This window comes from Ochlerotatus camptorhynchus, unplaced genomic scaffold, assembly GCF_037179485.1.
Source record: "Ochlerotatus camptorhynchus isolate MF236.1 unplaced genomic scaffold, CSIRO-AGI_Acam_v1.1 ptg000312l, whole genome shotgun sequence".
Classification (NCBI taxonomy): domain Eukaryota; kingdom Metazoa; phylum Arthropoda; class Insecta; order Diptera; family Culicidae; genus Ochlerotatus; species Ochlerotatus camptorhynchus.
In genome coordinates, this window is record NW_027040800.1 from 192,513 (window position 1) to 264,601 (window position 72,089).

Sequence of the window (72,089 nt, forward strand, 5' to 3'; positions counted from 1 at the left end):
GATTTGTTGCCTGTATCTCTTCTAATAAAAAAGATATACTCAAATATAGTAAAAAATATGAATAAATTCAAATTGATTTTATACGAGTTTAAAAATAAAAAATACCTCCATTTTTTTTCATATTATTGAGAATAACATACGCCCTTTCAAATGCTGCAAAAAAACTTTTTTTTTGTTTGCCCCAACCAGAGATATTAACATTTGAAAACTGCATATTTTTAGTATAAAAACTTCAATAACTATTGATCGGCGAAAGATATTGACAAGCTTTGTGCAGCAAAAAATTGCGCCTTCTTAAGATCTAAATGGTATCTGAAGACGCTTTTACTGAGAAATTCGAAATAAGAAAACTAGAGCAAAAAAACTGTTTTTTCAAGAGCCACCCTAACTCAATTCAAGAAAATAGCTCTAAATCGGCCAATTTAAGAGATACAAAAAGTTATATTCAACAAAGTTGCTTGAAATTAGCTTAGCTATAACTTTGCCGAAGAATGTATACCTTAATTTATTCAAACAAAAAAGTTAGATTTTTGATTTTAATGATAATAGGAACCACCCTAGAATTCATTGTCATAAAAATGAGGGCCTAACTATAAGGAACAACTTTGTAGAAGAGACTTTTAGTCTAAAGTTTCAATTTCAGGCTCAAAACATATCATTCCAGCTAAATCTGCATTCTGGACCACTGTGCACTGGGTCGCCGTAACGATTCAGTGGGGTCAGTGGTGGAATGGGTCTTGGCTTATTTTTAAGAATTTTGGTTAGTTTCCAAAAGGGCTTTGCACAATGTGGGAGAGAGCGCATCCTGTTAACAAAGTCCTGGTTTCTGAGGTCCACCATCCTGGCTTAGATGGTTTTTGTCAGGCGATTACAGTGGGTCTTAAGGACAGGCAGACCAGAGCGTTGCCTTCGGATGGTGTTACGGAATCTTATAAGGTCTTTGGTAGATCTGTCAAAGTTCAGAGTATTGCTCACCTGTCTGGACACTGGCACGTATTGTTCCCTGGCCCGAGATTTCACCTCCTCAATGGAATGCAAACACTGGTCAACGTCTTTGGGCGTCTCCGGAAAGAAACCGTAGTCAACAGTGGAGTCGACACAACCGCACGATGATAGTTGCGTCGGGAAGCTTGGAATCGGTTGACGGATGAGCCCACTTCGGCCACCACCAGATAGTGGTCCGAACTCAGCTCCTGGTGGGTCACAGGTAGCGAGATGTTGTCTTCCATGTTACTGACGAAGATGTCGATGATAGATTGCATACCGGACCGACTCAGCCGGGTGGGAGTGTCCGGCGCCAGGATGGTGTAGGGAGCCTCTTGCAGGTCGTCGTTTAAGATAGTACCGTTTTGATTACACATTTCGTTTGTTTAACTAGTTCATTTATTTATTAGGCTCATCGTGTGGCTCACTTTGCGGAGCCAAAAATCAGTATTGCTTGAATTTACATTTTAAACAGCAGTAGTTCTAGGTTAGTATTGGGTACCAATTACTCGTGGCGGGCTCCCGGAAACAGTAACTGGGAGGTGTGTTCTATCCAGCGAGTGGAAGAAACTTTTACCAGTTTCAGTGTTGAAATGGACAAATTTGACACTGCGCTACAAAAGGCAATTTGAGTACCTTGCGTTGGCAAACGGGGTGACAAACAAAACACGACTCAAGAATATTTTCCTGGCTCGCGCTGGACCAGACGTTCAAGATGTGTTCAGCAGTCTCCCTAGTGCTGATGTGAAGGAGCGGCATGATATTGATCCATTGAGAGTGGTCATGACTAAGCTGGATAAGTGGATATAGGACGAGCAAATTTGGCCATCAAATGGGAAGCTCACTTGATGCCAACCTTTGACGATTTCCTTCCCTTGCTAAAGAACGCTCATACTGGATATTAAGGATACATTTCACCAACTAGAGTTGGACGAGGCTTCACGTCACATTACAACTTTCATCACGCACAAAGGAATGTTTCAATATAAACGGTTGATGTTTGGTATCTCTTGTGCTCCGGAAATGATCCAGAAAGTTCTGGAACAGATTCTTTCCAATTGTGATAACGTTGTCAATTATATAGACGATGTTTTGATCTTCGGGAAGACTGAAAAAGAACACGACCGTGCTTTGGAGGAGGTGATGGAAACACTCAAAAGCAAGAATATACTTCTGAATCATAAGAAGTGCGGCTTCCGGGTCCGAGAAGTGGAATCCCTCGGGCACCATCTATCCGCTGATGGTATCAGATCGGTTGAAGATAAAGTAGCCACTCTTAGAACGTTTCGAGCCCCCAGTCTTCAGAGGAATTAAGAATTTCTTGGGGCTTGTAACATATGTAGGCAGATTCCTTCCAAATCTTGCTACAGTTTGTGCATCATTGAGGGAACTAACTCATAAGGGAGTTCCTTTCAAGTGGCAATCGGAACACGAGGACGCATTTCGGAAGCTAAAAGAGATGGTATCTTGTATACATACATTGAAATATTTTGACAATACACTTTGCACTCGGGTGATCGCGGATGCATCGCCTGTAGGACTTGGAGCTGTATTAGTACAGTTTGGCGATACTCGGGATGGTCCTGATCCCTGCATTATATGTTACGCTAGCAAACGCTTAACCTCAACTGAAAAACGGTACTGCCAAACCGAAAAAGAAGCTCTTGCGCTCGTTGGGGCAGTCAAACGGTTCTCCATATATCTAGTGGGTAGGAAGTTCGAACTGGAGACGGACCACAAACCGTTGGAGGCCATATTTTCACCAACTTCTCGACCATGCGCACGTATAGAAAGATGGGTATTACGGCTACAGTCTTTCACCTTCAGAGTGTGTTACCGTAAAGTTGCCAGTAACATAGCCGATCCATTCTCACGTCTGGCAACTATAAGTTCTACTCAAGAATTCGACGGTGATAATCAATTTCTGGTACTAGCTATCCTGGAGTCGGCGGCGGTTGATACAACTGAACTTGAGAGGGCATCGATAGAAGATGAAGAGCTTTGTACAGTGTTACTGCCTAGCCAGAAGGGCTAGTCTAAAAGTTCCCCTAACCTCTGGTCTAGCCACGGAGGTCGTCTGGGGTGGGCTACATCCGCCTCTTTTTACTGGCTAGCTCGAGCTTGAGGCCTCTCACTCTCAGGGTCGGCTTTTGTCATGGGATCGCTATCCAAGAGTCCAATCTTTCATAGATGAAACGACACACAAATTCACTTTAATCTTTTTTATTTCTTAACTAACACTTACAGTGGGTTGGGTGTGTAATGGTTGGCCGGCCGGCTGCTGAGGGGACACGTGGTCGGGGGTGACCGTGATGATACTGGGCGCCGTCGTCTGGTTGGGTGCGCTCAGGGAACCAGTCTGTGTGATTGACCGTGGTTCGGACTACGGCCAGGGTTACCGTCGGGCGTGGCTCACACAGGGAAACAGCACGCGATGTCGGGATGAGCGTCGTCGGTTTAACCTCAAAACTCGAGAGCCGGCTTGGATTGCCGAGATTTGGTCCACAAGGGGGAAACACTGGGAGCTAGCGTGGGTCTTCGCGTCCTGATTGGCGACAAAACACAAGCCGATAAACTTCAGGATGCACGCGGTACAGACTAACCCCTTTAGTTCCGTGGGTGTCTGGGGAAAAACGGCCACAATCGCTCACGAGGTTCTAGTTTCGTCTCCTTAACTTTGCACGATGATCTGTTCACTTCCGTGGTACTTTGGAAAGAGCCTCGATTGTTGCTCCAGTCCCAGTAGCTAGCCCTTTATTTCTTCTTCTCCTTTTTCTGTTCCTTCCTTTTTATTCGTCCTATATCCACCCGCGACAATCCAATAACCGTCCCCTGCAGCAATTTTAACGTGATGTTGTGTGTACTAAATGTGTATTTTAACAAACTTTGTTCTTGCTTTTATTATGCATGTATATATATAACATTTTAACTTGTAGAGTGTGCAGGTAACTTGTATATTCCTAACAAGAAGTGTATATTAACTATCATATTTATTTTTAGACATATACACATAAAAATTAGACATTTAACAATTAATAATTGAAATTTTAATACGAATAGTTTTTTATTCGGCAAGCAAGTTGGGATATTACGTCGCAACGGTAACACTACCATCTCCTCCCTCTCTAAAATTAATCAAAACAAAGTTTTCGATTAATTTTACAAATGTTAAATTCATTTAAACCAACCCAGGTTTGAGTCGCAACATTCATGCTCTCGATTTCATACAAAAATCTACATTATTTGCGTCAAAACAACAAATAAGAGTCTCAAACAGGCTTTGAGAACCATTTGTTAACGCAATCAACTCCGCGAAATGGTTACTAAATCTTCAACTCTACCAATATCCAAAACAAGGTATTGTTTTGAGGAAGAGTAAGATTGCTCTTCTTTATCAAAACGAATTTATTCTGATGACTTATTCTTCGAATGTTGTTTTTGTGGAATCGATTCTAGGTTTGTTTAGGTGAGATCTAGAGAAAATGCTTTAAATTTATGGATTTTTGTGGGTCATAAGAGGTATAACTTAATCAGAATCTGAAAATGTAGGGCTGAAACTTGGTACGGTAGCTTCTGCTCATTGCAACCTGGAAATGTTTGCATTCGTAGTTTGTTTACCTTTGATCGGTCAAATTTCCCTGTCGCTTCTACCTTCGCAGACAATGACGTTCGTGTGGTCCTTTAATATCTACTTTTTACAAAACGGGACAACTCTATACGGAAAACAATCAAAACGGCTGAACACTCTCAAATCATCAGATTCGTTATTCTACTCTCACATTATTTGCTCTACAAAACACAAAAGTGGATAATCATCCTATATACAAAAGACGCGTACTCAACAAAGGCTCTGCAAAATCGGACGAATTTCATCGTTTTCTGGAAAATTTCATCGTTAATATTGTAATTTATCAACTGATAAGCTGGACGGAGATCAGTTTTCATCGGGGACGCCAGGTTTAAGATCCGCTGATGAAAATATACCAAGATTTTTACCTTGCTCATCAACAAGCTCATAGGAGCTAGTTCCTCGACGTGAAACAATAGTGCACGGTGTATAGGCTGGACCTAATTTTGCGTTATAGGATTCCCCAGCCGAAGATAGCGTAAAATTTCGCTTATAAACGTTCTGTCCTACCTGGTACCTTGGCGCAGGTTTCCGAAACCGAAGATTATAAGCATTGGTGCTTCTTTCGTGTGCCTTAGCTAAGTTCTTGCTGACAATTTGGTGTATTTTCTGGTCAATTTTTAATTTTCGATCCACTCTTTCAGATTCGGAGACATCAGAAGTGTCGGGATCACGACGATGCTCTTCACCGGTAGCAATAATTTCATGGCCAAACAAAATCATATATGGTGTTAGGCCAGTAGATGAATGCGACGTATTGTTCAGAGTATATTCTACTTCTGAGATCCTCGAATCCCATGAACGCTGGTCAGTTTTAACATACGTTCGGATACATGAGTTTATGCTCCGGTTTAAACGCTCGACCGGATTAGCCTGGCTATGGTGTCGGGAATTAGCCCAGTGTTTCACCTGATACCGGGTCAAGAAATCCTTGAAAACTTTGCTCATAAAGCTCGTCGCATTGTCGCTAATCAAGATCTCAGGAACGGAAAAGCGACGAAACCATTGTTCCTCGAGGATCTTGATAATAAGAACCGTCGAGATCTTCCTCACTGGAACTAAAACGGTCCATTTGGAATAGACGTCTAGGAGTACCAGCAGGTGTGAATAACCAGATTTTGATCGAGGCAACGATTGAATGAAATCGATCGCCAGAATTTGGAAAGGTTTCGTGGCTACTCGTGGGTTACCCATGGTTGGATGTTGTGAGATGGTTGTTGGCTTACACTCTTTGCAGATTCGGCACCGTTCGACATATCTCCGTATTGAGGTGGCCATCTTCGGCCAGAAGTACCTTGTTCGGATTTTATCCAGCAGCTTATCGTATCCAACGTGGAACGATTCATCGTGCTCTTTTCGGAGAACCTCATCCCGAGACTTCTCCGGAACACAAAGCTTCCATTCAAAGCGAAAGTCGAGTATTTCGGTTTTACTCGGTACGAATTTATACAATTTACCCTCTTCCACTTTATAATCTACACAGTCGTCTGGTGTCGAAAGGACTTTATTGTACTGAATGGAGTACCATGCATCTCCCTCATCTAGTGCTGCTGTCTCCATAAAACGCGATAGTGCATCCGGGATTATATTATCCCTCCCTCTTCGGTGTCGAATCTCAAAGTCATAACCTTGCAATTCTATACTCCATCGACTGAGTCTAGACGAAGTGCGCCACTTTCCCTTCATTATATGGGTGAGTGCAGAGGCATCGGTTATGACCATAAACTTTGTGCCTTCTATGTATGGACGGTATTTGTCTATGGCAGTCAGCACGGCTAATCCTTCCTTTTCGGATGCTGCATAAGCTTGTTGGGCTGGAGAGAGCTTTTGTGAGAAGTATGCCACAACTTTCTCTCCATTCTCGTGCTGCTGCGTGAGGATTGCGGCGATGGCACTATCGCTCGCATCAGTTTGAATTGTAAAAGGTAGTTGAAAGTTCGGATTTGCGAGGACTGGAGCTGCGATCAAACTCTCTTTCAGCTCTATAAAAGCTTTCTCGGCAGCCGGATTCCAGACGATCGTTTTAGGTTTCTTCTTCAAGAGATTTGTCAGAGGTACAGAAATCTCGCTGAAACGGGGAATGAAACGTCGATAATAATTCGACATTCCCAAAAACCGACGTAAGGAACGAAGTGATGTTGGCCGTTCATAATTGATTATGGCCTCAACTCGTTCGGGATTTGGTCGTAGACCATCGGATCCGATAATATACCCGAGGTATGGTAATTCGCTCAGGCAAAATTTTGATTTGTCAAGATTAATGGAGAGATTTGCGGACCTCAGTCATCGGGCAACTTCTGCCAGTGTTTGAAGGTGTGCTTCGAATGTGCTGCTTACAACGACGATATCGTCGAGGTAGACGAACACATTCGGTTCCAGTTCACCGTAGCCCAAGACTTTATCCATTAGCTGGGCCAACGTGGCGGGGCTGTTGACTAGTCCGAAGGGCAGTCGGGTGAACTGAAACAATCCTCTACCCAACACCGAGAACGCCGTATATTTTCGAGAACTGAAGTCAAGCGGAATTTGTAAAAAAGCTTTAGTCAAATCAATGGTTGTAAGAAACCGACTTGGCCCTAGTCTACTCAATATACGATCCTGGTGTGGGAGAGGATAAGCATCCCTTCTAGTCCGATCGTTTAGTCGTCTAGCATCTAGACAAAGGCGAACTTCACCGGTGGGCTTAATGACTGGGACTGTGCTAAGAGCCCAATCACTTTTACTGGGTTCAATCACCTTCTGACAAAGCATTTTATCCAACTCACGATTAATGCGTTTCTGCATTACGGGGGACGTTGGATAGGGGTTGATCCTGACGGGTGGTGTATTTTGAAACTCTTCTTTGAGTTCAATTTTGTGAGTGAGGAGAGGAGTGACGTCAAGAACTTCTCCTTCTATTGCTATTTCTGTTTTCTGTTCTCCTGTGATAATCTCTACGTCACCATCCCCCTCTCCTCCTCTAATTTCCTCATCCCCTGTTCCTTCGTTTTGCATCGCCTCTATCAATTCACTGTGCTCGAATTGCACCGTGGGTTGAATTTTAAATGTTCTCCAAAAATCGTACCCTAAAATTAATCTTCGTTTCAGATTCGGAGCAACCAGAGCCGGGATGATCTTATTTTCATTATTGAAGGTCACTGGTAGGTGAACGTAGCCTTCAACTTCCACAGGTGTTCCCGAAGCTGTTTTCAGGGAAACGTCTGTAGGGAAAATTTTCAATTTCTGTGATTTCAGCAATTGTTTGCATCCGATCCCAAGAACGGTCCTCTGAGCACCACTGTCCAATAAACCCATTAATGCTGTTCCCATTATATAAACTTTTGCGAACGGTCGGTTATCTCCTTCGATCTTCACAAAAAGCTCATCGACTTCCATATCGGAGACATAATCGTCATCCGAAAATGGCTCGAAACCATTCGTCAAAAGATCGGTGTGTAATCGATCGTCTGAGAGAGGATTTGTAGGTGACGATTCAGCTTGCCTCCTCAGGCTGAATTCTGTTCGTTTTTTTGGCAGATAGGGCATTCAGGAGTAATGACGTCTGAAAAGCCACACAGTCTACAGAACTTTCGCCTCCTATCTGAACAATCAGCGTAATGGTGCCCCCTTTTCCTGCAGTTATAGCAAGTGCCAATCGGTGGGCGCTCATACTGCTGAGCTAAAGTTTTCAAAGTGCCCTTTGCTGAACCTTCCATCGGTCCTCCATCCTTTTTTCCCTCCTTTCCCAATTTTGATCCTCATGTCGCTTGTTTTGATCATTTTCATTTTTATTTTTAAGTTGGCTCTTGGAGAAAGTTCGCGAATTCTCGCAACTTGTTTTTGATTTCGAATCATTGACAGCCGAAATTTTATTAATCTGGTGGGTTCTCAAACGGTTCGTGCCTTCGTTAGGCTTTTGGAATAAATTCCAGTTATTTTCATCGATGATTCGACCATACTTCTTTAGCTTGGACAGAGATTTAATCCCCGCCCCAGTCAAAGCGTTTTTATAGTCAAACCTCATGTTTCGCCAGATGATTTCAAATTTTCGATGCTCCGAAATTGGTTTAGTCATCGACTGAAAAAGCTTCTGCATGTCATGCAGGTAATCGACGAACTTCTCTCCGCGAGCTTGTCGACGTCCGGTGGCTTGAATTTCAATCTGAAAATCTAGATCAGGTGGAAGAAATTCGCGCTTGAGTTCCCTTTTAATTCCGACCAGCTACGGAAGTCTCGATTTTCAAAACCTTCCATGAACCAGTCTTTCGCACGCCCGTAAAATAAATGGATCGCACTACGAAAAAGTTCTCTGTCGGAAATATCTTCCGATTTACACCGCATCTTGACTTCTTTAAGAAATTCCGCCAACCGTCGTCCCTGATCTTTACCGTCATATTTTAATCTCCACTCAGAAACTGGAATTCTTTTCAAACTGCTCCTAGTTTTCCTTCCCCTTCCATGTTTTCTCCTACTCCGTTTTTCATATTCACACGAACTCGAAGAGCTTTCCGACTTCGAAAAGCTTGAGCTTTCGGAACTACTACTTGTGAGTGAGCTACTCGTAGAAACTGACGAAAAGCTTACCTTTCGGTGACGCTTTTCCCCATATTTTTTTGACGATGAACGTCGGAATTTCTCCCTTTTCTCCTCCTTCTTTTTCTTATTTTCCATCTTTTTCAAAAAACTTCGCTTCTCTGACTCGTCCTCTATACTCTCAGTAGAGCTTTCCTCTGACAACTGCTTTTTCGGTTTACCCCTTTGTGAATCTGCGTTCTCTGAATTTGAATCTATTTTCCGGTCATCTTTCTTAACTGGGTTGGATAAACCTACTCCTGTCCCTTGTTCCAGTTTATATTTTTGCTCCCGCTCGGCTTGAATTCTTTCCTGATTTGCCTTCAATTGATCATTTAGGGTGGTCAAAAGTTGCTCCAATTTCCTTTTTCGCTCAATGTTTTCCTCTGCTTCTCTTATCCTCTTCTCCTTCATAGCTATTTCTTTTTCTCTCATCAATTTTTGTTGTGCTGAAGATTGCAGCACAAACGTCTTGAAATGTTTGATTACCTCCTTTACATTTTCTTGTTTCCCTTCCTCATATCCTGTTAAAACTTCCAATATTTCATCATTTCGCTTCATTGATGCTTCCAAGTCCTGCTTTTTGGATGTCATTGACTTCCTTTTTACACCACCACTTGCTTCATCTGATAAGGTTGCCTCGTTAAGCTCATTCTCTATAGCTGTTACATTTAGGATTTCAATCTCACTTCTAACTTCCTCCAAAATCTTATCAATTTCCGATCCTAGTTGTGTGGGTTCCTTTGGGAGCTCATTGTTTGTCTCCATTTCAGGAAAATGAATTTGAAACAGCTGACTGGCATGTTTTCCTAGATCTGAAATTTTACCCAAATGTTTTTCTGAACCTTTAGCTTTCACGAGCATGAAAATTCGCACACGATAATGCACTAGTCGAGTACAAAGCTTTTCTCTCTGACGAGCATCAGCTTTCGGATTGTTGAGCAATCCACTGATAATTTTGAGCTTGGCACCTATGATGTCAGTCTCTTCTGAAACAGCTCTCCAACTGGGTGAAGCAACAAAAGTGTTGGTTTCCCGCTCAATTTTCATCTGATCTTTCAACTTTCTCCGCTTAATGCTTTCGTGTTCGTCCTGTCCAAACAGAATGTTTCTAATGAGAAGCTCGTGTTCAACCTCATCAATGGATAGATGAGACACGTTCATCCCTCTGTAGAGCGTTTGTAAATCCATTACGAATGCAATTGAAAAAAAAGACTATGTTGAACTATCACGAAGAAGTTATTTGAAAATCCTAATAAAGAAAACAAAATCCGAAATTTGACTCTTGACGAAAACCATTCATCAAATCAAACACAATAAATCTTTTGATCCGAAACAAAACCCTGCTCAGAACTATTAGTCGAATCAAGACTCAATAACCATCAAATTCACTCAATTTAACGCAAAATTACTCCCGCTATTTGGTGTAGAAACGACAAAAAATGCAGACTTTCGTAAGGGTACGCGCACTAGTAAGATGATTCAATGAATTTCAGAACACAATAGTGGAGGAATTCAACGATCGCGTTACCATCGAAACACTCTATCCTGTTTGCTTGCCAAAACCTAACCTCCCTAGCTTCCCTTGCACACTCTTGGATTGGCTGATCTAACGAAATCTTGAACACTTGAATAGCTTTGATTTTTTTAGTTGGGCGCCAATTGTTACTGCCTAGCCAGAAGGGCTAGTCTAAAAGTTCCCCTAACCTCTGGTCTAGCCACGGAGGTCGTCTGGGGTGGGCTACATCCGCCTCTTTTTACTGGCTAGCTCGAGCTTGAGGCCTCTCACTCTCAGGGTCGGCTTTTGTCATGGGATCGCTATCCAAGAGTCCAATCTTTCATAGATGAAACGACACACAAATTCACTTTAATCTTTTTTATTTCTTAACTAACACTTACAGTGGGTTGGGTGTGTAATGGTTGGCCGGCCGGCTGCTGAGGGGACACGTGGTCGGGGGTGACCGTGATGATACTGGGCGCCGTCGTCTGGTTGGGTGCGCTCAGGGAACCAGTCTGTGTGATTGACCGTGGTTCGGACTACGGCCAGGGTTACCGTCGGGCGTGGCTCACACAGGGAAACAGCACGCGATGTCGGGATGAGCGTCGTCGGTTTAACCTCAAAACTCGAGAGCCGGCTTGGATTGCCGAGATTTGGTCCACAAGGGGGAAACACTGGGAGCTAGCGTGGGTCTTCGCGTCCTGATTGGCTACAAAACACAAGCCGATAAACTTCAGGATGCGCGCGGTACAGACTAACCCCTTTAGTTCCGTGGGTGTCTGGGGAAAAACGGCCACAATCGCTCACGAGGTTCTAGTTTCGTCTCCTTAACTTTGCACGATGATCTGTTCACTTCCGTGGTACTTTGGAAAGAGCCTCGATTGTTGCTCCAGTCCCAGTAGCTAGCCCTTTATTTCTTCTTCTCCTTTTTCTGTTCCTTCCTTTTTATTCGTCCTATATCCACCCGCGACAATCCAATAACCGTCCCCTGCAGCAAGTTTAACGTGTTGTTGTGTGTACTAAATGTGTATTTTAACAAACTTTGTTCTTGCTTTTATTATGCATGTATATATATAACATTTTAACTTGTAGAGTGTGCAGGTAACTTGTATATTCCTAACAAGAAGTGTATATTAACTATCATATTTATTTTTAGACATATACACATAAAAATTAGACATTTAACAATTAATAATTGAAATTTTAATACGAATAGTTTTTTATTCGGCAAGCAAGTTGGGATATTACGTCGCAACGGTAACAACAGTCAGAGAATGCCTTAGACGTGGAAAATGGAACAGTGATAGAGTTAAACCGTTTGAAATGTACCGTAACGAGCTTGGATTGGTTGGTGCGAGGAAATAAACTAATTGTTCCTAAAGCACTACGAGGCAGAATGTTGACCTTGGCTCACGAGGGTCATCCCGGCGAGACAATAATGAAGCGGAGGCTTCGAGATCGGGTCTGGTGACCTGGCATGGACCGTGAAGTAACCGCACATGTTGCAGCTTGCAACGGTTGTAGATTGGTTTCCCTTCCGACCAGACCAGAACCAATGCACTGTAGAGAGTAACCGGTTAGACCATGGATCGACGTTGCTTTAGACTTTCTTGGACCGCTACCCAGTGGAGAATATCTCCTAGTCGTAATAGACTATTACAGCCGTTACAAGGAATTCGAGATTATGAAACACAACTGCTGATGAAACTATTGCTCGTTTGCATAAAATGTTCACGCGACTTGGGTTTCCTGTTACAGTGACTTTGGATAACGCAAGACAGTTTGTGAGCGCTACGTTTGAGGACTAGTGTAAAAGAAATGGAATCCTCCTGAATTACTCCACTCCTTATTGGCCACAAGAGAATGGGCTTGTTGAGCGTCAAAATCGCTCGTTACTAAAGCGTCTCCAAATCAGTCATGCTTTAGGGCGAGACTGGAAAACTGACTAACAAGACTATCTTATGATGTATTACACATCACCTCACGCGGTGACAGGGAAGACGCCTACTGAGCTTTGTTATGGAAGAACGATTAGGTCTAAAATACCATCACTGGAGGACTTTGAAGCAGTACCAACAAGAGATGAAGTGGTTGATAGGGATCAATATATGAAAAAAGGGGTGAGGAGAGAGAAAATGAGAAGCGCCAAGCTAAGGTCACTGACTTGAAAGTGGGTGATACAGTACTAATGAAAAATTTGGTTCCCGGAAATAAGCTCACACCTAACTTCAATCCTAGTGAGTGTGTCGTGTTGAGCAAAGAAGGATCGAGTGTTACGGTGAAGAATAAGGAAACCGGAAAGGTTTACCAACGAAACGTGGTGCATCTAAAGCGTGTAGCAGACCGCTTGCTGGAAGCTGAGCAGGCCGTGGATTCGGCTTTGATCGCGCATCCTGATCAAACGGACCCAGAACCATCTCCAATCGCTTCTGTTGGCAGTGGTCAAGTGATATCTTCTGAATCTTCCAGAGTACGGCGAGCAGTGAAACAACCTTTCAAATTAAAAGATTTCGTCATCGGCGAAATGACAACGGAGTAGGTAAACTATCGTTCTAGAAAAAAAAACGAGATGTGGCACCCACGGTATTACTACCCTGGCAATACGCTAGACCTTATGTTTATATATACGTTGGTAATCTAGAGTGGGACTAGTGCAAGTCGTTTTCTCGTAACGTGTAAAGGTTCCGAAATAAAGAAGTTATTCTATAATCGAGAGTACAGTAAATACATTGGTTGTATTCCAACAAATGAGCAAAGAAGGCTGAAGAAGTTTATTTTTTCCTGCAGTCCGGGAGGGAAGCCCTTAACGTAGAAGGGCGGAATTCTGTCCTTCTTCGGCGGTCCTGTTGTTTCCGTCACCGGCTTTGTACCGTCCTTCAGAACAGAGAACCGATTGTTGTCAAGCAGCTCCTGCGCAACTGTCACACTGTCACTGTTGTCTTCAGGCCTAGACTGTTTCCCGGGATTGTCGGCACTAGCGCCACCGATATGAATTTTCGAATAGTCATTTTGGAAAAAAAAATCGGGTTTTTGAACAACCCTAACATGGAAATGGTCACGCTTATGACAAAATAAATAAAATATGGTTCTAATATTTTGCAATAAAGAACAAAACAACAAATTTTTATGAAATTCTGAGAACCACTATATCGTTTTGCTGTGGAATGGCTGCATTGAGATATTTGAGTTTTAACATTTTTTAGGAATTTTTACTCATAATTAATAAAAAAAAATACTGTGTATTCTTTCATTCCTGTTACTACATCGTTACAGTAAAAAATTTTAGGCGCATAACTTTGACGTAGGACAACTGTGAACCATGCTGCGGTGCAAATCAAAAAATGGTGTCACGAAATAGTGTCAGACTTTAAACGCTTATAACTCGGCCATTTATTTACGGATTTTAATTGGTAAAAATGTAAATGAATCATTAAACCATGACGAAGTTCCTTAATAAGTAAAAAAGATCGGGTTGCTCCTTAAATGATTGATCAAAATACGTTTAAAATCTTAAAATGCTCAGTAAATATTTAAAGTACGCTCCCTAAAATAGAGAAAACTGTACATTGAGCATTTGAAAATGCTTCTTAGTATGCACCGCTTTGCACCATTTTGAAGTGTAATTGTGACATACATCATCGGAAAAGCTGCTGTAGAAAGGTTAATAAGTACCATGAAATCAGCTGAAATGTTCAGTAAAAATGCACAAATGCACACAATGGTTTACTGAACATTTCAGCTGATTTCATGGTACTAGCTGAATTCTGGGCATACAATTCATCGAAAAGAAATAAATTTATACATATTAGGTACTAGCTGAGTGTGCCCGGTCTTGCTCGGGATTCAATATTAGCTTGAGTTTATGCGCCGATTTAAAAAAAAGCATGCTATATTGTACGTAGCCCCCCCCCTATTATCTAAGGGGCTACCCCCTATGATTATCTCCTTATACCCCCACACTCGCCCCCACATGCCTAATTTGGTTCCATTTGCTTGATTAGTTCTCGAGTTATGCAGAAATTTCTGTTTCATTTGTATGGGAGCCCCCCCTTACAGAAGGGGGAGGGGTCTCGAACCATCATAAGAACCTTCCACGGCCCTAAAAACCCCTGTACACAAATTTTCACGCCAATCGGTTCAGTAGTTTCCGAGTCTATAAGGGTTAGACAGACAGACAGACAGACAGACAGAGACAGAAATTCATTTTTATATATATAGATAGGTATATAGATATGCAGAAATTGAAATTTCTGTCCGGAATTTAGCTGCTGGAGTGCAAATTTGTGACAATATAGGTAAAACACTAAGGCACGGGTCTTCCCTATAGAGAATGTACAAATATGGCCATACAATCAAGATTCATCATTCAAAATTCCATCTGATTCCATTAGCTGGAAAACTTTTGAATACTTCCTGATCAACCTACAACCTACCAAATATCCAGTGAACTTTACTAATATCTTCGACTATATGGAGATCTTTCGAATATTTCTGAACTTCTACGAAGTTCCCAGAATTTATTCCAAATTCCATATTTTTTTTTTTCATTTCTTTAAATTCTACAAAGATCTCTGAAAATCTTTGCACTTCTGGGAAGACACCTAAGACATCTACAAATATTCTTGAACACCTAGAAAGTTCCTTGAATTTAGCGAAGTTCCCAAAACCTCCAAGAAGCTCAGGGAAATTTTTTGGAGAAAGATCTCTGAAACACTGCAACGAAGTTCCCTTAACTGAAGCGAAGATCCCTGAAGTTCTAAGAAGTTTATTGAACTATTTCTAGATAGTTTAAAAATTCCCTGAACTTTTTCAAAATTCCTTACATTTATATGAAGTTTACCCAGCTCCTCAAAATGCTACGAAATTCGAAAATCTTCTACAAAGTTTCCTGTTGAATTTCCACAACTATTCCAAGTCCATGAGGCTAAAAAAAACTGAAATTATGTAGAGGTTCCCGATCAATAATGATCTTTCCTAAAATAAAATAATGTTCTTTTACCTTCTACGAAGCTCCTCAAATTTAAATGAATTCTCTACTTCGCCGCAGTTTTCAGAACTTTTTCAAGTTCCTTTTTTCAACGAATTTTTCTGAAGGTCTATGAGTTTCCCAAAATTTCTACCAAGTTTACTTAATTTCTACAATCTTACCTGAACTTCTATTTGAAGTTTTACGAAGTTTCCACAAGTTAGAGAAAAATTCCTGGGCTCATGACCAATTTGTAGAGCCTGAAGACGTCTTATTGCAATCGATTTGATATTATATAATTTCTCAAAATTGTTTCCTCAGAACATAAAAAAAGTAATCAACATAAAGGACTTTATAAAACCTTTGTTGGTGGTCCAAATTTATTAATCACTGTTAAATAGTAGCTTTGAACTAAACAAGCTTGACAAAATACCGGTGAGTCAAAAACAAACACCAAAAATTCTGTGTGGAGCCTAGATAATTCTGGAGATTTCACAGATTTCTCCATAGGAAAAAAGGCCATTCCCATTTCCTGGCGCTTACTCTACCCAAGCAAGTGTCTTGTATCGCTAGAGTAACATTCCAATTACAATGATAGCATTTTATGTATAAGTCTGATTATGTCTGAGAATAGTCCGTAGTAATTAGAAACCACATCGGAAACGAACACACAAACACATAATCCAGTTCCCGGAGCTCCGTCTGGGAGTTGAGTGAAACCACAATCAACTCTGGATCAACAGATGGAAAATCTCATCTAGCGGAGGGGCAACTGCAGCCGAAGCTGCCCGGTCTTGTCTCGTTATCCGGACCTGGGAAAGCTGCTGCCACTACCGCACTCTCCGTTGCAGCTGATGTGGTTCCTAAATTAAACGCACAAACCTACCGACTCATGTTTTCTGGTTCTTGATATCCTGTCGATCTTAACGCATCTCTCCGATTGGAACTCGGCTTCTTCTACAGCCTAGGTGCGGTTTGTCCACACTCACTGACTGGAAAACAGCATCCGATTGGCAACCGACGACAACCGCATCAGGCAACGAACGGACGGACGGACGAACGGACAAATGCATGTCTTAGGAGGGTGTGGTTTGTCCGGAAATCCATTCCCGTAGCCCTATTGCGATGGGCAGCAATCGATTGGTAGGTAGATATTTGCCGTGTACACACTCTGTCCGTTCCTTGCAGCATTAATTAATTAGCATCGGGCGAAGGCGGCTGTGTGTTGACGGAGGCTGTTTGTGTGCTGTAAATTATGTATCTCAGTTTGATTGCATTGAGCATAACGTGGTTGAGAGGTGATGGGAAATTCTGCCGCTGTTGATGACTAGGAAGATGCGGAAATTCCGAGCTCCAGTCAAATCTTCACACCCGAACCCCATGGTAACTGCTACACGGACAATGATATCAACCCAAATTTGAGTTCAGTTTACTCATAATCGCCAAAAGTGCAGGAACTCAGTATGAATTCAATATTTACTTTTCTCATGTTCGGGGATTTTTTCCGGGACAAACCCGGAAGCAAAATTACTCACCGCTGAGTTCCTGCACTTTTGACGATTATAAGTAATCCAAACTTAAATTTGTGTCGTTCTCATTGGCCGTGTAGCGCTATGGCTCTTTGAATGACAACCAGATTTTTCGCCCCTCAAGTCAAACTGGGACCGGGGGGAAAAAACACTTTGGAACTGACACGTTCACCGGTGCGAAACGGTGTCCTCTGTCAAGCGGAGAATAAGCTTCTGGGATCAAGTGTGAAAATTTACTTCCAATCGTTAAATTTGTACGCACACAAGTACCTTCCCTTCTTTGAATCCGAAACGTCAGGTAAAATAAAAAAAAATGAAGATAAATCTCCCTTTCTGTGTGCGTTGTGAAATTGCGGAAGGCATGGTAGGATTTTTTCGAGGATTATCTGGGCTGAGAGTGCACTGTGGCGAGAATATGGTTTTTCGGTCGTTTGAAGGTGTAAAATAAATCGCATCAACGAATTTTGAATCGGTCTGAAATCCTGAATTCAATTTTCAATCTTTGAGGTTGGTTTTAAATTTATTCTGCGGAAATGCATCTGAAATCGACAGTGAACCATTTAGTCAAGGCTATTTATCACGCAGATGGCGCTGTCCCTTTGGTTGCAAGTAATAAAAACTACCATGTAGAAAATTTTAAAAATGGAAATAATTCGCTTTAGATGCATATTCAGAAATAATTAATAGACTTTGTCGTTCACTTTTTTCCTGCGAATTATTGTTAAACAAGCTACAATTAAATTAAAAAAAGTTTTTTCCCATTCAATTTTAAACCGCTTTACTACCACTCCCCAGACTCTACAACCCACCATGCGACTCATTGAATCACAGGAAGTATAGAGTGATTCACAATTTTATATTTTATACTCCAGCAGTGCTCAAACGGTTCCAAATTGATTTCTGATCAGCCTATAAAAATTTGAACTGATTTGGATAGAAACTGCCTGTGCACAACTCATTTGAAATTTAGATGGAAAATACTGTGGGATAACGAAACTATTTTGTTGAATGGTACATGACACTTGGCCCTCCGGGCTTCCAATCGAAAGTTGCTTTTCCCTTCTCTGTAAGAAAAGTAAAAAAAACTTCAAATTTTGAATAATACATGATCACTTCTCCTTTAACACATCAACAACGAAAAATGTAAACAATTTTAAAACTCAAAACCTCATTGTCCAACTTTACTTCTCATCAAAGCTCCTATTAGTTGCCTAGCGCATTTTTACTTTCTCCGTACAGGAGGTTTAATATCAGCTTCTGGGAACACATCCTCAAGCAATTTACATGCTGTCAATGTTTTTACTTTGGCCCTCACACCGAAGAACAACAAAACTCTAGTGCTCTCATCTACACAATCTCCCCTGCCGTACTTTTCCCAGCCATTAGCAAATACCAGAGCCCGGGAACGACGAACTACGTGACCCATACGGAGAATCATTTTAATGTGCTCAGCTCACTGTCTCAAAGTTGTGGAAGTTTCGAATTTCCCCGGAGGTTAGCTTTCATTCGGCTCTCTTCCATCACCACCATATTATTCTAAGGCCACCACAATACAATGGTGGTGACGCCCCGAAAAACGGAACGGAACTCCCAAAGACACACATCCAATCCATCCTGCCAGTGCTCTGTCCTCAAGCTCTTCGGAATTTGATCCACTTCACTCGGGCAGGCAGACACAAGGCCGGTCGGTCCGGGTCCCAATTTCTGGTTTTGTGAAACAGTGCGGAAGTGCTACTGCTATTATAAGGAAGGAAAGATGGGGTGGGATAAGGAAAGTACAGATGCAATTCGCTCAAGATCAACAATAACACATCGTAAAACGTTTCGTTGCACTCTGATGTGTGTTTCTGTGCACGCAAGCAAAGTATCTCCTGTGTAAATCTCCCAGGGATTGGTGCTTCCCCCATCGCAACCGTTTGGCTTCTACTGGCCAAGTTGTTCAGTGTGTTTAGTTTGAGTGAAACAATTTCAAGGATGTGAGCTACGTTCCTAATTTGAGGGTTAAGGTGATACGATCCAGCGTCCACAAATCATTGGCATACCGATCGGTGACACTATTCCGATTTTTGGCATGAAATTTGCTTCATGCAGAATCAGTTTTGTTATTGCATGTTTCTCGGTAGGTGATTTTTATACTCCGGAAAATGCGAAGCGGCATCAGAGCAAACGCTTCCAGACCGTATCACCTTAAGCCCAGTGCTGGTTTGTGCTAGCAGCAAATTACATTTCTTCGATTGTTGTTATTTTCCATATTGCTAGCTCTCCCAAACTTCAACTCAATCAAAAGTGTAATCTGAGTGGGTTAATTTTACAAGACAACTGCTACAGATGATCTTCCAACGATTGACTGAAAACAAGCTTGTTAAATTTTAGTCAGCACGCTTGAATTGCAAAGCCACACTCCGGAAGCTAGACGCACAACATCGCACCACGGTGTGGTAAGAAATCGTGCATTTTTTGGACTCTAAGGACGCTGATTAGACCGATAGTCAACTGATGGGCCACAATATCTGAACTAGACGTGCAATTACATCACATATGCACATATATATTGGAAACTGTACTGGATTTGAAGAAAGAGTGGTTGAGTGCCAAGGCAAATGTGCGAGAATTTGGATATGGAGAAGAGGTTAAATAAAGTAATGATGTTGCAACATAACCATAATTTTAATACTTTATTAACTGAAAGTTTGAAGATAAGCGGACATAATTTTTGGCAATTATTTTTTTTTTCTAATACAGCCTTTACGAAATGCGTAAAATTTGTACTTGCACTTTTACGTTCCTCGTTGATTTTCCGCGAAGAAAGGTCTGAAGCTTGTACGTTATTCTTTAAAATATTCCAAGCCTATAAGACTTAAAAAAAGAGCCCTGAATTTATTTGAAGGTCTCCGAGCAATAATGAGGTTCCTTGACATTAAATAATGTTCTCTAAACTTCTACGAAGACCCTCAAACTTAAATAAAGTTCCCACTTCTATGTACTTTCTGAACTGTTCCAAAGTTCCAAGATTTTCTACAAATTTTTCTGAAATTCGTAGAAACTCTTGAAGTTTTACGAAGTTCTCTGAAGTTAAAAAAAACCTGAAATTCAAAGAATTTCACTTAATTTCTTTTATGTTCGTTATGTTTCCACAGAGTTTCATAAAGTTTGAAAAAGTTCACTGGAAACTTACACATTTTGCTGAACTTCTTCAAAATGAAGTAATGAAATTGGGTTGTTAGCGGAATGCTAAATAAAACAGCAAAAGGGTTTATCTTCCATTTAATTCCACTTAATTAATTTTGGTATCCATGACAGATACGTATTTCGACTACAATGTGCAGTCTTCATCAGTGTCATTCATTCGAAAGATTCTCCTCAATCTCACTCCTTCCCTTGGAATTCTACTCATATTGAAAGTCTCCTACGAATTCATTGGCATTTCTCCTCACAAATTCCTTAGATTTCTTCTTATAATTTTGAAGATGTCCTGGAGTTATTCTCAGATTTATTTGTAATCATCCTTTAAGTATTTTCAAAAAAAAAATTCCAAGGACTTGTGCTCCGGATTCGTTTTCTCCCACAAACTGTTATGAAATTATGCTCAGAATGCCCTTGGAATTTTCCTCTGAAGCTCAAAGGAGTTGTGCTCCTCAGAAATTTCTAAGAGTTTTCATTAAAATTTACTGTTAGGTCACTTTTTAGTCACATTTTTAACAACTATAAGTCACTATTTGGTCACTTATTTCATCAACATGGTCACTAAAATCACTATTTTTAACAGCAGTGATTGCTACCAGCCCTGTACTATGGACCAACAGGTCTGTGCCATAAAAAGGGAGGAAAAAAAGCAACAGACGAGTCTTGCTATATTGAAATACAGAATTTACAGTGAAACTTACAAATTCCAGTTTTGTTTTTTGCTGTGCATCTCATTTTTATTAATGGAGCTTGGATTTCATCGTTTTTCTCAAACAATTCCATATTTGGAAACATTGTTAATCTTTGAATAATTGAGTAATTCCAAAGTAATTCCTAAAATTATTCAAGTAATCGTAGTCATTTCGGTAATCGAGAGTAATAAAAGTAATTTCAAAGTAATAAAGCAATTTTAATTAATTGAAAAGTAATCAGAGTAATTTTCAGTAATCAGGTGATCTTTCGCTGCCTGATAGTTCACCGTTCTCTCGTGCGGTCCTGGACAAGTTATCATTGACACGGCTCGCACCGAACCCTCTAGCGGTTTACGTGTCTACTATCAGAACACCAGGGGGCTCATGACTAAATTGGACGATGTTTATTTGGCTGCACTTGACGGGGAATATGACGTTTATGTATTCACGGAAACTTGGCTCGATGGGAGGATCAATTCAGTGCAACTATTTGGTGACTCTTTTACTGTCTACAGATTAGACCGTAATTCATCCAACAGCATTCGTACTCGCGGTGGTGGTGTGCTCATCGCTGTTTCCAACGAATTCGCCTCCTGCGTAATCTCCAACGAACTATTTACTACAATTGAAGCGGTTTAGGTTAAGGTCAGCCTCACTTCGCAGAAGATCCTCATTGGAGCGGTGTATATTCTCCCTGAACGTCTTCAACTACTCCTGCCAGCCGCTTACTTGTTGACGGCACGGCTTTTCATGGACTGAGCCAGATAAACCTTGTTCCCAATTTCCAGTCTCGTTTTCTTGACTTGGTTTTTGTTAGCGAAAGTGCACTTCTGGACTGTGTCGTCGCTGAAGCGCCTGATGTCATCGTTCCTCTTGACAATTTCCACCCTGCTTTGGATATATCTATCGCGAACGGATCTCAAATTCGTTTTGATGAAACCATGACTGCCACTCGGCTCAATTTCCGGAAGACCGATTTCCGTTTGCTGAGACGTTCCTTGTCCCGGATCAACTGGAACGTGTTGAATGACCTTGATATCGATACAGCAGCCGCTCGCTATAATAGCCTTTTGCGCGACTGTGTTTGTGCTTCAGTACCGAAGTGCCAACCTCCAAGAAAACCGCCTTGGTCTAACGCTACTCTCCGCAACCTGAAACGAGTGCGATCTAGAGCTCTCCGTGCTCTCACTCATCGACGATGTACCCTTACCAAGCGAAATTTTTCAATTGCCAGCAATGATTATCACCACTACAACAAGCTTCTTTACAAGAGGTATGTAATTCGTACTCAACATAATCTGCAATGCCACCCCAAGGGATTCTGGTCGTTTGTGAATACTAAGAGGAAGGAAACTGGACTGCCGTCAAAAATGTTTCTCGGCAATGACGTAGCATTGACAACTGAGGACAAATGCAGCCTATTTGCAAGGCACACGGCGAATGAGAACGACTCAAATTTGAGTTTATTTCACTTATAATCGCCAAAAGTGCAGGAACTCAGCGATGAGTTAATTTGCCTCATGTTTTCCCAGGTTTTTCCAGGGAAAAATTCCTGAATTTGAGAAAAGTAAAGATTGGATTCACTCAGTCTATTGGTACTACTCCGAGACTGAATAAAATTTTCGTAAATTTCCTCATTTTCCGGCAGATTTTTTAGGTTTTCCACAGGAAACCATGAGACAAATTTTACTCATCGCTGAGTTCCTGCACTTTTGGCGATTATGAGTGAACTAAACTCAAATTTGAGTCGTTCTCATTCGCCGTGCACTTCTTAAGCGTCTTCTCGAATGACTCCCCATCGCAAGCAGAAATTGAGCGAGCCGTCCGTGATGTGCCAACCGACGTCGTAAACATGGATGTTTTTGCCGTAGATGTACAAATGGTTCTCTCTGTGATAAGTAAAACCAAATCATCATTTTCACCAGGTCCGAGTGTTATTCCATCTGCAGTCCTAAAAAAATGCTCCGATATCTTACCTGCTCCGTTGTCCTTGCTCTTCAACCTGTCACTTCGTCAACAGAAATTTCCCGCACTATGGAAACGGTCTACTATGTTCCCTGTTTTCAAGAAAGGAGACAAACGCAATGTGGAAAACTACCGTGGGATTACCTCGCTTTGGGTTGAATCTAAGGTGTTTGAGTCGCTGATAAATGAGAGATTGTTTGCTTCCTGCAAGCATTACATAAGTACATGTCAACATGGTTTCTTTCCTGGCCGCTCCGTGGAAACTAATCTCGTCAGCTTTACGTCGTTCTGTATGGAAAATGTATGCAAGAAACTTCAAGTGGATGCCATCTACACTGATCTTAAAGCTGCGTTTGATAGAGTTGTGCACGACGTTCTGCTAGCAAAGCTTGAAAAAATTGGATGTTCTGTTTCCTTCTGCAGCTGGCTTAGATCGTACCTCGTGCAACGTGAAGTTACTGTATGCATTGGAAACTACTCATCGTACTGTTTCTCGAACAGATCAGGAGTTCCACAGGGTAGCACTTTGGGACCAATGCTCTTCTCTTTATTTGTGAACGATGTAACGTTTATTCTACTACGTGGAGGTAAATTGTTTTTTTCCGATGAAGATTTATCTAGTCGTTCGAGGCTATGCCAACTGTTTAGAACTACAAAACCTTCTTGAAATCTTTAATGATTGGTGTGAACGTAATTTTATGGTCCTGTGCGTCTCAAAGTGCTGCGTAATTAGTTTTCGTCGAACTAGGACTGCCATTTTGTTTGATTATAACGTTGCTGGAACTGCAGTTCAACGTGTCGATCACGTTAAAGACCTCGGTGTCATGTTGGATGAAAAGCTCACATACACTCGCCACTTCTCAACCACGATCGACAAAGCTAATCGACAGCTTGGAGTCATGTTCAAGATATCTAAGGAATTTCGTGATCCTCTGTGTTTTAAAGCCCTTTACTGTTCATTGGTACGCTCACTACTGGAATTCGCGTGTGTTGTCTGGAATCCCTACCAAGCTGTATGGAGTGGACGATTCGAAGCTGTTCAACGCAAATTCGTCAGATACGCACTGCGCTATCTTCCATGGAGTGACCCGCTGAATTTACCACCGTATGTTGACCGCTGTCGTTTACTGGGTTTGGATACTCTTGCTAAGCGACGAAACATATCGCAGGTCGTCTTCGTTGCTAAAATTTTACTCGCAGAATATGATGTTCCTGAGTTACTGGCCAAAATTAATCTGTATGCTCCTGCCCGAACACTCCGTCCGAGAACCTTGCTACATGAAGTAGTACATGCAACCAACTATGCTGCAAACAGTTCCTATGTCGCCATGATTCATCAATTCAACGAAGCCTCTGACCTATTTGACTTTGACATCAATGCCTCGATGTTTCGTCATCGTTTGCTGTTGGCCAATTTTTAATTTTTAATGAGTGACTACATTTAGATTTAAGTGTTTCATTGAGACTATCAAGTCAGATAGACTATAATAATAATAAATATTCGGACAGTACATAGTGTAATAGCAGGAGCACCGATTGACACTGATAGCTCGACCTTGTTTACCTTTGTTACTTTCGACGTAATGAAAATTTGCTCTTGATATATTAGTTAGTTTATGAGTGACCAACGTTTTTGTGTTTGTGAGTGAAAAACCACTCATCGGCCGTGTATTATAATTCTGATTAGGCCCTTCAGACTATTACCAACCAGGCTAGAGACGAATCAGCGTTCGGCTGAAAGTCTCCCTAATAAAGATAACTAACTAGCTTACCAACCAGCAAAAACTAACGATTTAAAATTGGTTCACTATTTGACCAGCCTATTGGTCCCAAGCAAATCGATTAACGTACCCCATTCTAGTCGAAATTCTAGACTAAACTATGTTTGTTTTGATTCGCTATGCAAGTTTGAAAGATAAAATGAGGGGTTCGTTGATTTTCCTATTTTTCGAGGGATGGATCGATTAGCTTGGGACCGAAGAGAGTACCAGAGATGAGCCAAAAAGTTGAGCACGTATCTTTGCGACCTTCTAGTCTTATACCCCGTTCACATTACAGCCTATATCACGTAATATAGGCTGTCTTGCAATGAGCACTCATACATAGGATTTTCAGCGAAAACAAGATGTATGAGTGCGCATTGCAAGACATCGTATATCACGTGATATACGTTGTAATGTGAACGGGGTATTAGAGTTACCTCTATGCTATTACTTCTAGAGTAACATGTGATGATGCGCTATGTGCTGAATGTAAACAATGGCTTTTAACGTCGATTGCTCATAAATCACAACATGTCCACGCAAACCAACTACACCATTTGATAGAGCAAACTTACTCTACCAGATGCTGCTGTTGGTTATCCTGAATGAGTCTTAATCCGCGAGAAATCAACGTTTAAATACATGTTGTTCTGGACTTGACTTGGCAGTTCGTTATATGTGTGTTCTTGAGATGATATATTTGCTTTTTTTTTTTTATTTTAAAAGCATCGTGGTTTATAGTAAAATCCAAGTGAAATTTATAATTCACTAGTGGTGGGTAATAGTACTAGTTGATGGCGATAAATTTATGATAACCGGTTAAAATTCCAGAGTTTGAATGATAAATTATTAAAAAAAAATAAAAATAATGAGATACGATCATTATTATGAATGACGTATGTAGGAAATTTTTCGAATAATGTATTCTTACGTCAATTTTCCTTGCAATGTCATTGAAAAATAATAAATTGTTTAAAATTTAAATTCAAATATTACTGATTTTTGGCTCCGCAAAGTGTCACACATGAGCCTTGTAAATAAAGGAGCTTGGCCCCCCATTAGCTACGCCAATGCTCTCGAATAAATCCCCCGTTCCGTTTTCACACGGTTTCCCAAATTTGCTCTCTGTCATCTGGGGCATCATTATGCCGTTGTAACTTCACATTTACTCAAACACGTGCTAGGGTAATGGATGTACTTAGGCCCACTATCATATGTTGGTCCACCTGGCTGTATTTTGCACATTTCACAGAATATTGTGAAAGTAACGTGCAAATTATTACACTACTTAGCGTCTTCTATTTTCATGCTCGTGCAGAATCAGTCCAAAATGGCATCCCTAATAAACAAATACCATAAACGAACTGTGTCCCGGATGGGTAAACTATCCCACAAATGGTTAGGATGATACCTCGAACACGTGGTTATTTTTATTAGGGATAATTGAACCCAACTTTCAAGAGTGATTATTTTTAAAATGTATGTATTTTGAACATGCGAATGTGGTTATTGCGCCAATCAAATCCGATTGAAACCGTCTCTTAGCTCGAAGAAGCGATCTGAGGCATGGCAAAAATATGTTCGTCACAATCTAGGGAAAACATATTTTCGTCATGACCGCTAACCAGCTCATTTAGGTGATCCAAAATATGTTTCCACAAGTGGCTCGAAGTTAGAACAATGGGCCAAAATGTATATTTGTTGGTGGTCCAAATTAAGTCCAATTTCAGTATTTGTGATATTTCCTGCTTACTGGTTTGTCAAATTGCGTTGTACAACGATTTGCTTTAACAAAAACATTCAGCTCTTTGTGAATTACAAAACGATTTGCTAAAGTGGTCCAAAATACCTCCGTTACCGTAGCAACCTACAGCAGCACAATGTTGACGCAAAGCCGGCCGAGTGCGGCCCTGCAACGTTTCATTTTAAACGAACGATGACAGTTCTCCCTCCGGACTGTCAGCGCCTGAATGTATGTGTTGGCACTTTCTTCTGCTCTTAGCTGCCGTTGCACCTGGGGTTATTTTGCAATTATACATAACTTGGTCGTAGGTCTCACACACTGGTTCAGTCTTAATGTAATGACAAAAGCTTTGTACATCAGTTAGATGTCATTTACAATTCTTTGTAAACCAATGTACGCTTTCGATTTCGAACATTAATTACTGAAGCTTCTGTCCTGGTGATGAACGAACTGTAATTGTACATCCAATTTAAGCTTGTTAGTGGCAAAGGTGATAACATAAGTGCTACTGTTACGATACACTCCCTAGTCCCACGTGTATCCTTTATGTGAAGCTGGAGAAGGAAACACCCCAAGCCATCAGGTTGACGATAAACTACCGCCTAGGATGGGGATGGAAGCAAAAAAAAAATGCGAACCTTTTGCACCGCTTGAAATTAGTTCTTCAGGGTGTTTAATGGATACTTGTGTCAAGTATCGCTCTCCCCCCTTCTGGAGTTGGTCTCCATCTATGTGCACAGAAAGCCGAGGCTTTAAAAAAGCACTTGTGGTACTTAGTCGGTTTGTTAAGAGTGGTTGAAAAAAAACTCACTTCCCAGTTGGGAATCCACGGGTGATAAGGAAGCGTTAGAAGATGAAAAAAATGCTCTAAAGATCCAGAGAGATAGAGACAAGGGCGTGCAAAGGGTTTCGCTGGTGAGGGGGGTTGGATAATTATTATGTAAAATGTAATGGTACAAGTGACAATCAGCTGTTTTTGATTCAACAACAGAATCGACAATTTTAATCAAAATATCAAACTATAACCGCCACACACATCCATGGATAGCGAACTTCACAATTTCTGCTTGCGAAATAGGAGGCAGTGCTGGCAAATTTCAAGACTAAATGACAGCGATGAAGTTATCTGTCATAAGCTTTCACAGCATTTGTCAATGACGAAGCCTTCATGACATTGGAACTTATATTTTTCGGATGGATTTAGTTAAGCAACCGTCATTTGATCCGACATGACAGCGACATAATTTTTCGAGAAAATTGGTGACATTTGCCAGCCCTGGTTTGGGGTTATAAATGATTCAAAGATATACAGCACCACGAAGGATGAAGCACGATGCGATGTAGAGTGAATGCATTCTCCCGTGCAAATTGCACGGGAAAAGAGTGTTTATTTATTTGAACTGTCCTTTGCTCCGTTGCTGCCTGAGCTAAAGTAGATGTTTTCCAAGTGACGGCATAACTTTCATTCCGCATTGTAGCAGCTTGTTTCCACTATGGGACTCTGAGCTTCTGTAAAGGTATTCTTCCGATAGTCGATAATTAGCACAAGTTTTACCAATCGAAAGACAATAAAGTTGTTGTCATCGAAGGCCCGTATTCATAAGAGTAACTGGCACAAACTTGGATCGAACGGCATAAACTTTCCCCATCTGATTGGAATCATTGCTGCTGCTGCTAGAACCTGCTCACATCGTTGTCGGAGGCGCAAAGGAGTAGGTATGCAAAAATTAAAAATTAACCCACCATGAAGTACTTTTACTTGTACACTTACCAACGAGGGAGTTCATTTTTCTCTTTTGTTGCCTCAAACAGATGGGTTCCGTATGGGTAGCAACCTCCGGAGGGACAAGCCGGCTGAAACGAAAGTGTTGTTACCGCTCACACATACACACACACACACCCTCACTCACCCACTCACCGTCGACTATCCTTTCATCCCATATAGGTGAAGTGTAGGAACATGCGATCCCGGTGCGAAGATAAATGAACGGCAATGATAACGATAAAGTTTTGCAATTAAACTTTTCAAATTAACATGATTAATTCACCACGTGGTGGAAAATTGTGACACTATACTCCTCTGGTCCTCGCTCTCAAGGGAGTGCGAGTGCAAGGAGCATTATAGTCACCGGTGGAAGGTGTGAAACATTCGATCAAAAGGTAGAACGTGCCGTAATCGGTGATTGCACTAGGCTATTGGCGAATTATATCTAGATGGGTTTGATGCATGTGATTCGTGTTTTCCTGTTAAATGTTGGTTTAGGAAACTTGCACGGGAAGGATATCGACGATATCGAGTGTTATGGTGGAAAGCATTAAAATGGTTCCTCTAGTTTGTACTATGCAACATCGGTTTGTTGCTACGATATTATTGAAGTAATAGTAAACTTACTTCAGGGCCAATATTTGTCCACTTCATCTTACTCGTTAAAAAGACGTTAAACCATATAGCAAGTAATATTTGAGGGGTCAGATGTCAGCGGGATTTCTAGAGCATTGTTCGTAGTGGCATTTTGATTTGATAGGAGCTCGTTGGCCTAGTGGAGATCGTTTTTACCTAATGAGTAACTAGTAGTAAAATTATTCTTTATTTGTGATTTGTTACGTGGTTTACAATTGCTAATACAAGGCAAGAGGTTAGCCAGAAGGGTTATTCATCTTTGGTGAAATTTTTGATTTTGTGTTTGCATATGTCGTGTTTTACTGTTGTAATGTTTTACAATTCTCTTCATGTGAAGAATGTTTCATTTAAATGTTTTAATTTGTTATAACGTGCCAGATCCCTGATGATCTGTCGATCGGATCGCCTACAGCAATCTCTGAACCTAACGATGGAGTCTGCTCTCCGTAACTCCAGTGTCTGAGGACCAGCATTCTGAAGGTGGTGGATTATTGACGATCATTCACAGGATCTTATTCTGCATCCTTTGGAGTTTAAGGTGATGGCATTTGGCGCAACTCTCCCAGATTGGCATCCCGTACTCGATTACGGGAAGGATGATTTGTTTGTAGACAGCAAGCTTATTTTTCAGAGATAGAGTAGACCTCCTGTTGATGAGTGGATACAGTGATCTTATCAAGATGTTGCACTTGGTTTTGGTTTTGTTAACGTGCTCCCTGAAAATCAGGCCTAGGTAGACTACCTCTTTCGACCATTCCACCACTGTGCCAGATCTTATTATACACCGACGGAACAAGTCTGGGAGATTTAGAGTGTGGAAAGATGATGACCTGGATCTTGGCCGCGTTGATACGGATCTTCCAGCTGTTGAAATATTCAGACAGGACGTCCAGGCCTCTCTGAAGTTTGGTAGGCAGATCTTCGATGACCCTACTCTTGTAGACGATGGATGTGTCATCTGCGAACAGAGACAAAGATCCAGCATCAGGGAGAGCCGGAATATCGGAGGTGAACAGGTTGACTAGTATGGGGCCAAGAATGCTTCCTTGTTGAAAGCATCCGATGTGATGCTTTTCAGAGAGACTCGGAACGTCCTGTTCGATAGATAGTTCACTATAAAGATTGGAAGACCGTACTGGTGCAATTTGAACACCAGGCCACCATTCCAGACATTGTCGAACACCTTTTCAACGTGCAACAACGCCATGGAAGATGTTTTCGAAAAAGACTTGTTCCGTCTGAGATTGTTTGTTAATCGAGTCAGCTGGTGGACGGTCGAACGACGTTTCCGAAAACCAAACTGTTCCTCCTAACAAGTTGTTTTCTTCGGCACATGTTAGGAGCCGGTTTGAAGTTTTGATAACCCTGAGAGAAGGCTGATTGGTCGATAACTTGAAGGAGAGGACGGATCCTTCCCAGGTTTCCGGATGGGTATGACTTCCAACACGAGGGGAAGTTGCCAAGTCTGAGGCACAGATTAAAATTCAGTGCCAGATGGTTGTAGAATCTGGAACTTGATATAGACCAACAATTCGTCAGCATAAATCTCGGATTCCTCGGGAAAAATTTTGGGAATCTGATGAAGATTGGTTGCATTTGTTTTGTTTTGTCCAAGATTATGGGAGCTGACGAAGTGTTGACTTATCGCGGCAGCCTTCTTTTCAGGAGTTATCAGATGAACCACTAGGTCGGCGGGACGATCCAGTGAGGTCAGTGGTGGAATGGGTCTTGGCTTATTTTTAAGGATTTTCCAGAAGGGCTTTGCACAATCTGGGAGAGAGCGGATCCTGTTAGCAAAGTCCTGATTCCTGAGGTCTACCATCCTGGCTTGGATGTGTTTTGTAAGATGGTTGCAATGGGTCTTCAAGACAGGCAAACCAGAACACTGGTTTTGCCTTTGGATGGAGTTACGGAGTCTGATGAGATTTTTGGTAATTCTATCAAGGTTCAGAGTATTGCTCACCTGTCTGGATACTGGCACGTGGCACTGGGATATCGCCTCCTCGATGGAACGCAGACACCGGTCAACGACAGTGGAGTCGACACAGTGTTGAAACTGCTCCCAGCTGACACGATGGAAGTTGCGTCGGGAAGCTTGGAATCGGTTGACGGATGAGCCTTCTTCGACCACCATCGGATAGTGGTCCGAACTCAGCTCCTGGTGGGTCACAGGTAGCGAGGTGTTGTCTCCCATGTTGCTGATGGGAGAGTCCCGCGTTAATATGGTATATCAAGTCTCTTGCAGGTCGTTGTTCAGGATTGTACCGTTTTGGTTGCGTCGACTGTTGCCCCAAGCCTGGTGTTTGGCGTTCAGGTCGCCCGCGATGATGTACTTTTCGCGCCCTCGAGTTTGTTTGATGATGTCTCTCCGTAGTTTTGCTGCCGACCCGTCCCTGATGGTGACTTGCTTGGGGCAGTAGGTCGCAATTATGGTGATAGGGCCAACAGGAGTGGAGACTTCTACCCCTAAAGCTTCGATGGTTTTCAGCTGGAAGCTCGGCAGAACTCGTCAGCAGATGTTTCTCCGTACAGCAATGCCCACTCCTCCTCCCCCGGAGCTGGTTCGATCAAGTCTTAGAAGCTGGAAGTCAGGAAGGTAGACGTTTACCTCCGGTTTCAGGTAGGTTTCAGTGATGCCTGCAATGTCGATGTTTCGTTCGTTGAGGAAGTGAACGAACTCGATGTTCTAGCTCTTGAGCGAGCAAGCGTTCCGGTGGGCGATCTTGATGGCTTCACGGTCCATAATTGTCGATGAAATGTGATGCAGCAAGAATCTGCTCGGTTCTGGTTCTGCAGGAGCGCTTGATAACGATTGCTTCTGCCATGATGGTAATGAGTTCCTCTGTTGTGAGCAGCTCTTCGTTTTCGATCGATAGTGGGGCGTCATCTCGACGCCACGATACTCCCAGGTGAGGGGACGAAACCGTTGCCGCTTAGGACTGACGGCTCGGATTAGCCGAGGGGTTTGGCACCTCATCAGATGCCGGGACCGATGCAGCAGCAGCCAAACGGTTGTTGAGCGGAAGTGGCGAAAGAACCGGAATCGTTGCCAGTACCCAAACACTCCTCATGTATCTGACAACTATTTCAAGAGCAAATTTTCATTATGTCGTAAGTAACATTCGCACCAATCCGAGAAAAATAAGGTTTTGTTTTGATGACCGAAAAGTTATTCCTATTTCCAAGTAAACACATATAATCTCATAGTGATAGCAATGTTTAACATATTTAGCAGGGTTTTAATCATACAAATGCAAATTACTAGCTTTCATGCTAAAAAATACTGGTTTTTGTGTCAAAAGTTATTATACGTCGTTTGGTGGCCCCTATTGTTTCTTAAGTCAAAGTTTATTTACCAGGATATTCGAGAGAATTATCAATTACGTCTCCTTACGTGCAGCCCATTCATCATTTAAGGACCAGCGAAATCATCTTAGCAACAAACAGTTCGATTTATTCACTTTAATAATGAGAAAGCGAAACGACGCACGTACACTTTTCACGGGTTTCTCAGCGCTGTTACTTAAGTCAAACGGCATCTCCATAGAAATTGGGTGACTTAAGTAACATCGAAAACTATTTTGATCGGAAGGTGATTACGTCGAAAAGCAATTTGACTGGTAAATAAATTTAAAAATGGGATTTGATCCTATATTCGGACAGTATATAGTGTAATAGCAGGAGAATCGATTGACACTGATAGCTAGACTTTGTTTACCTTCGTTAAATTCGACGTAATGAAAATTTGCTCTTGATTTCACACCACAGTCAGCAACCCCCTGCCCATCCTGTCCCTCTCTCTCGACCAAACGATCTCTCACCTCATCATCGACTCTCAGCTTCCCCGTAGCTAGTTTCCGTCTCCCACTACTCTCTGACACGTCGGTGGTAGTTCAGTGGACAGTGGTCACTTCGCCCATGCAGCAAAACACACGTTGTGCCCTCGATAGGGTAGGTCACTTTAGAAGTGACGTTATGGAGCTATCTATCTTAACAACCCTACTCTTACAACAACTGCATCAAATGTTACCAACCGGTAACAAAGCAAAATCGGTCGCCTCTAGGCCACCGAGCTCTTTATATCACAAAACAATAACGATCAAGGTGCCGTTCAACTTGTTGTAACAAGGTTTCGATCCCGGCGGCAACTTCACCGAGGACAACAACAACTAACTGCTCATGATAAGGATTTGATATGGATTTCCAATCAACACATCTTTTGTAAGACTCAAATATTAAATCTTTTCCGTACCCGTCCCTTTAACCGAATTTCATTACGCTTAATATAATATTATTACAGAAATCCGGATTAAAGTATAACCAACCGGTGAACACTCGTGTTTAAATCAGTTAACGTGTGGACGTAATTTGTGATGAGCCCCGGTACCTTTCAAATTGTATCATTATTTATGTACTGTCCATATATTTGAAATGACGTTTCACATTCATCTAGTGATGGCCGATTTTCATTCGAATTATCGATTAATCGATTAACGAACCGAAAAGTAAAATATTTGTTATCGGTTATATCATGCCGATATAAGCAATAACTTCTCCAGAAGATCATCACCGATCGTTTCAAACCTGTGCTGCACTCTCATTGGTGGAAATATGGCAGCACAGCGAACAAAAAAACATCGATTAGTTGTTAATCGAGTAATTAAAAAATGGGACACCTCTGATTTTGGTGTGTTTGTTTTGATAAAAATTAGCGTAAAATTTTATCTCTGCCGAAGGGGCAGCAAAACCGCAAAATTACCTTGAATACGGGGGGTATTCATTGGATGAAAGGGACCGTGAAAGAGGACACTAAAATAGAAAGTTTTTCTTCCGACAGTTTCATCTTAGTATTCATTTTTGGTATAACTCTGTAATGTGAAGGAGCTTGGGATTAAACCCATGATTTTCTCCTCAGTAAGCAAAATCGGTCACCACAAGGCCACCGAACTCTTAATTCCTTAAAACAATTACGATCAGTTTTTTTTTAATATGCGAGTCTCCATCGTACTTACCTTACCAATCAGGCTAAGGCCTTGTTGTCCTCTGCTGTCCCAAGAAGTCGTCTCCACTCCACTTCTATTTGACAATTGCTCAATGTTTCTCAATTGGGTGGAATTGAGGGTAGTTGGTGGATTGATGTCCTTTTCGAAGAAATCTACCCTGTTGCCTCTATATCACTGTAGAACTTCTCCGCTGTAGTGGAAGCTTGCCAAATCAGGCCAAAACTTTACAGGTCCATTGTGAGCCTGTACGAAAGAATACGTTTTTTCAGGCACTCTTGCTTGTACATTTTGGAATCCATAATCTTGTTTGTCACCGTTGCACATCGTTTTTTTTAGAAAGAGAAAGTATAGTTTGCTATCTATTTTTACTCTTCACCGATGGCAGACACCTGCCAGCCGTTAGATGGAAGCTTCGGTTGCGTTTGGGTGTAAAGCAAAAATCCTGAAACTCAATCTCACCACAGTTTATTGAGATTTGCAGCTGGTGAGTTTTATTAGCTTGATATTCTGAGCTAAGATATCACAACTTGCAAAATCAACCGCAGTTGTTTGCTTGTTGATTTGTGTCCACGAAAATCAAGCCTGATCTTGGGCGTTGTTGAGATTGGATTTTTTGATATTTTCCCAACACTGGACTGAACCATCTCGGAGTTTAGATTGACTGTGGAAGCTGGTGGAGTTAGTGGATCCCGTATTAGCAATATTGAGAAGGATTCTGCTTGCAGAATTGTAAAGGTAGCCACACCGGACGTAGCGAAGCCAACCTGAACCGCGCAAGCCAACGCAATCGGAACCGCCATCAGTTTCAGGGCTATAAATATGCAATTCCGCCAAGACCAAGCAAGGATGAAAAATATGAATTAATTGCAAGCAGAAACAAAGCGGATCAAACGTTGACAACCGGTATCAAGATCCTGGTTCAGCATTGGATGTTTTTGGATAGTAGTCGTAGAAAATGTGGATGAACGGATTAAAAATAAGAAGTTGAGTGTCACCAGAAAAACGAAGAAGAGCAATACTAGTAAATTTTTAATTCGTTTATGAACAATCTCAGCGGGCCTCCTGTTTATTTATTAGGGTGTTCAAAAGTTTAAAGTCATAGAAAATCACAGTCATTTGACAATCTCGCCAACAATTGAGATCAGTTAGACGAATTCAGTACTCAACAGCGACTGCTGTCATTAGGAATCTACCGAAGGTCTATTGCTGCTTTGCTGCTGCTGAGAATTTTAGGTCGAATCCTTCCTGATTGCCCGAGTAGCATGATGATAATGCATTGGCACATCTTCCACTTTCAGGTTGAGTACTTATGATACAGTATTCGGTGAACGACTCTCAGAATGACACCCTGTACAGAACTTTCTTCTCATGGGTAAACAACTTCTGTCATCAGTCACCCTTCTCCTTCTCGTGGAGGGGCAGAACTTCGAGGTTGACAACGGATATCGTACTCTGGCTAACAGTTCCAGCAGTGGCCGATGATCTAGCGATTGTCAATCTTCTCATTCGTTGAGCCAAGAGGAATGAATGTTCTACAAAAAAAGAAGACTCACATACGTGTTATTTGATCCTCGTTTTACTTACAAACAGGACAGGCACAGTCCTCGTATATACTATGCAATATGCACAAAATAACTCGTTTAATCATCCGTGAGAACTTGACAAGGTAAACAAATAATCTGAAAAGTCATAACTGCAGGGTTGCCAAACTCATGAGTTACTAAGACTGACAGCTTGATTGCTACACTGCGGCACATTCGGCACAACGCTGGGCACAGCTTTCGGCACAGATATAATACTCGGCACAAATTGAGATGTGCAGAGTTGAGTACCTCTTGATCCGTAGCCTTTCTCAGGATCGTGTCTCTTCTTTACAGAGGCCTAGAGCTGCAAACATGTGTCTATTCCAAGTGGTAATCAACTCTTCACATCTCAATATGTGCCTAGAACTTTATCTGTACCGACAGCCGTACCCAGAGTTACGCCGCTCCCGCTTAATCAGACGGATCAAAGTGGACAGAACCGTTGAACCAGTGGGATCAGAAGATAGCGTTGCGTTTGAAGACCGGTCACAGCAAGATCTCGCACAATTTCGGTGGAACGCCGTTCCACAGGACTTGCTTCGGTTGTAGAACCCCAGCCTCAATCGAGCACATTATATGCGTATGCCCTCAGTATCAGAACCTGCGGGAACTCCACGGGCTACAAAATAGCATACGTGACATGCTGGGTGATGATCCGTCCAGACTGGCAGTAGTAAAGGATGCTGCATTGTATTTTAAAGTTTAGTCTTTTAAAAATTCCTTTCGGCTGTCGGGAAATCTCTTCCTGATGGTAGTCCTCCCGGTTCCCCCGGTGTAGAGCTCTGTATTATTTAGACTTTAATGTTTGTGTTCTTAATATGCTTGATGTGGAGATTTATTTGGCCACACTCCAGCCTCAACTGTTTCCAAAAGTACGACTAAAAGTTAAGTTTGTATATTATATTTAATAGTTTTTCAATCGAGTAGAACTTTGGGCATTACTTATCTCATTCCATGTCTCTTTCTTTTAAAAAATGGCACCAAACTTGGTACAACTCAATAAACTTTTATAATTCTAGGATCAATCACTGTTACACCAGTATTGACGGATAGTTGCATTTGGAGTAAACAAACCTTAGCAACGGGTAAATCGATTAGAAAAACTTCAACGATCAATAGTGTTGCCGTATTACATCATATTGTTCGTACCATACGTATCAGCGTGTGCCTTAACGTGCCGAACAGAGTGTGTTTCGGCACAGTGTAGAGTTGATTCCCCCTTGGTCTGTTTGAATCACTTTCGAAACCTCTATGGAGGTGCTCCGTGTCGACATCAAATCGGACATTCTTGATCGAGATTTAATCTTAAGATAATATGGGTTTAAGCTTATCACCACTAGAGTCAATTGTTTATGGCTTTAAATCTTTATTTTAGAGATGTTTAGCCGTAGGCTAGTTCATCTCTTACTAGAGTCAATCAATCTCACCTGCCCCACCCCTGTTCAATGATTGAAGCAGTTTTAGTTCAAAAAACCAATTGATCGGCATCCGGAGGGTTCCTACGGTTTGTGACTGACGTTTCGCACAAGGAAAATTCAATCACTTCCTAAATAGCAATATCATCGTAGTCCGACAGCCCGACAAGATTGACTCGCTTGATTGCTCGCCTCCCCTCAATCTCAACTCAACCGAAACTGTTCCAACGACGACGGTGGTATCTGATTCGACATTCGCATGAACGAACGACCGGGGTGTTAAATTCGCATAACCGTATTGTAATGAATTGATTTCCTGCGGTAGAGCCTTTGAAACGGTATGTATTTTTTTTTTGCTGCGGTCTTTCATGCCAAAAAAATGGATAGCCAATTTAGGCGGAACAGGGAAAGAAATATGTTATTGAATTTAATACCTTCGATATGCAAATTACACTTTGCTGCTGCTGCTGCTGCTGCCTCAGTCACCGAATCGAGGACAAGGTGTGTGTCGTTCTGTTCCGGCTGACTTTGGCTCCGAGGCAGACAGGTAGGGGTCGTCGTTGGGGACGGTAAATAAAATTACCGAACAAATGAGCCGGATTGGGGGGGCTCCTTGAAAGGCACCAAACCAAGTCAAGCGAAAGAATGTCACATCGTTGGAGGTTGAAGTGGTAGGTACTTATCGTAAAAACGTTTAAGCAGAAATTATTTAACGATTGCCCGTTCCACTTCCCCCCGGAAAGTCATTAGAATGTAACCGCAGATGGTAAATTTGCTAAGCACCCACATAATGAGGACATTTGATTGTCGATTTTTAAGGTGTTCGATCATCATGCTTAGTGGTCCCAAAAAACTAATCAGCAACCTTTTAGGTTTCCCGTCATCCAACACGTAAATATTCGCTTTTCAAAGCAGTCTCATCTTACACCATTATCGAGGTTAAATAATGGCAGACGGACCCACTTTAAATTTTTAAGTGACTTCTAAAACCAGCCCCAGCCAACCCCCGCCGGGCGACCACAGAAAACGAAAACGAAAGCCACACCCCACCAGCCACTTCCGAAGGCGCTAACAGAAATGAAAATATTTTTTCAAAGTTACATCAATATTAAATTGAAACTGTAGAAAGTTTTGCCACCGTCCGAGCAGCACCTCTCGGTAAAATGGAGGCACTCGGAGTGGGCAAAAAAAAAAACAGATAGAGAAAATGACCCCCACCCACGGCCTCCGGAGCTGGGAAAACACGAACCAACAGCAGCAGCACAAGTTACATTAACTTTCAAACACTCGAAATTAAGTTATGCTTTGAAATTGAAACTTTGCTCTTGCTTGGGCGATGATCCTTTCTCCGTTTTCCGGCGGCCCCGGGTAAGCCCAACAGGAGTTCCGTTCCGGATGTTCTCCGGACGGGTGCTGGACAGGGCTGGAAAGAATCGCAAAAGTTTAAGGATCATTTTCGATTTCCAGTCAGCAGTGTCGGTGAGCTGCCAACACGCGCAACATTCGGAAGCACCCGGCATCAGCTTTGATGATTCGGTATGTCGTCTTTACAGTAGTGTCGTTGTCGTTGTCGTCGTCGTCGTCGTCGGTAGGAATGGAATCAATTTATATTCATCGTTACAACTTGGCTTGGTGGAATGTTCTGTGGGAGGACGGGCCAGGGACGACGATGGAAAGGCATTTTAAATCAACTTTGAGTGATGTTTCGGGTAAATTTGATTAGGTACTTGCCTGTGTGCATGTGCCCAGCAGAAGCAGAAGGAGCAAAAAGTATGAACCAAACTGATGGCAACATTTTCTCGAGGAAAATTGCATTTAAGTTCAGCTCTCGGTATTTGACTTTATTGAAATGGATATACTTTGCATCGCTTGATGAGATTTGTTGAAGAAAATTTAGCTTATTTTGCCGGTGATGGGTGGACTTTTAGAATAATGAACAATTTTCGGAACAAGGATCGGCTTTGCTGATGATGTCAAGCTGCTCCCCCGAGAACGGCTCAAGTTTGGTTGCCACTGGATTCCTATAATACGGTCGATCCGACATTAACGAATATACGTACCATATGGGATTTGAGCTAATTGGGACCAAACACTGATTGTGATGCAATTTGAAGAGATAACTTCGTGTTGTCTTTGAAGAAGTTGTTAAACAGATAGTTGGTCACCTTTTTGGACGATTAAGTTTCCGGTAGGACACAAGTCTGGCCCTGTAGAAGATCCGGAACATCCGTACAAGTGGTCAATTTTTGAAACTGATCCTAGAGTTCCGCGTTTTTTTTCGAAACCACTCATAGACGTCTTATCACAATGAATTCTGAGTTGTGACCGGAAAATGGACACTGGAAACCACAGCATGACCCACTAAAACACCGAAAACATCCTTTACAGTGATCGATACATGAAAATGTCCTAGAGCTTCGTGATTTTTGGATATGTGCACTTAGAGAGAAGTACCCTCCAATAAAAATATGTATTAAAATTGGGTAGGGGAAACAGTCCTATCTCAAGTAGCATTTCTTGTTTTATTGCACTCTATTAGTGGTTTTTGAGATCAATTTTATGAAATCGTCAATACAATTAATAGCTCCAGCACAACCTTTTGATAACCGCTATAAGATCGTCTTCCAGCTTACCGGACCACTCTTTTTTTTTTTTAATTCGTTTATTTTTCAGGCTTATTTGCCGTAGCTTTGCGGAGCCGATATTCATCGTTTGGGTTACAAAATTACTTAAAACTAACGTTAGTAAAGCGGGGGCCCATTACTCGCGGCTATCTCGAGGTTAGGGGTAACACATTGTAACAAACGGGTGGCAGGGTAGGGATTGAGAACACAAGGTTTTTTAGAGCAATGTTATCTTGATCTAGAACTAAGCGACATACTGGAGAAAAAGACAAAAATGGGGGTACACCGATGGAGACCTAGCCACTTGAGAGAACACAAGATGACACTAACTACTAAATCCTCTGATCGAGCCGTTTTAAAAACACATAAATTAAATTAAAATATTCGAGATCTCGGCTCGCCAAGATGTCTCTAACGGGCCGCATAGGTTGTTTTCCTCGGGTACCTGAGGGATGCGGATAACTCGGATCTAGCAACACAATGTAGGGTGCATGACCAAAGCACGTGAACGATATCGTGATAGCCACTACCGAGTCCGCTTTCTCATTACCCGGAATTGAGCAATGAGATGGGACCCAAACTAAGGTGATAGTATAGGAGCAGCTAGATAAAGTACTCAATTTAGCTCGGATTTCGGTCAGGAATGGACCACTCTTGATAAGGTTTATAAAGCATGTTTGAGCAGCATGTTACTCTTCAAAAGGTTCTCATAGCCTCTTTAAGAGTAATATTTTATCCAAGCGGTTTTATTACGCTTTGTTGAAAATCAGTTATAAATTCAATTTTATTTTTATTGCTTCAAAGCAACCGCCATAAATTAGCTTGTTGTTGTTCTGTTTTGCTGAAACTTTTTTTCATTCCATATGGAAATCTTTCGCTGTGAAAATAGGTTTGAGTGTTGGTGTCAAGATCACCATGCTATCAATTTTGTTTCATGGTGACATTAGTGAAAACCTTAAAGAAAAAATATGACTTTTTAGAAGTTCCAAGACATTTACTGTTGAAATTTTATCGTGTTTATTGGGATAATATGAGCGTTAAATAAATGCGCCTCCAAAATAGTTCAGGTAAACAAAAAAGATTGTTTCAGAGATCAAATGAATTCGATGGAATCATCTTAATTTTTCAGAAAATAGATCTCAATAAATAAATTCATACCAATGCACACTGGAAATCATTTCGGATCTTTAATTTAGCCATTATTTTATTGAAATTTCTTGGATTTTATTCCGAAGCTAATGGAAGTTTCGTAATGACAATATGGCGACAGGGGACAGCAGGCAAGAAAAACACCAAGCGCAATTTCTTAAAATGTCTAATGCTTACATTGGATGAAAGCAGAACAGGAAAGCATAATGCATGATTTTATTTCGAGTCCTATTTTCTTTTTACAAGAGCAATTCATTTTTTTTTATTTGAGGGCAAATGTATATTCCTATTCTGCGGGTGCAACTGATGAATTTTACAAACATTTGGAAAAGTTTGAATTGTACATTAACCTTTATGAAAAGTAATGCGTGATTTCAACTTTTTTGTCCTATAACTGTCACCATTCCATGTATTTCGACCAAGATTCGGCAGAGTCACCCCATGTATATGCGAGCGAGAACAGCACACTCTTTACTTTGTGACATCTGCTTCCTTTGTGACATCCGCAGAAATGCAGCGGTATTTTTTTTTTCTTGGTTGGAGTTATTAACCTTCGCGGCTGACTGTAGCAAATAAACGGGCTCATGCTAACAATTTTGTTGATTTTCTTTGCGCTCCGCTTGGAAGTACCGGAAAGTTATGATTCTTTTCTATGTTGTAAAAATAAACCACCCATTTACACTTCTGACAAGTTGCAACTTAATGCTTATAATTGCTTTGAAATAACTGTTTCATGGCCAACTAGCTTTATTGCGCTTACTTATATAGCAATATATGGATTTATTCTTGGGTTTTATAAGGGCAATTCATATTGCTTTTTTATACTTGAAGGCAATCATAAAACCTTTTATAAGTGAAAATAGCATCAGCATCAGTTGGTTTTTTTATAAGCCTTATAGGGGTTTTGTAGATAGCTATAAGAATGTTCCATGACTTGCATTGTATATGACCGTCATAAAGCTGTAGGTAATAGTTGCAGCTGCAATAAAACCTTTATGAATTTTGAATATAACCAAGCAGCTCTAGATTTGTTACTTGGGATTGTTGCGGTACGTTAGAAGTGTTAGATGTCTATTATTGTGTATAGAGGTCTTCATACACATCAATTGAGTTCTCCAAGCAGGATCTCACGAACACTACACTAATAATATTATTTTACACACACTAGCGTATACTGTCATTTGCACGGTAAGAATCAAACATCCATTTATGAGTAAAAGTGAACCCATTGTCAATAAAAGCGGCACTTCTAATTAATGAGTAACTTATTATACCAATTAAGTAGTAACTGTTAGCTACTGTTAGCAGAAAATCATTGTTGTTAAAATAATTTACTCATTAATGAGTAAAGCCACTTTTATTAAAAATGGGTTAACTTTTTCTCATAAAAGGGTATTTGACTGTTACCGTGCCAGCGTAGGGTTTGTTTTCGCTTTGTTGTTTATTTTTACTTTAGAATGACAGTTCTTACACCAAACAAAAAATTTCTCACAGCTAACAAAAAATTTCATCTCACTAACACACGCAAATTTCACCAATACGAACCCGCCTGGAGAGGACAATAGGCTCCTAACGCTTCGAACGTATCGCAACAATAGGACTGTTTCCCTTACCTTGTTTTTAAAAAGCACTGCATAACAATTTTTTTATTTGTATTTAACGCTAGCTGAGTGTGCCCGGCCTTGCTCGGGATTCAGTATAAGCTTGAGTTTATGTGCCAATTACGACAGACAGACAGACAGACAGACAGACAGACAGACAGACAGACAGACAGACAGACAGACAGACAGACAGACAGACAGACAGACAGACAGACAGACAGACAGACAGACAGACAGACAGACAGACAGACAGACAGACAGACAGACAGACAGACAGACAGACAGACAGACAGACAGACAGACAGACAGACAGACAGACAGACAGACAGACAGACAGACAGACAGACAGACAGACAGACAGACAGACAGACAGACAGACAGACAGACAGACAGACAGACAGACAGACAGACAGACAGACAGACAGACAGACAGACAGACAGACAGACAGACAGACAGACAGACAGACAGACAGACAGACAGACAGACAGACAGACAGACAGACAGACAGACAGACAGACAGACAGACAGACAGACAGACAGACAGACAGACAGACAGACAGACAGACAGACAGACAGACAGACAGACAGACAGACAGACAGACAGACAGACAGACAGACAGACAGACAGACAGACAGACAGACAGACAGACAGACAGACAGACAGACAGACAGACAGACAGACAGACAGACAGACAGACAGACAGACAGACAGACAGACAGACAGACAGACAGACAGACAGACAGACAGACAGACAGACAGACAGACAGACAGACAGACAGACAGACAGACAGACAGACAGACAGACAGACAGACAGACAGACAGACAGACAGACAGACAGACAGACAGACAGACAGACAGACAGACAGACAGACAGACAGACAGACAGACAGACAGACAGACAGACAGACAGACAGACAGACAGACAGACAGACAGACAGACAGACAGACAGACAGACAGACAGACAGACAGACAGACAGACAGACAGACAGACAGACAGACAGACAGACAGACAGACAGACAGACAGACAGACAGACAGACAGACAGACAGACAGACAGACAGACAGACAGACAGACAGACAGACAGACAGACAGACAGACAGACAGACAGACAGACAGACAGACAGACAGACAGACAGACAGACAGACAGACAGACAGACAGACAGACAGACAGACAGACAGACAGACAGACAGACAGACAGACAGACAGACAGACAGACAGACAGACAGACAGACAGACAGACAGACAGACAGACAGACAGACAGACAGACAGACAGACAGACAGACAGACAGACAGACAGACAGACAGACAGACAGACAGACAGACAGACAGACAGACAGACAGACAGACAGACAGACAGACAGACAGACAGACAGACAGACAGACAGACAGACAGACAGACAGACAGACAGACAGACAGACAGACAGACAGACAGACAGACAGACAGACAGACAGACAGACAGACAGACAGACAGACAGACAGACAGACAGACAGACAGACAGACAGACAGACAGACAGACAGACAGACAGACAGACAGACAGACAGACAGACAGACAGACAGACAGACAGACAGACAGACAGACAGACAGACAGACAGACAGACAGACAGACAGACAGACAGACAGACAGACAGACAGACAGACAGACAGACAGACAGACAGACAGACAGACAGACAGACAGACAGACAGACAGACAGACAGACAGACAGACAGACAGACAGACAGACAGACAGACAGACAGACAGACAGACAGACAGACAGACAGACAGACAGACAGACAGACAGACAGACAGACAGACAGACAGACAGACAGACAGACAGACAGACAGACAGACAGACAGACAGACAGACAGACAGACAGACAGACAGACAGACAGACAGACAGACAGACAGACAGACAGACAGACAGACAGACAGACAGACAGACAGACAGACAGACAGACAGACAGACAGACAGACAGACAGACAGACAGACAGACAGACAGACAGACAGACAGACAGACAGACAGACAGACAGACAGACAGACAGACAGACAGACAGACAGACAGACAGACAGACAGACAGACAGACAGACAGACAGACAGACAGACAGACAGACAGACAGACAGACAGACAGACAGACAGACAGACAGACAGACAGACAGACAGACAGACAGACAGACAGACAGACAGACAGACAGACAGACAGACAGACAGACAGACAGACAGACAGACAGACAGACAGACAGACAGACAGACAGACAGACAGACAGACAGACAGACAGACAGACAGACAGACAGACAGACAGACAGACAGACAGACAGACAGACAGACAGACAGACAGACAGACAGACAGACAGACAGACAGACAGACAGACAGACAGACAGACAGACAGACAGACAGACAGACAGACAGACAGACAGACAGACAGACAGACAGACAGACAGACAGACAGACAGAGAAAAGAGATAGGGAAATGCCAGGAGACGAAAAGGACCCCAAAAAACACAAAGATGACGAATACGGGGACAAGGAGCAAGAAGATGGAGAAGACAGTGATTGGCGTAAAGTCGAAAACCAGAAGGAGAAAGGAGAAGAGGAAAAAACGGAAGGAAGAGGAACAAAGGAACGAAGAGAGGAAGAAGGAAGTCAAGAAGAAGGAAAACCCCAGGCATCGTAGAGAGAGAAGTAAGGGCGACGCTCTGGTTATCGAGGCGAAAGACAAAACGACATACGCAGCACTCCTCCGGAAAGTGAGAGAGGATCCGGAGTTGAAGCAACTAGGCGAGAACGTGGTGAAAACCAGGCGCACCCAGAAAGGCGAGATGCTCTTCGAGCTGAAGAAGGACCCGTCGGTGAGGAGTTCAGCTTTCAAGGAACTCGTCGAGAAATCTCTTGGCGAGGACGCGAACGTAAGAGCCTTATCGCAGTAGTCAGTGGTCGAGTGCAAGGATCTGGATGAGATCACAACGGAAGACGAGGTACGATGTTCGCTGAAGGTGCAAGGCAATCTGGGAGATGTGCCTATGACAATCCGGTTGAGGAACGCGTACGGTGGTACACAAACGGCGTCGATACGACTTGCGACGGACGCAGCTAACGAGTTGCTGAAGACAGGACGAGTCAAAGTTGGGTGGTCAGTATGCCCCCTGAAAGCTATCCCTCGGGTTACCAAGCAAATGGAGAGATGCTTTAAGTGCATGAACTTTGGTCACCAGGCGAGAAACTGTAAAGGCCCTGATAGATCTGATCTGTGCAGGAAATGCGGAGAGAAGGGGCACGTTGCTAAAGACTGTATGAAGCAACCGAGGTGCATGCTATGCAGAAAGGAGGACGGAAACGGTCATATGACGGGAAGTTTCAGGTGCCCAGCTTACAAAAAGGCAATAGCGGGCCAATAGTAATGGAGATAACCCAAATAAATCTCAATCATTGTGACACAGCACAGCAACTGTTGTGGCAGTCGACAACGGAAACAAAGTGCGACGTTGCAATGATTGCGGAGCCGTATCGAGTCCCTCCCGATAACGATAACTGTGTGGCCGATAGAGCAGGGATGGCGGCAATACAAGTTATGGGCAGGTATCCCATACAAGAAGTGGTGACGAGCTCTTACGAAGGTTTTGTGATCGCCAACATTAAATAATGGAACCTTCGTGTGTAGTTGCTATGCACCCCCGAGATGCACAATGGAGCAGTTTCACCAGATGCTAGATGGACTCACCGGGGAGCTCACCGGACGGAGACCAATCGTCATTGAAGAAGATTTCAATGCTTGGGCAGTGGACTGGGGAAGCAGATGTACCAACGCAAGAGGGTATAGCCTGCTGGAAGCTCTGGTAAAGTTGGACGTCAGTCTGGCCAACGAAGGAACCATCAGCACCTTCCGCAAAGATGGTAGGGAATCCATTATCGACGTCACTTTCTGGAGTCCGTCGTTAGTGGCAAGTATGAACTGGACAGTGTGTGAGGAGTACACTCATAGTAACCATCAGGCGATTAGGTACACGGCAATGTGGAAAACGAAAGTAAGCAAGCGGAGGTGGAAGACGAAGGCATTCGACAAGGATCTCTTTGTAGAAGCTCTCCGGGTAGACAGCAGCGTCCCAGACCAAAGCGCGGACGAGTTGACCGAATCGTTAGCGAGGGCATGCGACACAACCATGCCGAGGAAATCGGAGCCAAGGAACAGACGGGGCGCCCAGCTTACTGGTGGAACGAGGCACTTAGCATGATGTCGATGATGGTAAGGCAGTATCGGTCCCCGTTGATTGGTGGAAAGGGGCCGACGATGTCAATGTTGATGTGGCAAAATCTATCGTCGGGTATGGCGTACCGACCGAGAGATGAGTGTGTGTGGCCTCCTTCGAGCGTTGGCATTCCAGGCATCTTCTTGTGTAGTTGACGCTGTCCCTCCGTATACTTGGCCAGACGAACCGCTGACTCATTAGCTTGCCTATCGCATGTGAAAGGTTGTGTGTTGCTTGAAGAAACTGATCGCGAAATCTTTTCGTGATGAAGGGACGGACGCGATCACCGAAACAGTCGCATGATGTGAGCTGCCTGGAATGGTGAATTGTTTTAAATTTAACGACGTTTTCAATTTACCTTCCAGTATCGCTCGTAATTCGTCGTCGGTTTCTTGATCGGCAGCGAGAGCGTCGAAGTTCATCGATGGAATAGCGCAAACGGCTGCAATTCGTGAGAATAAATCTGGTGGTTATTTGTCCGATGTAGTCTAGTTGACAAGCTTGACGGTTTGAGGCTTTGTCCGGGTTTTGGTTGAATGCAAATACTATCGGTTTGTGATCAGTCCTTCGTCCTTCCAACATGAATTTGAAGTGTCGAACTGCCAAATAGATTGCGGTGAGCTCTCGATCATACGTGCTGTATTTCAGTTGAGCCTTATCGAATTTCTTCGAGAAAAAACCCAAAGGCTGTACATCATTATTGATAACCTGATGTAGCACCGCTCCAGCTGCTACATCAGATGCGTCTACCCACAACGAAAGCTCTGGTGGGAGCGAGAGGTCACAGTCAGAAAGATGACATGGAAACCCAACCCGAATTCTTCGTTCGAAGACGCGAGTTTTCCCAGGCTCCTATCAGATGACCAAAAAGTTTCTCGTTCACTTTGCCTGGACTGGTGAAACGTGTCAGAAGTGATCGTAGTCGCGTATAACCAAAAAGTGATTAGACTTGCCCTTTGTAGTTTCCTCAGTGTTCTTTAACTTCTCTGATCGTTACAGCTTAGCTTGTGTTAGCCTTTCCCAAAAGAAAAAAAAAACCCCCGTTTACCGTAGTGAAATCGGTGCAGCGAGAAATCGAACAGAAAGGTATGAAAGTCGTGCGTGGAAAGGTAGCGTTTCTCTCTAAACCTTTTCATCAACAGCCGTTCGACGGTTTATTTCTCGGGTTCAGGAAAGCTACGTTTCGTATAGTGAACACTTCCGGAGACCAGGCAAGCGTTGCTGGCCATTGTCATCGTGTGGCCAAGGAGGGCTGCGCCATCAACATCGCGCCCGGTCCGGAGCGAATCATCCGTCGTAAAAGCATCCGAATCCGACCACGTGACCGGAATCGTGACCTTTCGAGAGTCGGTAGACCGAACGCGCTCTGGTAGGTGGATTCACCATCGGCCTGTCGAACACGAGGTTGAACCGCCAAGCCAAACCAACAAAGAACTCCACCCAACAATAGCGAGCTGAGCCAGCTCACGCAACATTAGCGACACCCGTCGTTTGTTCTCGCCGGTTGCAAAGCATGGACATCGCACCGGCAAAACCCATGTAAGCTGAGTCATCGTGCGCGACAATATCGACAACCGTCGCTTTTTTTCGCTGGTTGCGCAGGATTTTAATCGCACCGGCCACCGCATGTAAGACCGAGACCGTGAGTACAACCCGCTAAATGTTTTCCATGTGCACATGTGACGTCGGGAGGGAAGAACGCTCTGGTTAGAGAGAACGCACGCTTTAGGTAGGGAAGTCTGGGCCTAGAATAGTATCGTCTTAATAAATAAATTGTGTTACCATGAGTTAGAACTCAATGTTTCAAAGTGTTCGTAGAAACCCTACCTGTGTTAGCGTTATTGATGTTGAAGTTCACCTGAGGAATCTCCTTTTGCGCTCGTTCGTTGAATTAGTCTTGTTCCATTCATTTTAATGAATGGTCGTTTCCCTTTCTGTGACGGAATCGCCATCTCGAGGATTGTGTAGGAAACTACCAGTGATGAGAAGCTTTAGTTGGGTAAACGCTTCCTTTCGTGCGGAGATTTAGGGTAGAGTGAGTCATGCCTGCTTACTGATTCGGACATCTAGTAATTCGAACGCTAGGAAAGTTGAGGGGAGTTGGATCGTTCTGCAAACCGTTCGTCAGGGCCTTCTTATGGCCTTTTCTTTGGCGAGTCTCATCCCGGGCAATTGATATCCGAGCGAGTAGTCCTCTAACGAGGTGGCGCTTAAGCTACTCCCTTAAGGCCTACGCACATTAGATCCGGATCGGACGCGTTGCGGCAAAGTGCGGATCTAATGTGGGTGGCCCTTTACAGTGAACGATCGAGCTCACCCCACCTTTGTAGTTTTCTGGGCTTATTGAGGTTTTCAGTAGAACCGCAACGGCACTCCTTTAAATGGAATACCGTGCGGCTACACCCTGTATAATAGTGGTAAAATCTTGCAGGTAAGGTAAAAGGTATCTGTCAGGGATTGTTTGATTGATCGATAATCTCCATCGTCTAGCAGTTGGGTTAGCCCATGTCAATGGGCTAGCCCAACTGCTAGACGATGGTCGACAAATTCCCAGTTTCATGAGGTTTTCGAACTCTTTTCGGGCTGCCACGAGCTTTTCAGGTGCAAGCCGTCTCGGCCGAGCGTATGTTGCTTGGCCAGTTGTTTCGATGCGATGAACTATGGAAGTTTTACTTACTGTGCCAGGCGGTGCCAGTATCGTGATGGATGGGAACTCAGCTAGCAATTCAGCATAAGGAGATGTTGTGCTGAACGTTTTTATCGAGTACTCACTGGTATGAGTTAAAACAGCCATTGTTTCGAGCTTCGTTGTGTTGTCGATTAGACGATGCCGCTTCAAGTCGATAAGTAAGTCGTGGTAGCAGATGAAATCGGAACCAATAATGCCTGTTGTCTGCAATAAGAAATTTCCACAAAAATTCCCGCCGGAGCCCGAGGCTAACTTTCAACAGAGTTTCTCCATAAACTTTAATCGGCGTTCCATTTGCGGCGAACAACTTGATGCTGGTAGGTTTCATACGGGTTAAATATATTTCGCCTGTTGGTAATTATGGCCAACTTCCAACGCAGGTTCAAGATGGCGTCATTGCTGATTGGATTTTGGTGGTTGTCCGAAAGAGCACGGTTTTCTGCAAGTACGTGCTTCTCTTCCGAATGTACGATGATACCAGCACATATCATACGAAGCTTCGTTGTCGTAGCGTTGATCCATTCTACTTCGATTGCGAGAACGTGAACGGTCCCGGAAGCTTCTTTGTGGACGGAACATCTGCTTGAACTTACTAGTGCGATTTCGCGTTGAAGGTCTTCAATACTGCTCGGAGTCGGTATTTCTGGGACGATTGATGGTGTCGTTGGAGAGAGTATTCCCATGGCATCAGCAATTGTTGCTTTTTTCTGATGGGTCGCTTTTTGAAGCAATCCCTGCTGCTTGAGCGTGAGAGGCGTGGATGTTAACCACTAAGCCGGGATAGTGGTAAGCATGATTGCCTCTCACCCCAAAAAGCCTTGGTTCAATCCCAGTTGGCACCGCCTGTATTTTCTGAGGCATAACATATAACATAACATAGTTTGGAAGATGCAAGGGATCGTTCCATGGGAGGTTGCGATGTGCGAAGCGTATTAATGGTTTTTGATCTCACTCGATGCGGATGACCTGGGACACGTGATAAGGTGCCCAAACCGGTATAGCATATTCCAGAATACTGCGAACCAGAGCATAACATAGCAATTGTAACAAGTACACATCTGAAGCGCCCAACTCCGTTGCGCATCCATGTTTCACTCCCGTGTTGAAGCGCCCAACGTAGAGCAACAACTCGCGTGGTCTTTCTTTATCCGTAAAATTCTCTTTAGTATGACGCGCTTAACATAGATAGCCCACAGCGACTCATGAAAAGCTACTGATTCCGATCAATAGCTGTGTGGCTTCTTCTTCTTCTTTCTATAGATGCTCATGTGGGCTACAGCTTGCTGCTTGCAGGCAGCCTTTCGTTGTGTACTGGAGAACACCACCACTCACCAAGCGGTGGTTGAATAAACACCGTTCGGTGAGACCGGATGAAATTCAACTTTCAAAACTATGCTAGGGAAATCGCTTTTCGCAGGAAATCGGTGAGAATTTTTATTATCATAGCAACAGTTGCACATTCGTGCAATTGTCAACAGTGACACTTTGAAAAATTAAAGTCCTAGTGCAAATGCTTTGAAATATTTCTGATCGATAATTGATCAAATTATTGAAATTGGTCCAGGGGCAGCTGAGTTATTAACGTTCAAAATCTTACATAATTTTGTTACATGTTCCATTTTTGGTTCTCACAAAGTGTACCCCCATATATAAATCACAGACGTAGTCCTACGTCAAAAGACTGGTAAATATGGGAAAATCTTAAAAAAAAATATATAAAATTCTTTCACGGTGAGGTATAGAATCATATTAAAAACGCTCGAAATCACTTCGGAAAGTACTGATTCACTTTTGAATAGTTCGGAATCATTTCGAAACGTTCTGAATCGCTTCAATACAGTTTGGAATCACTTCGGAAAATACTGAATCACTTAAGAAAATAATTAAATCAATTCGGAAAGTTGTAAACCAATTCAGAGTTGTTTGGACTCACTTCCGAAAGTGCTGCATCACTTCAGAAATGTTTTCAATCACTTCGGAATATATTGACTCACTTTGGAATGTATTGCATCACCTTAGAAATGTCACTTCTGAACGAACTGAATCGATCCAGAACAGTTTAGAATCACTTCGGAAAGTATTGAATCACTTTAGAAATGCTAAGAGCCATTTCACAAAGTACTGAATCACTTCAGAAAAGATTGGAAATATTTCAGAAAAATTCTAAATCACTGGAAAGTATCATTGCGGAAAGCTAACTTAGGAAATAATTGAATCACTTCAGATATGTTCGAAATCACTTCGGAAAATACTAAATATCTTCAGGAATGTTCGGAATCACTTTAAAAAAGTACATGATCACTTCAGAAAGTACTGAATCACTTTCAAAAAAAAAATTCGGAATAACTTCAAAAAGTACTAGGGGAAACAGTCCTATTATTGCGGTACGTTAGAAGCGTTAGAAGCCTATTGTTGTGTATGGCGACCTCCATACACAACAATTGGCTTCTAACGCTTCTAACGTACCGCAATAATAGGGCTGTTTTCCCTACATCATTTCAGAAAAGTTTGGAATCACTCCGGAAATTACTGAACTGAAGAACTGGATAATTTCGGAAAGGACTGAATCACTTCACAAAACTTTGGAAAGTATTGTATTAATTCTCTAAAGTTTGCAATAACTTCCTCAATTCTCTCAAGTTTGCAATCACGTCCTCAAGAACTGAATCACTTCAGAAATGTTTGGAACCCCTTCAGATAATATTTAATCACTTCAGAAAAATCGGAATCTCTTTGGTCTGTGCTCCCCAAAGTGATTCCGATTTTTCATTTTAAAAAAGTTCGAAATCCCTTCTGAAAGTACTGAAAGTACTTTAGAAGATAGTCATTATTAATTGTTTTTCCTTTTTGTACCATTCGATCTTTTGTCCTCCTCCTCATCATTTGACCTTTTGTCATTCGACGTTTTGTCTTTCAACCATTTGTCCCACACCCGATTGACCATAACAAACAATTATGCAAAGTTTCATACAAATCGGAGAAGATCGATTCGTCATTTAAGCTGGGTTTAGACAGGGCAAGTCAATTGATCAAGTCAGATGAATTCAACTGACTTGAACGAGAATTGAACGTGTAAACCATGCCATTCAGTTGACTTGATCAACTCACTTGAATTGAAAAAAATTGAACCAGGCTCAACTTTCCTAGCAAATTGAATTCAACTGAGTTGATCAAGTGACTGGCCTAGTCTAAACCCAGCTTTAGTGTGGAACTGTTCACGTATAGATTGCCGTCAGTAGGATTGTTGTATAAATAGTGACAGAGCTACAGCAAACGTGAAGAAATGATCAACGAACTAGCAACACCGGCTAACTGAACTAAAGAGAAGTGCATCTCCAATCGGTTGTAAATCCTGCATAGTATAATGTAGTTTTCAGTAAACTACACACAGTACCCGTTCGATTTTGACACGGTTCGACTTGGGCAAAAATTGAACAAATTTTGAAAATTAATTGCATTACAATTCAAACGAAATCATAAATTATAAAGGGTGTCCCACATCAAATTGCATCACGGAAAAAGCGTTATAGAAAATTTCCTAGTTGACCGATCCTTTTCAAACTTTTGAAATATTTATTTCATTCAACTTCAATACCATAGCCGAACGCTCGCACCTTACGCTTAACTCCACTCATTAGGTTCAGTACAACATCTGGCTGCAGCTTCTTCTGTACTGAAACCCACTTGTCCTCCTTGGGATGCTTCCGCAGTGCCTGCTTCTAAATAGCCCAGTATTTTTCGAAGGGCCTTAGTTCCGGTGCGTTAGGGGAGGGGGGGGGGGGGTTCATTTTCCAGAAGATCGTAGGGCCCTCGTGTTGCTTCAACAGAGGAAGCAGACGCTTCTGTAGAGACTCCTTAAGGTAGATCTCCCCGTTTACAATCCCGGTAGTCACGAACGGCGCATTTCTTGACAAACTTTGAACGTTTCTGCTTCCTTACTTCCTCCGGAACATCAAACTTGTGCTGGGCGGTTAAGAACAGTAGCCCCGGAAGCTGCCGAAAGTCCGCCTTGACGTAAGTCTCATCATCCATGATTAGACAATAAGGCTTCGTCAGCATCTGGGTTTATAGTTTGCGGGCCCGTTTGTATCAATTTGGAGCTTTCTGCACTTTGTACGTATGCAGTCCCTCCCGGTCCTTGGCTCTCTGAACAAAAGACTTGAACAGATTCAACTTTTTGGCCACATCCCTGACCGAAGCATTGGGATTTCGCTTAAACGCTTTCACGACACGCTTGTGATCCTGATTACTAATTCTGACCGCATTTCTCCTTCCGTTCGACGCTCAGAGTTTCGAAGTAACGTTTAATGACTATACTCACCGTTGACTGCACGATTCCGAGTTGTTTTCCGATGTCCCGATGAGAGAATTGAGGATTTTCCAGGTGCTTGCGCAAAATCAATTCGCGGCGTTGCTTTTCGGTCGACGCCATTGTTCGGATTTGCGACTAACACTACGCGGGGAAACTGGGGGGTTTGAAAACGGTCACTTGTCTTTTTATTGCTCGCCTGTTATTTTGTAAGGATAACACGGTAGATGCGTTCTATTTGAAGGTATATTTTTGATTAACTTGTTTGATTTCTGGCTATCTTATATATCTTTACGATCAGTATCTGAGAGAGTGTGTAGAAAACCGAAGGAACACGATTTCAATAGGCCTTTTGGCTCATCTGCGATACCTACTCTAACTGATAAGGTTGATAAGCAACGAAAGTGTTGCATTGGAGAAAAAGAGAAAAATCTATTCTAGCCGAATAATTTCAATAGGGTTCACTATCCAAGTAATTCTTCAACATACGCCGGCCACCGTTAAAAACCCTAGTTTTTAACCTATCTACCCTATTTGATTATAATTTGCTAACTACTCAATTCGGGTATCTTCGTCTCCTCCCAAGTAACATTGCAGGTTTTATAGCGGTTTTATAGCATTCTACAAGTCTAAATCATGGTCTACAGAACTCTCATAAAACCAAAATTGTTACTTGGGCTACCATGTGACTCTTCGGTTAACTGTTTACGTTAGAGAATGCCGAACGTGCGATGAGCTGCCCTAATAAACAAAAACCATGTATGAACAATAACCCAAATAGTTGAACTTTTTCACATATGGTTTGGATGATACCCAAAACACGTCGTTAAGCAAAATAACCATAACAAATTTATTAGGGTGTGGTTGCAGTTAGCGAGCCTGATCGATGAGCTGCTTGCATCGGGTCAACGGTCGTCTGCTGTTCTTCGATCTTCTCGTCCGTCGATCTTCTCGTCCATCGATCTTCTGCCTCGTTCGTTCATTCTTCCTTTAATATCTCCATCAATCGTCATCCATCAATCGTCATCCATCAATCGTCATCCATCAATCGAATTGCCTGCACTGTGGTTGTGGGTCGTAGCGCTTGTGCTCGTACGTCCGAGCACGGGTTCGTCATCCGGCCATGGTGGGGGACAAAAATTCCTTAATTTTTTTGAAAATTCATTTACCAAACGTACTTACAAAGTCCGGATGCCCGCGGGCCCCCGGTCGGTGCGCAATGTTAACACTGCGATGGAAGAGACGAAGTACATCAAAGATCATCAGTGGCTTCGCTTGGGGCGAGTGGTAATGACTGGTCGATGGGCAGCACGCAAATTTTGGAAATTGTGCGCCTTGGTCTTCACTATGACAACACGGATGTTTCCGTCGTCTCCCCTGAAGCTGTGAACCACTCTGCCATAGCGCCATTTAAGAGGTGGTAGTCCATCGTCTTTCACCAGAACTAAAGTTCCGATAGCGATGTTGTCCTTTTCGCGGGTCCATTTCGTTCTTGGCTGCAGCCCGGACAGGTATTCCGTGGCCCAGCACTTCCAGAGCCGACGAAGGAATTCTTGAACTTCCTGCCAACCATCTAATCGGTTGGGAGGTAGGTCTCCTATAGAAGGTTCCGCAATGGCTGTGAGCGGGCGATGGATTAGGAAGTGCCCTGGGGTCAGGACATCTAAGTCTTCAGGGTCAGTCGATAATTGTGTTAGAGGCCGAGAATTCATGCAACTCTCGATTTGTGCTAAAAGTGTCGTCAGCTGTTCGACCGTTAGGATCGAGTTTTCAAGAGTGGATTTAAGATGGGTCTTGAACGATTTGATGGCTGCTTCCCACAAGCCACCAAAGTTTGGGGAACGAGGAGGGATAAATTTAAATTCTATGCCGTTTTCGCCACACGACCGAGTGACGGCGTTCTGCAACTGCTGGTCTTTAAGCTGCTTGGCAAGTTCTGCTACTTCCCGAGAAGCACCACGAAAATTCTGTGCGTTGTCGCACTCTATGAGTTTTGGTTTGCCTCGACGTGCGATGAAGCGCCTGAGGGCAGCAAGGAACGATCCCGTTGAGAGATCTCCCACGAGCTCTATATGAACTGCCTTTATCGAGAGGCAGACGAATACTGCAACGTAGCCCTTGAGCGGTTGCGACTTACGTTGAGGATAGCGAAAGTTGATCGGACCACACAGATCAACGCCTGTACACAAGAACGGTAACGTTGGAGAGACACGTTCTGCCGGAAGATCGCCCATGATTTGCTGTTGGATTCTTGGACGACAGCCGAAGCAGTTGACACAGGAATATACGATTCTTCGCGCAAGGTTCCGAACGCGCAAAGGCCAAAATTTCTCCCTGATGCTTGCTATTAGCAATTGCGGCCCTGCATGTAGCATTTTCTGGTGGTAGTATCGAGCGACCAGTTCGGAGAACGGGTGCTTGGAGGGCAAAATCATCGGGTGTTTCCGATCTGAAGAAATTGTAGCGTGACGTAGCTGGCCACCAACTCGCAGGATGCCTTGTTCAACGAACGGCGTTAGTGCCTTCAACGGTTAGCAGGATTCGAATTGAAGGAAAATCTTCGAACCCACGCAACTAAACGCAGCAGCACTGTTTACGATGACCGTAGAGCGAATATTGGATTTGGTTTAACAGTCTGGATTGCTAGGGCAACTGGTCGTTCTTCAAGGTCTTCAATGATGAAATCTTCATCCGATGTATGCACGAAAGCAGGCCAAAAGCGAGAGGGATGCGCTAACCAGTCGGGTCCGTGCCACAAAGCCTTGGTCGATGAGAGTTGCTAGGGATACATTCCCCGAGAGATTATATCTGCAGGGTTCTCTGTGCCCGAGACATGAGCCCATAATCCACCAGCCGTTGCATGTTGTATCTCCGAGACCCGGTTTGCAATAAACGTCTTCCAGCGGGACGGAGTAGAGGCTAGCCAATGGAGGACAATAGTGGAGTCCGACCAGAAAAACGACTTAGTATCGAGAGTGATGGCGTTTTGCACCTTCTGGAACAAGTGTGCGAGGAGCAGTGCTGCCGAAAGTTCCAGCCGAGGTAAGCAGACCCGTTTCTGCTTTCGAGAGTCTCCAAAGGGTGCTACTTTTGATTTAGCGACGAGGAGGTTTACTTTGACTGATCCGTCATCAGCTACCGCACGAAGGCAAATGCATGCGCCATAGGCCTTTTCTGATGCATCGCAGAATCCATGCATTTCAATCAACACTGGTTTGATAACTGGTATAACCCATCGAGGAACAGAAAGATTCCGGAGAACTTCGAGATTTTCCCGGAATTCAAGCCATCGTTGCTGAAGTTCATCGTCGAGAGGTTCATCCCATTTTTTCTGGTACCGCCACAAGTCTTGGAGGTAGAGTTTGGCCTGTACGATTACCGGACCGACCAGTCCCAGAGGATCAAAAAGTTTGGCAGCATCCGATAGCGCGATTCTTTTGGTGATTGTAGCTGTATCGTTCCATTTGGGTACGTTGAAGAGAAAATCGTCTGTCGTAGTCTGCCATTTCAGTTCTAGCGTTTTGATCGGAGCGGAGGAAGAATTAAGGTTGAAAACTGTTCGTTCATCTCGTAGATCTGCTGGAAGGTGTTCTAGGACCTCCGGACAATTTGAAGACCATTTTCGAAGACAAAATCCAGCAGACTGAAGCAGATTCAACAACTGGGACGTCATCAACGCCAGTTAATAGGTCATCCATGTAGAAGTCCTTGGATATGACTTTAGATGCTTCTGGATGTGTGGCTTCTCCAATTCTAGCGATTTCCTGGAGGCACCTGGTTGCCAGGTAGGGAGCGCACGAAGTACCGTAAGTCACGGTCGTAAGTTGGAAGGTTCGCAAAGGTTCCGATGGAGAATTTCACCAAAGAATCTTGAGATAACGCCGATCAAGCAGGAAAAGTAGGATTTCCCGGTACATTTTCTCAATATCCGACACAATCACGTACCGAGGGATCCGAAACCGTAAAGTGATCGACACCAACTCGTCTTGAACGACGGGACCGACCATCAATCCGTCGTTGAGGGATACTCCGGTATCCGAAGCGCACGAAGCATCAAATACTACCCGAAGTTTGGTAGTCAGGCTATCAGGTCTAACGACACAATGGTGGGGCAGATAATACGAAAGAGTATTGGGCTTTAGTTCTTCCGAATCGGTGACTTCCTCCATGTGTCCTAGCCGATGATACTCCTCAATGAAGTCTGAATACGCTTTCTTGAGCAATGGATTAGCGTTCAGGCGTCGCTCCAGAGCGAGAAAACGACGAGTGGCAATCTCTTTGGAGTTTCCGAGTGTTGAGAGGACTGTCGATCTTTTCGGCAGTTGAACTACGAAACGTCCTGTATCATCCCGAGTAGTTGTAGCTGCAAAATGCGCTTCGCAAAGCGTTTCTTCGATGGATAGGGTACTGCTAGATTGGCACGACTCTAGTTCCCAAAAGCGTACCAATTGATCTTCGAGCGAACTGATACTGCAGACGTGGACAAAGCTGATTGTGGGTGACGGAGATGACGGACCAAGACGGACCAAACCTTCTTCGACGAGTTCATAGTAGACCTCCATCCTAAGTATCATGTCGATGGGATCAGGTTGATGGAAGGTAGGATCAGCGAGAACGAGATTAACTGGTATGCTCCACTATTGGGTACTCAATGCCCTTGCAGGAAGATTGCGAGTAATCCCCGGTAGTACGTGGAATGAGAAATCAGCGATGAAGTTCGAACAATGTGATTCGATTCGAGCGTAGGATGAAACGACAGTGGCATTCCCTACACCTCCAATCTCCTGATGAGTTTTGATACGTCGCAGCTTCAGTTTCTGTGACAGCTGCTCCGTCATCAAGTTCAGCTGCGAGGCAGGATCCAACAAAGCTCGAGCCCACACGGCATACCCGTTGATATCAGAGATCTTCACCATCGCAGTTTGCAGCAAAACAGTCAGAGGAACGGTTCGAACACTGCCGAGAAGGGTGGTCGACACATGGCTGGTAGATGGGGTACAAGTAGGCGGAATTACAACATTTGGTAGTTGCAAAGACTGGGATGAGGCGGACTGAGGTGGAGCAGCTGTAGTACTTCGAGTGGACTGAGATTGGTTATGTGTTGTTGGTGGTTTGGGATTCGGAATGGCATCCGACGAACGAAGTGTGGTATTTTGGTGCAACATGGTATGATGTTTTTGTCCACATACTCGACAGCAACTGGACGGGCATTGCTTAACGAGGTGGGATGGCGAGAAGCAATTTATGCACAGCGAATTTTTCTTCACTATTTCGAACCGTTGGGAAACAGGAAGCTTGCGAAAAGTCTCGCAGTGGAAAGGCGAGTGCGAGGACTGTGTACAGAATGGACAGCATTTCGATGATGAGTTAGTAGTTACTGCATGGCTAAACTTCGGTTTCTGCGACCGAACTGGTTCGAGTTTGGGCAGGTCTGCAGTGCAGGGCTTCGACGATGATAAAGACTGCAGGATAGAACAATGTCCGCGCAAAAACTCAATCACATCCTCACACCTTGGAACTTCGGTAGATTTGTGATGCTGTTCCCATTGCTTGAGCGTTGCGCAATCCAAGCGTGCGCAAAGCATATACGCGAGAAGTACACTCCACCCTTCGGTCTGGACATCAATCTTTTGGATCATGTTTAAGTTGCGCTCGAATTCATTCAGCATTCCTTGCGCATCGGTTCGATGGAAAGCAAAGACTCAATGTATGTCTTCACGACAAGTTTCTTGTTATCAAACCTCTTCTCATGCAGTCCCCAAGCTACTGAGTAATTAGCTGAGGTGATTTCAATCGACTCAATCACCCGTTTCGCTTCCTTAGCCAGAGAGGAAATAAGGTACGAAAATTAGTCAATTGGTTTCAGTTGAGGGTTACTATCGATCAGGCTTACAAAAGCATCACGAAAGGTAAGCCAATTTGCTAGGGTACCATCGAAAGTGGGAAGTTTTACTTCTGGTAACCTTATTCGAGTGAATGATGAGTCAGCAACTGTAACCCTGGGTGCCACGACATTTGACGACGATGCAGTAGGTTCTGGTTTAAGTTTAGAAGCGATAAACCCATACACCTTCATGTAATTTCGTTCGAAATCACCCCGAATTTTCCTGTACCCATCCTCATCAGGTGCAGCTGTTTCAGCTGCGTCAGCATCTTCTTCCTGATCCTCAAGTAGCTCCATCTGCAAGCGATTCGATTGAAAATCGGCAAAGTTTTTCTCTAGCCGCTGCATCCATCCCTCGAGAAATAAGGTGTCCCTTTGCTCATCGTAATTGGTTATCAGGCTAATGAGGTTGTTCATCGTGTCAATGCAAAAACGTTCTTGACGAGACAGCACACGCAAACTTGTTGCCATATTGATGAGTAAGAAATTCTGCCGAAATTCTCAAAATTGACCAACGAAACAAATAATTCGCAAACGAAACTCTCGTTTAAATGTTACACCACCACAACTTCGCATACGATGAGCAAAAAAACTTCGAGAAAATTCGTCATTATCCAAGTGACTTCTCCCAGAACCAAACCAATAAGGGCTGTTTTCCACAGCGTTTTTTTTTTGCGTGATTCAATTTGATGTGGGACACCCTTTATTCCCAAAAATAACCGTTCGATTTTGGCAATACCAAATTTTCGAGCCCTTTGCCAAACTCGAACGGGTACTGTACTTCACAACACTATGAAAATATCCTGCCTTGTGATCCCTCTGGAACTATTCAGATATGATACAGGTCTTTTTCCCATCATAGGGCATTAATATTCCGGATCTACGTTATGGCAAAGCGTCACTCCAATGTTAACATAGTTATCATTTTCCAGAACGGATAAGCCACAGATTTCAATTACTTTACCGGTACACCCATTGATACAGACAATGTCACCTAATCTACTGTTCAGCCCGGAGTCGAGTTTATTCCATCAATAACTAGTTAAATCTACATCTATCTATCCAAAAGCCGGCCGTAAGCCTGCAGCAAGTGTGCTAATTACCAATGTAAAGAGCTCTTTCTCTTTCTCATCTTTACGTCTTGCTCACTCGTCTCACGCCACTTGAAAGAGCAATTGACAGAGCTCATTTGTATGCTGATCGGAAAACAAGAATGGACTGGATTTTCTCACTTTCCCTGTCCCTGTCGGATCCTGCTGCTGCTTGACTTGTCCGTTGTTAGTCCGACAAAAAGCCCTCTCGAAAGCCCCCTTCTCGTTCGTCTTGACTTTTCTTCATTATTTTATCGTGCTGCTGCAGTCAGACAGGCAGTCAGGATTCAGGAAGGCAGTCAGTCACTGAGTGGTAGATGAGGCATTGCAAATCCGGAAGAGGGCCGACCTTTCCGGAGAGCATACACACCTGAGAAGAAGAAGAAGAAGAAACAAGGCAAGGGCAATTGAGAAATAATATTAATTGTTCATTGATTGGAAAGTTCTAATTGGATCTGGGCTGGGTCTTATCGCAGGCCGCTTGAGCCGGTTTAATTGCGCAGTCAAGTGGCTGCTTGCAATAGGAACTGTTTCTACTTTTGCCCCCATCTGGAGGCTCTTCTGGGGATGCAATTGTGTCTGCATCAACGTCTCTTCAAACTCCACGTCGATGGCGATGGTGGTTGGAATTGATAATGGGTCTGCCGCTTCCGGAATCGGATCATCCGAACAATTGGAGACCAATAAATCCAGGTTGAAGTGTTTGGTTGGAATGATGAAACTAATTGCTTTCCTGATTGTCGGGCTACGGGGAGAATTCTCAAGATTGCATGGATTGATAACAATTGGAAATTATTATGGGGTGAAGAATAAAATTAGTTCTGTCCCAAGAAATCGTTATCCCAACTTGTCGGGGAAAGTAATTTAGGACAGAGCCAAGACAAAGCAAACTTCCATCTGCGGTCTGGATGGCGATATAAAATGAAACGGAAAAGTTTACCCCGGAGTGCGCTAGCCGGGGCAGTAAAAAATCATACGTTATTGCACCACCGCTGCTCGTTCGAGGGAGGGAGCGCCTTCATCACACAACTACAAGTCGGGAAAATTGCTGCAACAAGAAAATGTGACCATGTGAGGACCAGTTTTCATTTGACATTAACTGGCAACCGGGGACAAGGATCAGACGCAGGATAGTGCCGTGCAGTAGATTGTGGTTGTTTGGGATCGTTTGGTGTTTCTTTTTGCCACTAGAGAAGGGACAATGTAATTTGCACTTACAATGTAACCATCGAAGCAACTTTTTGAGCTACAAATAATAACAAATTTGAAAAATCGTCTCAAAAGAGAATCTACCGCGGTCCTAAATCGACACTAAACCGAATTACTCCTCTTGATGAAACAATTCGGATCATCCCGGACCGACCAATATTGAGTCCCAACTCGGCACCCTCGAACCTCATTAGCGGCAAATCGGAAAACCCACTCGACAAATTTCGCTCGTGAGTGTTTTCGGTGGTTGTGGCTTGACTGATAGACGGCCCAAGCTTCAACCGATTAATACGCGCGAATATACGCTGAAAAGCCGTGGTTGTGAATGTGGTGGGATTAGAATTTCATGGCAGATCAACTAAATTGAATTTCCACTTGCATGGATAAATCGATTCCACTGCACCGACCGACCGGGCATCCTGTTTCTAATCGAGGACCATGGCCCATTCGTGGAAATATTTTCGATACAATCCCATCATCCTGCACCGAGGCAGAGAGAAAGAGAACTGAAACGGGAGAATTGGACTTTAGGAAACTATGAGTTTTCTATTAAATTCATTGGATATTTTCCTTTGCCATTATTGGCAAACTTTTCCAATTTTCTATCTGTCGCGAGAGTCACATTGCCCGGGAAATGGGTTCCCTTTGCAGCGTTTGTTCTCGTATTCAATACGTGGAATACTTCCGGGTACAGTTGGACCATTTGTTGGGTATTGAAAGTTCTTTCTGGTGTTTTGTTAGTTTAACGGGGTCCGCTGTCCGGATGAGCGAAATTCCCAAGGACATGAAAGGTTCTCTAAAACTAAAGAAGTTTTTTTTTTAGATTAAAATTGAGGAGAAGCCGGAAACCTGTATCGGAACAATGACAGCAATCGGAAGGTTTGGAAGCATGCCCAACTAACAATGTTAACTGCAGAATAGCATATATAGAGCAAAAAATGGGATTATTCAGCTGATTCTTGCATGTAAAAGCTAGTCTGCAGCTAAAAGTGTTTGTTGGGTGCCTTCAAAATAGCCCACAATTTTTGTCCGGAGATTCGAACTTTCCATTGTAAGATCTTGAAATGTTACTGTGGAAAATACCTAAATTGGATTTATCCAAGGCTGTTTTTCACACAGATGGCACGGTTCCATTTGTAGGATGTAATAAAAAATTTGAAAAAAATATTCTGGTCAAAAAGTTGACAACAACCTAAAGAAATTGTTCATGGACTTTGTCGTTCAATTTTGTTTCCCGGAAATTATTGTTAAACAAGCCACTGTTTAAAACAAAAACATTGTTTTGGTACAAAACGACTTTGGAATAGGATTGGGCGATCTTCAGAGAAAGATCGATCTTGACGGATCGATCTTATATTTGGTTCTAGAATCGATCCACTGATTAAATCGGTATCAAAGAATCGATCGGGCTACAAAATGGTGAGTGACAATCTGGAAGAAGCGATATACCTAGCTCCGGTCCTCACAAGTTCCTACCTCACGCCTCCATGAGTCATATGATCACAAAAGACTGCCAGCTGAAACATGGACACAGCTGGTTGGCGTAGCCTGGGCAATGTTGTCAATCCGATAATAGCAGAGTGAGGAGGTGCGACGCGAACACTGGCGCGGTAACCATAGCACGGTGATAGAGGAAATGCTTCACCAAACCCGAGCGTCTGGAGGTGCGACTCAAACAGCGTCTGACTGGCATCCAGCGGCTGAATAAGAAATGCTCTTCCCCGGAAGCTACACCTAAGATGGCAGCCCCATCACGGCGGATAGGAGACCTTAGGCCAACCACCTACTGTCTCTGAAACCTTTACAATTGTTACAGAAACCAACAGAGAAAGACATCGAACTGATATAACGGCAACGACTATTAGCGCAAAACAACGGACACGAATTGGAGCATGGAATGTATTGACGTTAGCCCAGCAGGCTAAACTGGCTCTACTCGCCAACGAGGCGTGACGCATGAAGCTAGAAATCCTGGGACTGAGTGAAGTTCGTTGGCCAAACTTTGGAGAACACAAACTGCCGTCGGGACAGGTACTACTATGCTCTGGTATTCGAGGTGAAAACGCTCCCCGCCATCGTGGAGTTGGTCTCCTACTTAGCGTCCAGGCAGTTGCTGCGCTCATCAAGTGGGAGCCTGTTAATGAGAGGATAATCGTTGCCAGATTTAGAACACGGGTTCGTAACCTTACCATAATCCAATGTTATGCGCCAACCGATGCTGCTGAGCTACAGGACAAGGATAATTTTTACAGTCGTGGATAAGGTTCCAAAGGGTGACATCAAGATCTACAATGGCGACTTCAATGCAAAGATCAGCTCCGACAACACGGACTATGAGCGTGTCATGGGACGCCATGGTCTCGGCGAAATGAGCGAGAACGGTGAGCTGTTTGCAGAATTTTGTGGCAATAACGACATGGTGATCGGGGGCTCGCTCTTCCCCCATCGGCCAGTGCACAAAGTCACGTGGGTTTCCCGTGATGGACATACCGAAAATGGAGATGGAGCCTTCTTGATGTCCGGAATAAACGCAGCGCTGACATCACGTCTGACCATCACCTTCTAATCGGCGAAATCCGCCTACGCATGGCGCGGATCCAGCGACGGGAGGAGAGACTCGGGCGGCGGTGCAACACACGCCGACTTGAAGATCCAGCGGTAAAAAGGTCTTTTGTTGAAGAACTTGAGACTCGAGCTGCGGACGTTCCAGAAGGTGGCAGCGTAGAAGAACAATGGACGGCCATCAAGAATGCCTTTATAGAAACAAGCGAGAACAACTTGGGTGAGCTACGCACTCAGAGGAAAGAGTGGATCACAGATGAAACCTGGCGGAAGATTAAGGAGCGTAGAGAAACAAAAGCCGCGATAGAGCGGGAGAGAATCAGAGAAGCCAAGAACGAAGCCCATCAACGGTACTCGGCTCTAGAGAAGGAAGTCTCAATGTTCTGTGCAAAGTTATCCTGAATCGGATACAGGAGAAGATCGACGCGAGGCAAGGATGTATACTATCACCGCTACTGTTTCTCATCGTAAACGACGAGATCATGGTAGGTGCAATTGACCGTGTACCGAACAGTGGGCTGCTTTGGCAGCCTATCACCATGGAGCATCTCAACGACTTCGATTTGGCTGATGATGTTGCTCTACTAGCACAACGGCGCTCTGATATGCAGAGTAGGCGGGTCTCACCATCAACGTCAACAAGACCAAATCGTTGGATATCAACACGGGCAACCTTTCCAACTTTACGGTAGCGGGGCAAGCAGAGGAGAAGGTCGAAAGTTTCCAATATCTTGGCGGCCAAATAGCGTCGGACGGCGGGACCAAGAGCGACATAGGTGTACGAATCAAGAAGGCTAGGGCTGCCTTTGCGAGTTTACGAAACGTATGGAGATCCAACCAGATAAGTCAACGCACCAAAATCCGAATTTTCAACTCGAACGTGAAATCTGTGTTGTTATACGCCAGCGAGACGTGGTGTGTATCAGCGGAGAACACTCAAAAGCTGCAGGTCTTCATCAACCGATGCCTGCGGTATATAATTCGTGCCTGGTGGCCTCACAACTGGATCTCGAATGCCGAGCTCCATCGTCGATGTCATCAGAAGCCGATAGCAACAGAAATTCGGGAGCGAAAGTGGAGGTGACGGGGCGGAAACGAAATCTACAAGCAAGCGCTGGATTGGAATCCGGTAGGACATCGCAGCAGAGGCAGACCCAGGGGCTCATGGCAGCGGAGCCTCAATAAGGAGAGTAAGCAAGTCGGTAGGAATCTGACCTGGGCCCAGGTCAAGGCAAAAGCGAGCAGCTGCCCAGGATGGAAGTCTTTCACGTTGGCCTTTTGCACCGCTGGTGGTGCACAGGATCCTTAAGTAAGTAAGTAAAGAATCGATCTTTGGTAGATCGATCCAATGGTTTTGATTTTAATCGACCTTTCTGACGTTTGCACACTTGCGTAATCCCATTTTCAAGTGCTTAGTTTGCTATCCTCACTTTTGCTTTAGCAAAAAATGTTGGTTTGTTATTGTTATCCTCAATTTCGGACTATACACTTGTTTACGTTGGTACGCCAAGAAATTCTTTCCTTTATAATATTCAATTAAATGGAATGCAATGAGCACAGGAGGGAGGTAGCAAATATCTTCAAATGTTGCTGTATTCATAAATATCGGAAACGCAAATAGTGACGCTATTGTAGGGAGCGATGCTGATGTTGACGTTATGTTCGTTGAATTTACCTCACAGTCTGGGTGAGAGTAAATCGTTTTTTCGATGTAAATACAATTACAAAATTTAACACCTATTTTTTATTTTGAATATCGAAAAGATCGAAAGAAGAGATCGATTTTTTCGATCTTTTCGTGGACAAAGAATCGATCCGAAAAATCGGAAATCGGGATGAAAAAGATCGATCCAAGATCGCCCAATCCTACTTTGGAACACCCCTGCTTGTTTCAGATGACGTTTAAACAGCTGATTATCACGCTGAATCATTGTTTGCATTTCGACCAACAGTTTCGTGTATCGCAAGTTTCAAGCGTTTCTCCGGAAAAGCGCAACAACATTTATTTGAGTCAATTAGCGAAATTGGAAGGTGTAAGCATCGGAGCCGAAGCGCGATTCAGAAGTATGGTGATGAAGCAACTTTCCAGGACAAGCAAAAATCTGAACGTAAACCGAACCCAGTTGACCGAAACTTGGACCAGAAAATCGTGCAAGTCACTCTCAAGAAAACTGCTTCGGTTCAAACCGTGGCTTAAAAATGTGGGATCCTCGAAGAGTAACGTCCAGCGGGCCAAGGCAAGAATGGGTCTAAAGAAGTACAAGAAGCAGAATAAGGCAAAGCGCATCCTTCAAACCTAGGGCTCGGAAGTTATACGACCAAGATACAATGACAACCGATGTTTACGTGCGTGAGTGTTTAAGCAAGCGTCTGTTAGCCATGATCCACAACACGACGCCTTAGTACCAACCGGTGGAAACTTGCCGCCTTTCTTTCCATAGAACATAGGCTATCTCGAAGGCAGTTACTTTGTTCTCCTGACCGACTCGTCAGCTTTGACGTTTATTGTTAGGTCAAAGTGGAGAACGTCGTCCCGCCTCAGTCGGTGGAGCTTGACTTTTCAGATGTACGATATGACCATTGTCCATCGTCGTGGCAAGGACAATGTAGTGCCTGATGCACTATCAAGAAGTGTAATGGCCGTTCAGCTGAAATCTAATTGCTCTTGGTATAATACTCTGAGACAGCAAGAGCAAAAAATTGCCAGCTGAGTACCCAGATTTCCGCCTATATGATGGCCAACTCCTAAAATACGTTTTCACTGATGATCTCGTAGACCATCGCTTCGATTGGAAGATAATTCCCAGTCCAGAGTCCAGGAAAGCGATAATTAAAGCCAATCATGATGATTCAATGCATGTGGGGGTAGATAAGACTGTGGGGAAAATCCGACAACAGTTCTTTAGGCCGAATATGTTTCGGGATGTACGGGAGTACGTGCGAAAATGCACCGAGTGTAAAAAAATAAAACCACCAAACCATGCTACTACTCCACCCATGGGAGACATGCGTACCGCCTCTCGGCCCTGGTAAATAGTTGCCCTAGATTATATAGCCCCCCTTCCCCGTTCCACCACCGGTAAACATTATAGATACTATAGATTCCATAGATAAGCGGAGGCAAATCATAATGTAGCCTAACGAACTGTCAGTTAGTGTAGTCAAACGAGCATGACGTCATCATGGTGTTGTTTGAGGGAGAAATATTGTAATATTTTGAGCACAAAACGCTTTCCACTCTCCACATTCCGATTTATTTCGCGGACAACGGAAGAAGGGAAGATAAAGCAAACCATTCCTCGATTCATTGTTGCAAAGATTTGCTTTGCACTTCATTTTGAACTTTTACGCACGAAACAAAACAAAACTGCACAACGAAGAGCTCTATGATGAACTTTTTTCACGGATGCCAGTAAGATCATTTATTGTTCATGGTTGCCAATACAAATTGTTGTGCCTCCGCTTATCTATGGAATCTATAGTATCTATAGTAAACATTACATCTTGGATCTGTTCAGTAAATGGGTTCAGTTACATGCCTTCCCCAAAATTTCGGCTAAAACCCTGTGTACTGAACTGGTAGATCGTTGGTTTTTCCACAACTCGGTTCCAGCGATATTGCTGACCGCGACAACATTTATGTTGGCACTGGAAACACTGCTTGTGACGGTACAGTAGCGGCTCGGGCGAACTGGAAACGAAACTGTCACAGTAACAGAACCGAAAGAGAGGAGGGAGATAGAGCGTGAAGATCTACATTGTCTCGTTTATTGTAGATCATTCTATCGAATTCAATCAGGTAAACGTGCTATCAGAAGGTGAAAAGTTAATAAAAATTGGATTAAATTTGCTTAAAATTACATAAAATTATTCTTTAGACCTAATAAAAGCCATCCAGGAAAAGTTTGTGGAGGACAAATATAAGCTGCTTGAGTCCCAGCTGGAGTTAAAAGACGACAGTTCAAGTGTCCGGAGCAAGCGCAGTAGAATCAGAAGGCAGTCAAGCAACGCCAGTATAATTAAGTGGGTGAACAAATGTGTTGAGCAGGCAGAAGCTGCTCTGAGTTCGACAACCGGAGGTCCTTCACCACTGCCACCAGTGTTCACCAAGCAGGAAGCGCAAAACCCTACTACCTCTAGCGGCCTTGCTGCAACACAAGCACAGCGAGTAGCACCAAATGGTGAAAACCAGCAGAGCCCCCTCAAACATCCATCAGTGCCAAATCAACGTACTACACCGCAACCACCGGGCGCCGATCAAGTGACAGAAGGAATTGTTAGCACGGATCCGTAACAAGATGGACCTTTAGCTGGCCCCACCGTTTTCAGCAATATTACAGGAACGGTGCCTTTAGCACAATCAACGCCACCACCTTCTACGCTACCGTCCCAGCAAGCACCGGTACCGCCTTCCATGCTGCCGTCCTATCCATCATCGATTACGCTTTTTACGCTGCCGCCGCCACCAACATCACTACCGCCTTCAACGCTGGTGTAACCCCGCCGCTGTTGCCAGGGGGCAACCTATAAGTTACGTATTCTATATTCTGTTTATCCGGGAACATACTGATCTGTTCTCTCTCGACAGTCATAACCTGCTGCTCATATGCTTGGCTGGAGAGATCATCCGTTCCTTCGTTCATCTATATGCAATCTACCATAGCAAGTATCGCCCCCATTGGGGGCAACCATTGGCAATCTTGTGGCACTCTAGCCACACCTGCCGAGGGGGTCAACATCTAAGTTACGTTTAGCGTAACCGATTTGAATTTCGGATCCAAATCGCTGTTATTCTTCGACATATACGGATCAACCTCTGATACCTTGCGGCATCACAACACAGCTAAGTATGGCCCCATATGGGGAAAAGTTGGCGGTTACGACAGTTTATGTCGTTTATGCCAGGGGCCGCAGTATAAGTTACGTTTATTAGAAATAAGTAGCATTTCGGAAGCCGATCGAATTCCCTTCCTCCAGCATCATCTCTAACACTTCAACAATCGATGGTCGTCAGAGATGTATTCTCCCATGGATCGACAACCACATCGGGAAAACTCAGATAAGTATGGCCCCAGTAGGGGCACATTTGCAGCTGACGGCGCTTTCCGCCGTTACGTTTTCCAAGCTTAACAAGTTGTTCGGAGCCCAATAGGATTTTCTCTTTTCTACAGAAATTCTCTGAGATGAATTCTGATCATCTACGACCACAACTTCCGCTGAGCATTTTACGCCCCCGTTGGGGCAAACTATGGCTACAATGGAGAGTTCGTCCGTTATCGCCAGGGGGCGACAGTTAAGTTATGTCTCTCCAATATCGAATTTGTGTCGGAATCAAGCCGTCTTATTCTCCAATAGCATACGAGGGTCAATTCCACCGGCAGAGGCCAGCATGTTAGTTCCACGAACATGCGAAGAGATACGAATTCCATGAGGTCGTTGAAGGAGATGGAGAGGATCGGTGTATATATTTAAATTTATCTTTTGTAGTTATAGTTATATTTTGAAATGTTTTCGTTTTGACCCAAGTAGCATTGCAGTTTTATCGTGGTTTATAGCATTCTACAAGTCTAAATAATGGTCTTCAGGATCCTAATAAAACCCAAATTGTTACATGTTAGGGAAACTAGAATTCATAATTGTGTGCATCACTGTAGATTAGGGAATCCAGGAGAAATTAGTGACCACGATCGTTTGCATGTTTGCAGATCATACTCTACCTACCTACACGAGAGATAGGCATGATAGTCTATCAGTGATGTGCTCTCGCAGCATCACTTGCAAATAGAGATAGGAGAATAGCGAGTTAGCTCCCGACGGCCGAAGGTACCGGTATCGATTCAGTTCGATTGTGTTGTTTAAATACAGTCCACTTTCTTAGAATAATAAATGCATTTAGTAGTGCATAGAATAAAATCATTAATTAGTGATCGTTTCACACCGGTGTTACACAGTTGTTAAACTGCATAAGCCAAACTAGCTATTCGTGGGTGCGCACGTTGTGCAAAACGGGGAATTACCCAACAAATATAACCTTGAAATTTCAATTTTTAATCTATTTAAAATTATATTCATTATTTCATACTCAATGTTCTGATATATTTAATTTCTACATTACATATATTTTCATTATTTAAATAAATAGTAGGTTTGGAGGGAGCATCAGGGTATCATTTGACCTGGAACTAGACGATGGAGTGGTATGATAACCGGAGTCTAGAAGGGAATAAACACTATCATTTTCTTTATCCTACCGATTCGATTGTGGTGGTGTGAATTCTACTTCAACAGTTTCAATGAGATTGACGCGCCTTTCTTTACAAACCATCCTGTAGGAAGCTTAATAAGTATTGTGAATTCTGTTGGAAGGAGATCTTTAAATTCCCGTGGATTTCGCGTAAGTGTCTTTGCTTACGGGTCCGCACCTCCGTTTTTGGCCCTTCATACAGCGATATTGTGAATTCAGATCGATAGCTCAAATTTATCTTGCTATTAAGTGGAGCTGCATACAAGACAAGGTCTTTGAAGGGATGGTGGCTTTCTTATATCACATAACATATGTGGAACATCATGCAAAATATATGACTAAAAGTTAACCCCTTTTTTGTGTTGCCTCAGTAGTATAACTGGCATAGTTGGACATCGATCTGTCAAAACAAAATTTTCGTGATATCGACACTGAGCGTTCATAAGGACCAATGTCGAAAACGTAATCCATAGCTTCTTTCGTCAATTTCTCGTAGTTCAAAGTCAGTCACCAATTCTATCGGATAGGAGGACTCTCGCTCTACACAATCATCGTGGTGGTTTACTTGAATGAGTTTTCATTCTCGAGAAATTCTCCGAGAAAGTAATTGTTTACGTTTGCAACATTAGCCTTTGTGAAAGAAAAGCAGATATAAGGTTGCATGCTCAGTAAGCATTGATGTTGACGGCGACTCTGCAACTCTTTACCCCTATGGTAAAATCTTATGAGCATCTGACAATGTGTGCATGAAATTTAGTGGACTTTGTCTTATCTCTTCATTCCACCATGGAACAAGCAAGCCGCCGTTTTTTTGGGGTTTTTCATAGGAGTGAAAGGGTAAAGAAATGTTCACCATGTTTCATGGCCAGACTGATGTTTGCTTATGGGATTTTACGGATTTTACCATAGGAGTGAAGAGTTACAGAGTGAACGAAAAGGTGAATTGTCAATTGTCGAATGCGCAATGAGTGTAAAGAGGTGAGGCCTAGAGAATTTATCTTCTCTTTTGTTCATCCGCTGTTCAAATGGTTGACAGAGTTTGCTTTTGCCAGCTCATTTGATAATGCGGCCATTCTTTTTTTCGACTAGCGACAGGAGGCTTTTGAAAGGATATTTTCACTAGTATTTTCTAGTCGATTTGAAGTCAATCAAGAGCGTTGTTAAACAGTAATTTACCTTTTTACAAATGCAATATTTCTACGCTCTTCAACCTGGTTGAATTGTATTGGATTGATTACGGATATTATGTTAATTGAATGCAATGTAATGCTAACAATTCGAAGGTTTTGCTGCTGTTCTCTGGACTCAAAAATTTCTGAATAATTCTTCCTTGGTGCCAATTCTCGATCATTGTAGTATTCGCCTTTCTCATCCTTGGTCCAACGTGCTGTCCTTGAATCGGTATATTTCTGTTGACTTGCACAACTCACCCACCGTGAAGACCTGCGTCTGCCACTGATGACGCTATCTCACCGCTCTTCGCTCTCCGTTTCCATTCTAATCATGGTTTCGGTACCAGGCCGATGTTATTTGGCTATCTTGTACCTTCTGCGCTCCTGTTCCCTGCATATCGGTTCTTGGG

The 72,089-nt window shown here is 43.1% G+C and overlaps 1 protein-coding gene across 1 annotated transcript; it reads left to right on the forward strand.

Moving 5' to 3' along the window:
- Nucleotides 1-44,782: 44,782 nt before the first annotated feature.
- On the forward strand, nt 44,783-45,202 carry LOC135707449 (uncharacterized). Its single transcript, XM_065229269.1, has one exon. It carries the CDS (start codon nt 44,783-44,785, stop codon nt 45,200-45,202), a length of 420 nt encoding a protein of 139 aa, XP_065085341.1.
- Nucleotides 45,203-72,089: the final 26,887 nt, after the last annotated feature.

What these genes read in the sequence shown, in the direction of transcription:
- LOC135707449 (XM_065229269.1), top strand. Translation starts at nt 44,783, where the DNA reads ATGACGAATACGGGGACAAGGAGCAAGAAGATGGAGAAGACAGTGATT.